The sequence below is a fragment of the Spinacia oleracea genome, chromosome 3 (genome assembly GCF_020520425.1).
Source record: "Spinacia oleracea cultivar Varoflay chromosome 3, BTI_SOV_V1, whole genome shotgun sequence".
NCBI lineage: Eukaryota > Viridiplantae > Streptophyta > Magnoliopsida > Caryophyllales > Amaranthaceae > Spinacia > Spinacia oleracea.
In genome coordinates this window covers 110,008,895-110,080,983 of record NC_079489.1, presented here as the reverse complement: position 1 = coordinate 110,080,983, position 72,089 = coordinate 110,008,895, and the positions used below count along the sequence as shown (strand labels likewise).

The following is a 72,089-nucleotide window of genomic DNA, read 5'->3' as shown; positions in this document are numbered from 1 at the left end:
TATCCGCCTTAAATAGATTTAATTTGGAATCAGGTCTTGCGTAGTTCTTAGCCTAGAAAATGGTTTCTTAGAATGCCGAATTCGATAAGTATGTTCTGAGATGGAAACATATTATTAGAAATGGTAGAATAAGTGAAGTTTATTATTATTTTAATCTGCTGCCTTACCGTAAGCCAAAAATTTGTTTTATATTATTTTTGAGTACATGTATTTTTTGGTGGTACGTATGTCTGAATACGTGTTGTACCCCTCCAAGTGTTCGTTATTTTTCCGTGCATGTGCGGATAAAATGACGAGCACTTCTGGACAAAATTTGGCAAGCAGAGAGATTCGGCGCCCAGGCAGGGGCGCTAAAGATTTCGGCGCCCAGGTGTGGGCGCTGGAAATGTTTCCTGGGCGGTTCTTTTTTTTGGTGCGCTAAATGCTCCTTTTTTTTTAGACGAACTTTTAAAGGCGCTTTGCAAAGTCTGCTTTTTTATTATTTATTATCTTTTTGTACTTTTCATTTGTCTTATTCGTGACTCAAGACGGTTTGAAAGATGGGTTGAATGAGATAGGATAATTTGTGTACGTATTGGTCAAACATGAGGATTATATCTGCTAGGGCTTACAATTTGCAGCTTTGTGCTAGTGTTACGAGTTTACATCAACCAAGGCCAATGAGCAGCATGGGGACGGCTCAAGGGTATATCAACAGGATGTATCCACAAGTTATATGGTCATTATGCTAATGGTGGTATAAGAGCAAGTTTTGGAAATAAGGGGTATGACGCATGTGTCAATGGCCGTGCGGGGTTTGCGGTTGATAACAAGTTCAAAAACAAGACTTGAGGTAATGGTTTCTTGGGTTATGGCAATGAGGACATAGACGGGTTAAATGAGCTGCACAGGGACCCCAGAGCAAAGGCGTCTAGGAGCATAAGGATTGGAAAGGGTAGACATCGTAGAATTTTATGATTTGGATTGGTTGACTCAATTATTTTCCTTCGTTTACTTGGGTAAATTCCGCACTTTGGGAGGTACGGGCTAAGTATTTCATGGCTCGCTCTTTTCCCTTTTCTCTTTCTTTTTATTTTTCTTTTTCGCTCGGGTTTTCCCCCCCTTTTATTTAGGCTAAAAGGTATATGGTTGTGGTCTTTGAGTCACGAGGCGAGACTGAATGAGCCTCGTTTGGTAGGCCTATAGTGGACCTTTAATTTTAGTAGGCCTAGGGTGGACCTTTAAATTGTCTTACTTTGCAAGCGTATTTAGTCGTTTCTTAAAATGTGCAAATAGCGTAGATTCAAAATGTTGTTTTTACCTTATTGAATTTTAACAAAAGAATTACATCGAAAATAATTTTTTGCTTCTTTTCAGACTTCAGCTTCTGGGATTTAATTGGAAGTTGTGATTTAGACTCGAACTTTCATTAATCTTTCTGATTATAGCCCGTGTATGAATACAAGGAGGTGGCCTAGACTCAAAATAATGACGTGGCGTAAGCCTATAATACTTGACCAAGCAACTCTCAGACTTAGGCTAATTGGACCATAACTTTCGTTGGTTGACACTTTAGATTTTAACCCTTGGGTGTTCATTTGTCATGCGCCATCTTGTTTAATGTTGGCAAGGTAGTTAATTGGGTAGATCGAATTTTTATTTTTGCAAGACTAAAATCATTAGTGCGGCTTCTCTCTTAGTGTGTATTGCTTTACCCCAATGGTAGCCTTATGGTATGCCGATTTGGGTATTTTCATGGTTGGTCATGTTGCATTCATGGAAAATCTTTTAGTCCGTACTTAGTAGTATTTCAAGGAGTGAGTGACTCGAGAGGACTATGATAGTCGTGACCCAATGTGATCCTAAGCCTTGAGGATATTAATTTTTTGCTAACGGTATTGACACCTTAGGTTCACTTTGGGGTTTGTGCGACTATGGGGGAATGATTTCCAGAATGTGACCGTTTCCATTTTGCAAATACTATAATATATATTCCTTTTATTGGTGAGAGAGAGTATTGATGTCGTGGATTCCTAGCAAGGGATGACAATTACATATGGGTGCTCATTGATTTAAATGTTAGGAAGGGAGACTCAATATGGTTTAACCTTTTAACTTGCAGAACGACACCAAGCATTAGGACCGATTCTATGGATAAGACAACTAAGACTTAGGATTTGGATTGTATTTTGGCATAGCCTAGTCTAGACTTGGATTTATTTGAACATTTTTTTTGAAGACTTTATTCGAACGTTTATTTTTTTTGAATACTTCGCCCATGTGACATTCATAATTATTAGCATGTTCGGTTTTTAGTGCGGAGCATTGTCGTCGTAGGAGGCCTAACAACGACGCAAAGGGTTATTAATTTTTTACAAGTCGCTTTTGAAATCGAGTGCTTTTCTTACGCCCTCGTAGCAATTTTTTCGGAAAGTCTTTTTTTTTGCTAAGTACATATTTTTTTATGCGCGGGCACCGAGGCTGCTGTGCCTGACCAAAAGGCCAGGCAGCAACTTCGGCGTCCAGAATAGGGCGTGAGAAATAACGGCGCCCAGCCAGGGGCGTTAAAAATGCGTCCCTGGCTGGTTCCTCGTTTTCTGTTTGCGTCTACTTTTGTTTATGCGACTTCGATTTTGCGTGCTTGCCTAATAACGTCCTTTACGCGTGGCAGCGTTTGTGGGATTCGTTACAGGCCATCCCGAGCGTCGCTTATTTTTGTGGCGATCATTCGGGCTTGCGGAACACGTGTTTCGGTATAACTCTTTGGCAAATTCGTCTATGAATGTTTGGGCAGTTTTTTTTGAGGTCGTTGGTTTTCTAGGATAGTTTATCACACACAATCATATATTTCGCTACACATAACTACATTACAAACATGGATTTGAAAATTAAGTATGCCACGTAGTTTATGATAGGCTTCTATGGGTAGTTTATTTACGCCTGGCTTGGTACCGCTTCTATCGTAGATCCAACACATGCCCCGGTCGAGGTAGTGTCTTCAACAGACGAATTTCGCCCAAGAGGCCAACCCGCAAGTGCAAGCCAAGGGGGTATGCAGGCGAGAGGGGCCTAATGGGCGAGCGATTGGGTTCGGGATAGGTGTACTACCTGCACAAGTACCAAGTGGGAAACATGCGCGGCGTATGAACCCCCCTATTGGCGAAAAAGGTATCCTTAGTCCCAACTCCCGAGGGAGCCGAGATTCGTTATGATGTTCTGCCCGTTCACATTAATATGCTGATTTTCAGGTCGTCCCAACTTGATGGGAAAATAAATGCGGGGTAGGATCGTTTCACCCTTCGGCTATTTTGATTACCTACAAACACGAGTATTTCCTTCACTATCCCCAGTGGAGTCGCCACTGTGAGGGGGTCGAAAAAGCGCGAGGCTAATGCGTGACCTTGTCCCTCGTGGGAGTGACGATTCTTTTTATTCAATCAAGTGTAATTGGATTCCTGTGAGTATACACCCAATTGACTAGTAATATAGGAGTCGCCATTCAGTTTTTAACGACAATGAGAAAAACTGACAAAACCCGGTTATCGTGACATAAAGGGAGTGCAATTATGTTTGACCACGATGGCCATAGGTTCCCTTGTGATCCCTGGTGTGGGGATCTCTCAATATACACCCGCAAGGTAGAGATTGAGGGTTCGGGGGACTGTAACTACCGAGAGGAGTAATTCGCTCGTCGATAAATCCAGAGGCAGGATATCCTTACTAGCTCAGCATAAATAATTGAAGGGACATGCGTTAACTATTAAACTAATCTAAATTGATTTTAGCAATATGCAACATATAACACTAATTCGATCGTGATTATCTGATTTAAGTAGCATTAAGGGACCTAGCATGATAATCCGATTTCCCCAAAAATATTATATTTATTAGGCGTGATAGAACAATCATATTAGGTTAGTTTAACAGTTCATAAAAAGGGCGAGGAAAGCAGTTAAATCATCGAAAAGGGACACATTACGACGCACCCTTGAGAGGTGCGTCACGGTTCTCAGAAAACTAACCACTTTGACTTTGCTATTTCTCCTTTTTATTTAACGAATCTCGATTATGGGATAGGATACGTTCTGTTCGATTTATGGATCGATTGCGACAGAACGCGTGAACAGTTTCGCAGCGAGAGGCTTAGGCTAGGGGTTTAGAGTCAATACTCAGAATATATTATGTGTTGTTGTGTGTTGTTTCACGTCGAAACTAGGGACCTATTTATAGGGAAGAGTTCGTGGAAAGATAGAATTGCAGAGTTCTAATCCGCAAAGAATTAGGAAAAGAAACGTACCCAGGTATTTTCAACGCCCAGTTCTGGGCGTCAAAGATTTCGGCGCCCAGGGCTGGGCGTTGGAAATAGAGATCCATGCAATTTCAGCGCCCAGGGCTGGGCGTCAAAGATTTCGGCGCCCAGCTCTGGGTGTTGAAAGTGATGTCTGGGCCGAATTCTTTGTCAGATTCGGATTCCTGAAATCCGTAGAGTTTGAGATTAATTCGAGTCTTTTAACGCGTATTAATTTTGTGACGGAATGCGTCTGGGCCCGTTACGAACTCTAGGCTCGTTAGGATTTCAATTAATACGTAACTCTTATTTCTGAATCATATTGGGAATAGGATTCTCGCAGTTTTCTATCTCATTAAGAATTTATGTTGGAATGCAACACCTAATTCTGACAGGTTTCTATCTTTTATGATTTTGCCACTTTTAGAAGCTACTTTTTACGTCAGTTACTATTTTTAGCAGGTTTCCATAAATAGCAGGTTTTGGGTGAAATGAAATGGGGAATCGAGATTCGTTTATTTTATAGGAGATGCGTTGTCAATTGGATTTTTTATGCTTTCATCATCGAACCTTTCCCTTGCGGGAACGGGGACAAAAGTAGGGGTCTACAAATAGCATTAAGGGACCTAGCATGATAATCCGATTTCCCAAAAATATTATATTTGTTAGGCGTGATAGAACAATCATATTAGGTTAGTTTAACAGTTCATAAAAAGGGCGAGGAAAGCAGTTAAATCATCGAAAAGGGACACATTACGACGCACCCTTGAGAGGTGCGTCACGGTTCTCAGAAAACTAACCACTTTGACATTGCTATTTCTCCTTTTTATTTAACGAATCACAATTATGGGACAGGATACGTTCTGTTCGATTTATGGATCGATTGCGACAGAACGCGTGAACAGTTTCGCAGCGAGAGGCTTAGGCTAAGGGGTTTAGAGTCAATACTCAGAATATATTATGTGTTGTTGTGTGTGTTTCACGTCGAAACTAGGGGTCTATTTATAGGAAAAAGTGGCGTAGAAAGATAGTTTTTCAGGAATTTGAATACGAAACGGATTAGGAAAAGAATCCGTCACATGTACTTTCGGCGCCCAGCTCTGGGCGCTGGAATTTTCGGCGCCCAGGGCTGGGCGTTCAAAATAGGGTCTGGCAGTTTTGTTTAGTCATATTCGGATTCCTAAAATCCGTAGAGTTTGAGATTAATTTGAGTCTTTTAGCGCGTATCAATTTTATGACGGAATGCGTCTGGGCCCGTTACGAACTCTAGGCTCGTTAGGATTTTAATTAATACGTAACTCTTATTTCCGAATTCTATTAGGAATAGGATTCTCGCGGTTTTCTATCTCATTTAGGATTTACGTTGGAGTGCAACACCTAATTCTGACAGGTTTCTATCTTTTATGATTTGCTACTTTTAGAAGCTACCTTTTACGGCAATTACTATTTTTAGCAGGTTTCCATAAATAGCAGGTTTCGGGTGACATGAAATGGGGAATCGAGATTCGTTTATTTTATAGGAGATGCGTTGCCAAGTGGAGTTTTTATGCTTTCATCATCGAACCTTTCCCTTGCGGGAATGGGGACAAAAGTAGGTGTCTACAGTTAGCCCCCACTTTGACTGAGTCTTGGAGTAAGACGATGGTCAAAGTATTAGACGGAGTGCGTCACACAAGCCATGGTGTATGTGACCTGTTTTGCGAGGGTCTCACGAGCCCCCGAGTGATAACATTTGACTTAAGGGTCATCACTTGAAGTGTCGACATATCCCTCACGTGTCATTGGGATTTGTCAACTGATAGTATAGAAACTTCCTCACTTTGTCATTGGAAGAATCTAAAGGTGCGTAGAAACTCCCTCACTTTGTCATTGGGAGTAGCTACAGATGTTTTCGAAATTAAAGCTGTAAAGTGTAATTGGGCCTGGCCAAGCCCAATCACGAGGTAAAACGTTTTTAAAGATTCTCATTTTCAGGGCTAGCTAAACGAGAAAACCCCCTTGTTTTTATAGGACGTAAAACGAAGGAAAATCCAACACATCGTTCTTTTTTGGAAAAACGAAAAACCAATTCTTTAATTTTTGGAAAAAGGGAAAACCGATCCTTTAATTTTCGTAAAAGGGGAAAACCGATCCTTTAATTTTCGGAAAAAGGGAAAACCGATGCTTTAATTTTCGGAAAAAGGGAAAACCGATCCTTTAATTTTCGGAAAAAGGGAAAACCGATCCTTTAATTTTCGGAAAAAGGGAAAACCGATCCTTTAATTTTCGGAAAAAGGGAAAACCGATCCTTTAATTTTCGGAAAAAGGGAAAACCGCTCCTTTAATTTTCGGAAAAAGGGAAAACCGATCCTTTAATTTTCGGAAAAAGGGAAAACCGATCCTTTAATTTTCGAAAAAAGGGAAATCCGATAAAAGTTATCGCTGCAGCGACTAAGGACCTGCGCTGTTAGTGACGCAGACCCCGCCCGCTGAACGTGGGCGAGCCTGTTCGCTGAGGGTGGACCCCCCGTCCGATAGAAGTGGACGAATCTGTTTTGAAATTTTTTTTTGTTTTTTTTTTTTTGAAAATAAGGACCTACGTGGTTTGCGCCGTAGACCCCGCCGGCAGAAGATGGCGAGCCTATTTTAAATTTGAAGACTTTATTTTTCGAAAACTGAGGACCTGCGCGGCTTAGAGACGCAGACCCCGCCCGCTGAGGGTGGGCGAGCCCATTTTTAATTTCTTATTTTGTCTATGTAGAAGGGCTTTTGTGATTACAACCTGTTGGTGGGTCGTAATATTTTGAGATGTGTCCTATAAGTGGGTCCACACTGTGTATATTTTTGTTTAACAATATATTTTTTGAGATATCCAAACATGACATGGTGCATGGCGTAGTCCGGGAATGTGATTTTGATCGCGCGCTCCTCGTTGTAGTCTATTTTTTCGTGAGCCCCCAAGCACTGGGCTCGTCGGTTGTTTGTCGCATCTTGTAATCATGTTTGGGGTCATGCTCGTATGTGCGAGCGACCTTTGTAGTGGTGTGCTACTCTTAACAAAGTAGTGAGGTGCGACTTTCAGCAATTTTCAAGTCGAATGAGTATGGCAGGGCCCACTAGAAGTTAGGGCCTTTTTTGAGCATGGGTACATTTTTGGCGCCCAGGCCTGGGCATTGAAATAATTCACGCCCAGGTGGGGCGTTGAAAGTGTTGTTCGGGCTGGTCTTTTGATGACACAGTTGGCCTCTTGTTCATTCGTTTATTTCACTTGGAAGTTCTATGTATTCTCTTTTCTTTTGTTTTTTTCTTTGTTTTTGGAACGTGATGGTTTTCTTGAGAAGCCGTAGCCGATTGGTGGACTACGGTGCTTGTTGCTTTGGGGCGATTATTTTAAGGAACTGTTGCTCTTAAGGCATACAGTTATTGCGATAGTTGGGCGAGTCTATATGGCCCGAGGAACATACCTTGAGGTGTAAGACTTTGATCTCCCTTATATTTTTCGAACGTGTTCGTGAATGATGATATGTATGTGCGAACGAGCGTTCATAGAATGGCCGTTGTGTGCGGTCCATTAATCAGATTACTTGAATTGTTTCATTTTTTTTTGAGCAACGACTGATTTTGAATAGTTTGCTTAGAAGTTTTATAGGGTTCAGGCCCATTCATGAAGTGGGCTCAAACATCGTGCCCTTTCGCTTGTTCAAACATTTGCTTCGAGATTTTTTTTATTTTGCTATGGTTGTTTCGTATCTTGGAGCCCCGAAGTATGCATGTTGGGATGCTTTCCTTTTGGCGTACGATTTTTGTAGGTTCTTTAGAGAAAGAGGCCTTGGGGTTCCGCTCGTGTAGGTGCGAGCTATCCCTTCCGTGGTAGGTAATATTTTGCTACCTTTAATCCTTAATGTAGAAGTCGTATGGCTTGCATTTTGAATTTGGGCGATAAGTAGTCTTTGCCTCTTTTACACGTGTTCTTGGTCGTGCCTGCGATATGCCTTACTCTCCTTTTAGACTTGTACCGTGGGACGGTTGAACTTATGGTGCGACGTAGGCTTGTGTGGCCTAACGGCGTGTCTTAGAACATTCCTCCAGGTGTTGGGATTTTATTATTTTTTGCATTGGAGTATGCCTCGTTCAGGTGTCCGAACAAGTGTGGCATTTTCTGCATGGGTTTGCACGGCTTATTACTTCGTTCGATGCGAGGATTCATAGGTGTTTCTTTCTCATTTTTATATCTGGGCAAAACTTGGCTAGCAGAAAGATTCAGCGCCCAGGCTGGGGCGTTAAAGATATCGGCGCCTAGCTCTGGGCGTTTAAAAATGATTTCTGGGTATATTTTGACAGTTCTTATCCTTCATTTTTCTTTCGCTTTTGCTTTGGGACGAGGTAGACTGTGTAACGGGCGCTTGTAGGGCGAGCGTTATGTGTAGTGGTTTGATCGGAGTTTTGGTGACTCGCGATTTTCAGTTACCCTTGTTAGTGGGGTGACTTTATATATTCTAAGTAGTGCTTAGAATTTGGGAGGGGTTGTAGCCATTCTAAGGTTTGTTTTTCACAATTTAAAGCTTAGGATTGTGCCCCTATGATGTATGTATAGCATTAGCGTCGAGAATTTGCGACTCATTTCGAGCGTTTTTAGAGTGTTTTTCTCAAGCCCCCAATTGTAGCTACGGGATTGGCTTGGTGCCATAATGCTTTGCATACGTCTTTATGCATTCATGGTGACAGGGATCATGAATAGTTTGAACCAGACTCGTTAGTGCGAGGTACGTTCGAGTAGTGACCTGCTACTTCTCTTGTAAATGTTGTATTATGCGACATCGCCATGGTCAAGCTAGTAACATGTGGAAGTGTGCCTTGACCAAAAGTTAGGTGCCTTTCTTTACCCAAAATCATATTTGGAAATCTTTTGATTCGCTTGCCAAATTGAGATAAACGCATACTTAGCTTAAACCAACGACACTTTATTATGTTCGAAAAAGTCTTTGAAAATTATTTGAAAATTATTTAAAATCCGAGTCCTACTGTGTACAATTCGAGGTGTCTTAAGTAAGTTTGACTTATAGAAGGGTTCGTACAAAATTACATGAGTGAATCAAAATACTGTTACGAGTTTTGGAATGCTGTCTAAGGATTTGCCGGAAGCCAGGGTGCAGGCGTCAAGACATACTTGTGCCCGTTTGGCATATGCTTTAGGCTTTTAGGGCCATCTTTTCCAAAATTGCGGGAATATAAACCGTTTTCAAATTGACATAGATTTACTTGGTGTATGTCTGTATAAAAGGTCGAGGTATACTTAGTTCCTTCCCTATCTCTTTCATTTCAATTTTTAGCCCCCAGTTGCTGTTATGTCTTCCCATTAATGATGTTTTTAGATTTCGATTTTAGATGCCTGTGTCATATGTCTGAGTAGGGTGAGCCTTGGTTAAGTGCCAAGTCCTATTGACAATGTCTGATTTGTTTTTTCAAAGGGGATTCGCGAGCATTTAAGTTACCATGAACGGGTGCCCTGAGTTCGAAGGAATGATGGGGCGATGCCGTAGAACAATCTTTTTCATTGCAAGCTTACTGCCTTTACTACTTGTTGGCGGTCATGACCGTGTCTAGTGGTGAAAGAAGGGGTTTAAGTGAGCGACTATGTCTAGTGGTGAAAGAAAGTCTTTAGGTGAGTTAGTTTGCTTTAGGGAGGGTCAAGTCGAGTACTTTAGAGGTCATGGACGCTTGCGCTAGCCCCCATTCAATTGAGGCAAAGCGATCTTTTTGAGTCTTGGCTAAGTGCCTAGGAGTGTGAGTGCTCCTTCTGGCAAGGGTACGTGCCTTTATTATTTTTCGATGTGTGCTCATTAATTTTGGCATTTTGGTGACTTGGATTCTTCCTTTGACTTAAATTTTTCTTTCGACTTGGGTTGCAAGTAATTAAATTTCAATAAGGGACTTCTATTTTTATTCTTGTTATTCTATAGGCTTTAATATTTTTGCAAATTGGTTGGACCGAATCATGGATTGCCTACGTATCCGCCTTAAATAGATTTAATTTGGAATCAGGTCTTGCGTAGTTCTTAGCCTAGAAAATGGTTTTTTAGAATGCCGATTTTAAACAAGTACGTTCTGAGGTGGAAACATATTATTTGAAACGGTAGAATAAGTAAAGTTTATTATTATTTTAATCTGCTGCCTTGCCGTAAGCCAAAAATTTATTTTATATTTTTTTGAGTACATGTATTTTCTTTTCATGTGTTTTTTTTTGGTACGTATACTTGAATACGTGCTGTACCCCCCAAGTGTTCGTTATTTTTTCCGTGTATGTGCGGATAAAATGACGAGCACTTCTTGACAAATTTTAGCAAGCAGAGAGATTCAGCGCCCAGGCTGGGGCGCTAAAGATTTCGGCGCCCAGCTGTAGGCGCTGACAATAATTTCTGGGCGGATCTTTTTTTTTGGTGCGCTAAATGCTTCATTTTCTTTTTAGACTAACTTTAGAGGCGCTTTGCAAAGTTTCCTTTTTTATTATTCATATATTTTTTTACATTGAGCGTAGAATGTACTTTTCATTTGTCTCTTTTTTATTTGTGACTCAAGACGGCTTGAAAGATGGGTTAAATGAGATAGGATAGGTTGTATAGGTATTATTCGAGCATGAGGATTACATCAACCAAGGCCAATGAATAGCATGGGGACGGCTCAAGGGTATATCAACGGGATGTATCCAAACGAGTTATATGGTCATTATGCCAACGGTGGTGTAAGAGCAGGTTTGGACTTTGGAAATGATGGGCATGACGCACGTGTCAATGGCCGTGTGTGGTTTGCGGTTGATAACAAGTTCAAAAACAAGAGTTGAGGTAATGGTTTCTTGGGTCATGGCAATGAGAACATGGATAGGTTAAAATGAGCTGAACAGGGACCCCAGAGCGAAGGCGTCTAAGAGCATAAGGATTGGAAAGGGTAGACATCGTAGAATTTTATGATTTGGATTGGTTGACTCAATTCTTTTCCTTCGTTTACTTAGGTAAATGTTGCACTACGGGATAAGTATTCCCTGGCTTGCTCTTTTCGCTCCCCCTTTTCTCTTCCTATTTTTTCTTTCTTTTTTCCTTGGGATTCCTCCCCAACATAAATTCTTCAATTTTTAATTTTGGCTAAAAGGTAGATGGTTGTGGTCTTTGAGTCACGAGGCGAGACTGAGTGAGCCTCGTTTGGTAGGCCTATAGTGGACCTTTAATTTTAGTAGGCCTAGGGTGGACCTTTTAATTTTTGTTGGCCTAGGGTGGAGCTTTTAATTGTCTTACTTTGCAAGCGTATTTAGTCGTTTCTTAAAATGTGCAAATAGCGTAGATTCGAAATGTTGTTTTTACCTTATTGAAATTTAACGAAAGAATTAGATCGAAAATAAATTTTTTTTGTTTCTTTTCAGGCTCCAGTTTCTGGGATTTAATTGGAGGTTGCGATTTAGACTCGAACTTTCATTAATCTTTCTGATTATAACCCGTGTAGGAATATAAGGAGGTGGCCTAGACTCAAAATAATGACGTGGCATAAGCCTATAATACTTGACCAAACGACTCTCAGACTTAGGCTAATTGGACCATACCTTTCGTTGGTTGACACTTTAGATTTTAACCCTTGGGTGTTCATTTGTCATGCGCCATTTGCTTAATGTTGGCAAGGTAGTTAGTTGGGGAGATCGAATTTTTATTTTTGTAAGACTAGAATCATTAGTGCGGCTTCCCTCTTAGTGTGTATTGCTTTACCCCAATGGTAGCCTTATGGTATGCCGATTTGGGTATTTTCATGGTTGGTCATGTTGCATTCATGGAAAATCTTTTAGTCCGTACTTAGGAGTATTTAAAGGAGCGAGTGGCTCGAGAGGACTATGATAGTCGTGACCCCATGTGATCATAAGCCTTGAGGCCATTAATTTTTGCTAATGGTATTGACACCTTAGGTTCACTTTGGGGGTTGTGCGACTATGGGGGAATGATTTCCAGAATGTAACCGTTTCCATTTTGCAAATACTATAATATATTTTATTGGTGAAAGAGTATTGAGGCCGTGGATTCCTAGCAAGGGATGGCAATTACATGTGGGTGCTTATTGATTTAAATGTTAGGAAGGGAGACTCAATATGGTTTAACCTTTTAACTTGCAGAACGACACCAAGCATTAGGATCGATTCTATGGATAAGACAACTAAGACTTAGGATTTGGATTGTATTTTGGCATAGCCTAGTCTAGACTCGGATTTATTTGAACATTTATTTTTTTTGAAGACTTTATTCGAACATTTATTTTTGAATACTTCGCCCATGCGACATTCAAGGTTTAATTAGCATGCTCGGCTTTGGTGCCGAACATCGTCGTCGTAAGAGGCCTAACAACGACACAAAGAGTTATTTATTTTTTACAAGTCGCTTTTAGAATCGAGTGCTTTTTCATACGCCCTCGTAGCAATTGTTTTTACGGAAAGTTGTTTTTTTTTTGCTACGTATTTTCTTCATGCGTGGGTACCGAGGCTGCTGTGCCTGACCAAAAGGCCAGGCAGCAACTTCAGCGCCCAGCATTGGGCGTGAGAAATATTGGCGCCCAGCCAGGGGCGTTGAAAATGCGTCCCTGGCTGGTTCTCGTTTTCTGTTTGCGTATACTTTTGTTTTTGCGACTTTAGTTTTGCGTGCTTGCCTTATAACGTCCTTTATGCGTTGTGCAGCGTTTGTGGGATTTGTTACGGCCATCCCGAGCGTCGCTTATTTTTGTGGCGATTGTTCGGGCTTGCGGAACACGTATATTGGTATAACTCTTTGGCCAATTGGTTCATGAATGTTTGAGCAATTTTTAAGGTCGTTGGTTTCCTAGGATAGTTTGTCACACACAATCACATATTTCGCTACACATAACTACATTACAAACATGGATTTGAAAATTAAATATGCCACGTAGTTTATGATATGCTTCTATGGGTAGTTTATTTGCGCCTGGCTTGGTACCGCTTCTATCGTAGATCCAACACATGCCCCGGTCGAGGTAGTGTCTTCAACAGACGAATTTCGCTCAAGAGGCCAACTCGCAAGTGCAAGCCAAGGGGGCATGCAGGCGAGAGGGACCTAATGGGCGAGCGATTGGGTTCGGGATAGGTGTACTACCTGCACAAGTACTGAGTGGGAAACATGCGCGGCGTATGCACCCCCCTATTGGCGAAAAAAGGTATCCTTAGTCCCAACTCCCGAGGGAGCCGAGATTCGTTATGATGTTCTGCCCGTTCACATTAATATGCTGATTTTCAGGTCGTCCCAACTTGATGGGGAAATAAACGCGGGGTAGGATCGTTTCACCCTTCGGCTATTTTGATTACCTACAAGCACGAGTATTTCCTTCACTATCCCCAGTGGAGTCGCCACTGTGAGGGGGTCGAAAATGCGCGAGGCTAATGCGTGACCTTGTCCCTCGTGGGTGTGACGATTCTTTTTATTCAATCAAGTGTAATTGGATTTCCTGTGAGTATACACCCAATTGACCAGTAATATAGGAGTCGCCATTCAGTTTTTAACGACAATGAGAAAAACTGACAAAACCCGGTTATCGTGACATAAAGGGAGTGCAGTTATGTTTGACCACGACGGCCGTAGGTTCCCTTGTGATCCCTGGTGTGGGGATCTCTCAATATACACCCGCAAGGTAGAGATTGAGGGTTCGGGGGACTGTAACTACCGAGAGAGTAATTCGCTCGTCGATAACTCCAGAGGCAGGATATCCTTACTAGCTCAGCATATGACAATTCATAAATCATGCGGAAAAACCATAAAGCCAGGAAAACATATTATTTACACATAATCATTTAGCATAGTTTAGATGCATACTCTTTGTTGCGTGCCTTCCCTAGCTGCGCCCGAACCGAACAAGAACAAGTCTTTAGGACTCCAAGTGTCGTCCCTCCGTAGATAGTCCACAGCACGTCCGGATCCGCCTTAAGATTGACCAACTAGAATCGCCCTTAAGGTACTATTATTTTCGGCACTTTTAGGCAAATGTGTGACTGAATTTTTCTCTCAAAAACTCACTTTGAATACTTGAAAACTCGATGTAAATATGTTACCCTAGGCACCTATTTATAGAGTTATGGAAAAGGATTTGGAATCCTATTAGGATACTAATTTATTTAATTATAACCCTACTAGGACTCTAATTAAATAATCATTATCTAATAGTTTTAGGATTTAATCATATTTCGAATCCCGATTGCTTTAGGATTCCCGCACAAGTATTGCACGAGCACCGTACACCCGCGCAAGCCTTGCGGCCCACGCTAGGCGCACAGCGCTCGGCCCACTGCTGCTGTGCTCTCGCGCGCGCGCCCCAGGCCTTGGCTGGGCCTGGCCTTGCGCTGGGCCTGGTCGAGGCTTGGCACGCGATGGTGTGTGTTGGCTCGCTGGGCGATGGCCTGGCTTCGTGCTGGGCCTTTGTCTAGCGGGCCTCGTCCGATGCTAATTCGTACGATACGCTTCCAATTAAATTCCCGATTCCGGAATTCATTTCCGATACGAACAATATTTAATATTTTCGATTCCGGAATCAATTTCCGTTTCGAACAAATATTTAATATTTCCGTTTCCGGAATTATTTTCCGATTCCGATAATATTTCCGATTCTGACAATATTTCCGTTTCCGGCAATATTTCCGATTCCGGCAATATTTCCATTTCCGATAATATTTTCCGATACGTACCATGTTTCCGTTTCCGGCAACATCTACGACTTGGATAATATTTATATTTCCGATACGATCCATATTTCCGTTTCCGGCAATATCATCGTTTCTGGAGTATTCATTTCTTGCCTGTGACGATCTTAGCTCCCACTGAAACCAAGATCCGTCGATTCCGAATATCCATAGATGGAGTATTTAATGCCATTAAATACTTGATCCGTTTACGTACTATTTGTGTGACCCTACGGGTTCAGTCAAGAGTAAGCTGTGGATTAATATCATTAATTCCACTTGAACTGAAGCGGCCTCTAGCTAGGCATTCAGCTCACTTGATCTCACTGAATTATTAACTTGTTAATTAATACTGAACCGCATTTATTAGACTTAACATTGAATGCATACTTGGACCAAGGGCATTATTTCCTTCAGTCTCCCACTTGTCCTTAGGGACAAGTGTGCATTTCCTAATTCCTTTGTCGCTCGATGCTTGCTCTTGAACATAAGGTAAGAGTTGACATCCTTATTATGTCCAGAGGTGTTTCTCGATTTCAGAGTTCAACTGATCAAATAAACAGATAATCATAGCCTATGATTCATCCGAGCACGGCCATGTATTTCACAGTTTCTAGCTCTCCGAGTGTCCTTGTACAACTTTTAAGCATCTCATCCCGATTTATGGGAGGGCAATCCCAATCTTGCGATCTTGAGATTAGACTTCGTTTGATAGGTGATTACCTGAGCGTTGCCTTTATAGCCTCCTTTTATGGTGCGACGGTTGGTCAACGTCAAAGCAACCAGTTCTCAAACAAGTAATCTCAAATCACTCAGGTATTGAGGATTTAGTGTCTAATAATTTTAATGAAATTTACTTATGACAGATTTTCATCTCTTACAGTAAAGTTTCATAGGTCTTGTCCGATACTAGTCTTCCCAAAGTAAGTATCTATGCAAATGATTATGACATTGCCATGTCCACATAGTTCAAGAAACATAACTACTAGTCATCTTGCATTCTAGTCGTCTAACGTTTTCTATGCGTCCAATTTTATAGAAAACTCCGACTAGGGACCATTTTCAACCTTTGACATTCAAGTTCACTTGATAGACATTTCTTAGTCACAGGACTGGTCCTGACAGTCTATCTTGAATATATCGTCAAATTGAAGGGACTCATCATTTAATACTAAACCAAGATTAAATGGAATATGAAAATACATTTCATATATGATAAATGTTCAACCCCATTGTTTTACAACCATGGGCCTCAAACCCATCTTTAAAACAGTTCATGGAATTCAAAGCTATGCTTGATTTCCAGTGCTACAACGTGAGTGTTGCTTCTCACTTGTTGCATAGGTTTAGTTATCACGCTTTGCCAATCTTAACATCCTTTTCATCGAATGTTCTTCGAGATATGATGATAAGAACTTTTGAATATGTTTATTTTGTGATCTAGTCTTTCTTGCTACATTAGTGGTTCTACGCATTTTGCAATGAAGAACCATTAAGTCAACAGACATGTGATCTTCCCAAGTTCAATGAAGAACTCATATAAACAACTCTATTTTATTGCTTCTTAGGCAATAATTACTTTTACTTCAACTGTATAGGTTGCTAGTGATGCTTTGTTTGGATCTACTTATCCAAGCAGTTCACAGATATGTGGAAGACTCTCCAACTATATCTTAGAACATAGAAATTATTATTTTAATTTCCCACGCAACAACTCATGGTCTTCAATCCATGTTGCCATTTCAAAACACGATGCTCTTTAGCTCGTCCTTGTCAATGGTTAACTCCAAAGGGTCTTGCTTGATCCTTTGCCAGTGTTTATGCGTGTAGCATCAATATTTAGCATATCTTTATTTCCTTGAATCAAGAACTATTCCTATGTACCTTTTCAAGTACCATAAGTGTTCTTGACCTTAATCTAGTTGATCTTCACTTAGATCAATAGAGATTGGTATATGTTCGTCATGCCTAAAGTCATACGATACGTTTTTGGCGATCCTCATATTATATTATATAAATGATAAATTCTTTTGCAGAATAATTCCCAATTGAATTCTATTCATGTAACTTTAGCTCATTCAGTTACAGTAGATACTAAATCCAACTAAATTCTTTGACATATAATATAGGTGAAGAATCTCATTAGATTCTTTGATGTTTAACTTAGTAAATGCTTATACATAGTTCAAAAATTCATTACTTAGATTTATTCATATGGATCGAATATCTCCAATGGAGTCTTTCGTGTTTGATTTAGTAAATGCCATTACTAAACAATATCATAAGATCTTTGTAAATAGATCTTAATACCCAGTATGTACTAAGTTTCGCCTTGGTCCATCATTGATGAATAATTTCAAACCTAAGTCATTAGCATTTGAATGTTATTTCACAATAGAGAGATATGTGTGATACACATAGGACCAAATAAGTTTTACGTACTCCCACTAAACTTCTTATATATCTATAAGAATCATGTATATTTTATGAAACTAAAATGCTTATTAGCTTCACTAAAATACAGTTCCAATTCCCAATTGCTTGCTTAAATCTGTACTTAGATTTCATAAGTTAGCATTCCTTTTCAAGCATTTATTTGGATCCACAAATCCTATGACATACCATGTACATAGTTTATTCCAACATTTGATTGAGGAATACGTTTTGTCATCCAATTGCTATATGTACCAATATGCAATCATTTCTTGAATTATAGACTTGAGCATTACGATTATGCATGAGGTTTCAACACAATCCACACCGTGAATTTGCTTGTAACCTTTTAGCAACTAATCTAGCTTTGTGTTGTGAACACAATTTCATGTTTGATGGTTTTTATCCTTAAAACAAACTTGCAACCAATAGGTGTGAACCTATTCTTGTAAATCAACAAAATTTCAATTTTGTCATCAAAACATTGAGTATGTTTTATGGCCTCTAACCATTTAAAACATTTGAGTCTATATATGGCCTCTAACCATTTTAGGGAATCTAGGTTTCGTCATAGCTTTCTTACAAGTCACAAACTTATTAATCTACATGATAATAGTTTGACTGCAAGTTGTAGGTTTCTTCACTATCTAATAGAAGAATCTCATAGTTTCATTGACCAGAACTCTATGTTTCTTTACTATCTAATAGAAGAATCTCATAGTTTCAGTGATTTGAACTCTATGCCTACTTGGGTATAGAACATCAAACAATAGAATATCAATAGCCACTTGAAAGTCCTTTGAATATTCTGTTCTCCTTGAAGCACTTGTAAAGTCTTCTAAGAGATGTCTATTCTTTAAAGCCACTTCTAAAGTCTTTAAAGAATAAGTTCGGATTTTCTGAAGCACTTCGAAAAGCCTCCGGAATGTCCGTTTATGTTTGTTGTTCGCCTCGAAGACTTTCGAGGTCTATTTTCTCCCACTTGTCATTTTGGAAACGAATCCCAAAAGGACATTATTTCGAGCAAACAAACATTATGTTCTCAAAAATTCGTGGTAGAAACAATACCCTTGTGTCTCATTTGAATAAATCACAATGAAACATATATCTAGACTTGGGCCTTAGTTTGTTGAATAACAAACACTAAGCTCCCACTGAGTTTAGCAACTCTTTAGATATATATAATTGAAAAGATATCCTGAAATTACTTTTCAATAGCTTTGACGAATTTGGTTTAGTTTGGTGGTAGTTGAGCATTTTGTTTTAGAAATTATAGGAAAAGTCTTTATGATTCATCATTAATCGAATCAAGTACTAATTGACTTCGATTATTCCAACTAAGATATGCCATATCTTATGGACCTAGATTGTGAAATTACAACACATAATCATTGATGATCATATTTGGTCTCAAGTAATCATCAACATGATCTAACCTAGATCTTTATGATTTCTTGCCAAGTGGATTTTATATTTCTGAATCTTTGAACTAGCCAAACAGATTCAACTTATATCACATTTGAGTAAATAAACCTATATTCACTCAAATCCATGTGAAATAATAAAGTCATAAAATCTTTCTTTAGCTTTGAACTCTATTGTCTAGGCGTTCTAACAATAGTTCATATCTTTTGTTACTTTCAACAAGTAAGACTAGTCGTCTTAAATTGATCTAGAAATCAATGAACTTTCAAAAGTCCATCAAAATAGAGCTTTTGAATGTTAACTTGTTGATATGGTCTAAGCAACAATGCCAAAGATTAGTGGAACTCAAATCAAGGGGTTGATTTGAACCTAGTAAAGTTTTTATTGTTAAAGAGTTGTTTGTTTTAATCAAGCATATTGACTCAACCCGTAATTGACCATTTCACTCAAATAAACAAACAAACATTGTTTTTGTTTTTCTTGAATGTGAGTCTTTCTGTGTTTGAAAAACAGAAATTTAGGTATGCTGATTATGGAACAAAATAGCCATTAAGTTCCAGCCTTTGAAAGGACTTAAAACAAACTAGATGACCCTACAACTAATGTAGCATTGCCATGCTTCATTTCCCACTTGTAGGTCATTAGTGTATCCTAGCTTCCATCGTTTGAGTTATTACCGAAGTAAGAACCTCAAGCGGTATATGATACCAAGGAAGTTTGATTGCTAGGTCACTTTTCTTTAAACATAAACTTACAGGTAGAAATGGAATTGTAAATTCCTTTCATCTGTTCCTTTTTTTTTTTTTTTTTTTTTCCTATTTCTTGTACCCTTTCTTATGGCCTTAAGAATTGAATTCTTTAGTGTTGACTTTTATACTTTGTTAGACATGTCCAATGTCACCCCAACAAGGTTCTTACCATTTAATTTATGTTGAATATTAAGTTTCAACTAGATGATCTTACCAGAAGCTTCTAAAGTTCTCTAAGCATCGATCTATTCGAATGTCTAGGGACTAGACTCATTCGAGAATTAAATGGACAAAGATATTAGGTTGTTAACCATTGGTAAAGCTGAGCGTATTAAACTCAATGCTTTATGATCTCAAAACTACAGTGTATTTTGAATTCACAAGCACCAATTGGTTTGCCATTCGACTTTGATGTTCGAAAACAACCATAAAAGTCGCTAAAAGAAACGTACATTTAAATTGCTCATTTTCTCTCATTTCCGTGAATCGTTCTTGGATTCATTACCAATCGAGGAAATTTACTGTTACCTTTCTAAAAGGATTTACCGTAGTGCAAGATTTTTAATTATAAACAATAATTAAAACATACATTGAAGCATGCAAAGTCTAAACATTTATCATGAATAATAACTTGAAAATTAAAGCAATCATGCAATTCAAACAAGTTATTACATTTTATTCGAATTTATTGTTCCGGCAGGTGTGAATAAAATGATTCCAAGATCCTAAAATCATTGAAGAACTAAGCACATTTTGTCGACTTAATCCTAAAACATCTTAGGTAAGCAAAAGCCTTTTGCTAATAGTCTAGAAACTATTCTTGGTTGATAGGTACGTCTAAGAACTTATTAGGTAAACCTATCGATTTTGCCACGACATAAAAGGACTCCTTACTTATATCGTTGAGTTTCACCAAAACTAACATGTACTCACAATTATTTGTGTACCTTGCCCCTTTAGGACCAATAAGTAACACCTCGCTGAGCGAAAACTATTACTAGATTGATGTAAAGGATATCCAAGCAAGTTTATATTTTGGCATTGCACCTTTTAACTCAATTTTTAAGTTTGGAACTTAAGGCTCTTACTATGTTGGTTAGATTTTAAGTGAACTAAAATCCTTAATCATGCAACATAATCAAGCTTTGATCTCATGCATTTTAAGACATATTTAAAAGCAATAAATAACTTAAAACATGCATAAGATAAATGTGATCTAGTATGGCCCGACTTCATCTTGAAGCTTTAACTTCAAAGTCCGTCTTGAAAATCTCCATGGGAGGCACCATTTTCTTCAAATAGGATAAGCTATAATTAAAACTAATTACAACTATTTGATGGTACGCAGACCATATTTGAATTGAAAAACAACTTTGGTACTTTAGACCAATTACACTCAAATTAATGGTACGCAGACCATATTTTCTATCCTATTTGGGCCATACTAGTCACTTCATAACCTGCAAAACAGTACATATACAATATATACCATTCACCCATTCATTATCATGAATGGCCCACATGGCTGGTTAGTAAAACACATTATGCATCACGTAAACATTTGCAGCAATTAATCAAGGGCACCAATAATCTACCAATTATTCAGTCCTTATCAATTCTAATCAAGTTGTTTTAACCTTAAGGATTTGTAGACCTAATCAAGAGTTTATGACTAAAAGGGCTCCCACTTAAACCAATAAATTCATATGCTTTACTAATTTTAAACATAAAAATGTATTTCTAGTCTAACCGGAAACATACAAATTTAATTAAAATTTAAAGCTCATATAAATTTATAATTGAATCCAAAAAGTTTAATTTAATTTCAGTCGTATTTAAATTAATTCATGATTTTAATTTTAGTAAAATAATTAGAATAAATAAAATTTATTATAATTACAATATTCAAAATTAAAATCCAAGAAAATAATTTAAATTATTAATTTTAAAATTAATTAAAATTACGTAAACTGAAAATTTCAAATTAAAATTTCAAAACGATCTAATCGCAACGCAAACACCCTACGCAACGTACGCCCATGGGCCACACGCACACAACCATCGCTGGCCATGTGCGCGCAGCCCATGCGCTGCGTCGCATCGCTGCTGCTGCTATCCTTCGCAAGGCTCCACGCGAGCCGGTGCTCGCTGCGCGCGCGCCAGCGCTCGATGCACGCGAGCCATCGCTCGCTACGCGCGCTCGCCAGCGCTCGCTTTATGCGGGCCAGCGCTCGCTGCGCGCTCTTGCCAGCGCTCGCTGCGCGAGGCATCGACGCTGGGCGGAGCACTCGTGGCACGCGAGCTTGCGCTCGCTGCGCGCGAGGCTCCGCGCGCTTGCGCGAGGCAGTGCGCGTTGTGGCGCAGCTCGTTTGCTGCCCACACGCGACTGCTGTGCCTTGCATTCGCCCTCGCCCATTCGTCCATTGCTCATAGCCCACGACACAAGGCAGGGCTGCTGCCTTGTGCTCGTGCACCATGGCCTTGCTCATTGCATTCGTGCCGCATGGGCGACGAGCTCCCTTGCTCGTCGTCACATGCCCGCACTATACAACACCCCTTAAGGGTAACACGTAGCGTCCATTGCTTTGTGCGTGCAAGTTATATGAACGAATCTCATAAAATTTAAAAAATTTATATTTAAAATTAATGACAAATTAATAAATAATATTAATTTCATAATTTTAGGGCGAAAAATCGAAAATTTATTATTCAATTGATTTCCGATTAGCATGGATTCAAGTCTAGGTCATAAAAATTTAAAATTTATCATAAATTTACAATTTTTATGGTGGTTTTTAATCATAGGTATCTAATTATATTATAATTAATTATGAAAATCAAATTAATTCTAAATTATTCTAATTTTCAACAAATTAATCATAATTACAAATTAGATTGTATAATTAACAAGGCTAGGCATTCAAACTTGTTAAACATATACAGTAGGTCAATCAAAAATTCAAGATTTATCAACAAGAATCGCAAATATTTAATTTAACATCTTAAATTTACGAAATTTTGCATTCGAAAAATTAAAACCTCCGAAAAGTCATAGTTAGGCTTCGAATTTGAGAATTCTGGGTTCGACAAAATTTTAGAATGCCTTTTACATGCGGAATTGACACAAAAATCACTCGATTTGGATGAGTAACGAAGAAACTGCCGAAAAACTGCGTACGTATAATTAAATAAACGCAATTTGCAATTAATTAACAATTACGAAAATTAATCACCCCTTTTAATTCTTGTAAATTTTTAATATTTAACCATGTTCATGCAATTTAGATTATGAAAATAATAAGAGGCTCGTGATACCACTGTTAGGTTATGATACATATGACAATTCATAAATCATGCGGAAAAACCATAAAGCCAGGAAAACATATTATTTACACATAATCATTTAGCATAGTTTAGATGCATACTCTTTGTTGCGTGCCTTCCCTAGCTGCGCCCGAACCGAACAAGAACAAGTCTTTAGGACTCCAAGTGTCGTCCCTCCGTAGATAGTCCACAGCACGTCCGGATCCGCCTTAAGAATGACCAACTAGAATCGCCCTTAAGGTACTATTATTTTCGGCACTTTTAGGCAAATGTGTGACTGAATTTTTCTCTCAAAAACTCACTTTGAATACTTGAAAACTTGATGTAAATATGTTACCCTAGGCACCTATTTATAGAGTTATGGAAAAGGATTTGGAATCCTATTAGGATACTAATTTATTTAATTATTACCCTACTAGGACTCTAATTAAATAATCATTATCTAATAGTTTTAGGATTTAATCATATTTCGAATCCCGATTGCTTTAGGATTCCCGCACAAGTATTGCACGAGCACCGTACACCCGCGCAAGCCTTGCGGCCCACGCTAGGCGCACAGCGCTCGGCCCACTGCTGCTGTGCTCTCGCGCGCGCGCCCCAGGCCTTGGCTGGGCCTGGCCTTGCGCTGGGCCTGGTCGAGGCTTGGCACGCGATGGTGCGTGTTGGCTCGCTGGGCGATGGCCTGGCTTCGTGCTGGGCCTTCGTCTAGCGGGCCTCGTCCGATGCTAATTCGTACGATACGCTTCCGATTAAATTCCCGATTCCGGAATTCATTTCCGATACGAACAATATTTAATATTTTCGATTCCGGAATCAATTTCCGTTTCGAACAAATATTTAATATTTCCGTTTGCGGAATTATTTTCCGATTCCGATAATATTTCCGATTCTGACAATATTTCCGTTTCCGGCAATATTTCCGATTCCGGCAATATTTCCATTTCCGATAATATTTTCCGATACGTACCATGTTTCCGTTTCCGGCAACATCTACGACTTGGATAATATTTATATTTCCGATACGATCCATATTTCCGTTTCCGGCAATATCATCGTTTCTGGAGTATTCATTTCTTGCCTGTGACGATCTTAGCTCCCACTGGAACCAAGATCCGTCGATTCCGAATATCCATAGATGGAGTATTTAATGCCATTAAATACTTGATCCGTTTACGTACTATTTGTGTGACCCTACGGGTTCAGTCAAGAGTAAGCTGTGGATTAATTTCATTAATTCCACTTGAACTGAAGCGGCCTCTAGCTAGGCATTCAGCTCACTTGATCTCACTGAATTATTAACTTGTTAATTAATACTGAACCGCATTTATTAGACTTAACATTGAATGCATACTTGGACCAAGGGCATTATTTCCTTCAGACGCACCCTTGAGAGGTGCGTCACGGTTCTCAGAAAACTAACCACTTTGACTTTGCTATTTCTCCTTTTTATTTAACGAATCTCTATTATGGGACAGGATACGTTCTGTTCGATTTATGGATCGATTGCGACAGAACGCGTGAACAGTTTCGCAGCGAGAGGCTTAGGCTAAGGGGTTTAGAGTCAATACTCAGAATTTATTATGTGTTGTTGTGTGTGTTTCACGTCGAAACTAGGGGTCTATTTATAGGAAAAAGTGGCGTAGAAAGATAGTTTTTCAGTAATTTGAATACGAAACGAATTAGGAAAAGAATCCGTCCCAGGTACTTTCGGCGCCCAGCTCTGGGCGCTGGAATTTTCGGCGCCCAGGGCTGGGCGTTGAAAATAGGGTCTGGCAGTTTTGTTTAGTCAGATTCGGATTCCTAAAATCCGTAGAGTTTGAGATTAATTTGAGTCTTTTAGCGCGTATCAATTTTATGACGGAATGCGTCTGGGCCCGTTACGAACTCTAGGCTCGTTAGGATTTTAATTAATTCGTAACTCTTATTTCCGAATTCTATTAGGAATAGGATTCTCGCGGTTTTCTATCTCATTTAGGATCTATGTTGGAGTGCAACACCTAATTCTGACAGGTTTCTATCTTTTATGATTTGCTACTTTTAGAAGCTACCTTTTACGGCAATTACTATTTTTAGCAGGTTTCCATAAATAACAGGTTTCGGGTGAAATGAAATGGGGAATCGAGATTCGTTTATTTTATAGGAGATGCGTTGTCAAGTGGAGTTTTTATGCTTTCATCATCGAACCTTTCCCTTGCGGGAATGGGGACAAAAGTAGGTGTCTACAAATATAAATATTATCCAAGTCGTAGATGTTGCCGCAAACGGAAACATGGTACGTATCGGAAAATATTATTGGAAATGGAATTATTGCCGGAATCGGAAATATTGCCGGAAACGGAAATATTGTCGGAACCGGAAATATTATCGCAATCGGAAAATAATTCCGGAATCGGAAATATTAAATATTTTTTCGAAACGGAAATTAATTCCGGAATCGGAAATATTAAATATTGTTCGAATCGGAAATGAATTCCGGAATCGAAAAAAATAATCGGAAGCGCGTCGTACGAAATAAACATCGGACGAGCTTGCTAGACGCAAGGCCCGGCCAGCACGAAGCCAGGCCTGCGCCTAGCAAAGCCCATGCGCGCAAGGCAGCAAGGGAGCCCGCCAGCACCGTAAGCCCCAGCCAAGCAAAGCGCAAGACCAGGCCCAGCGAGGCCAGCAGAGCGCGCGCCCTTCGTGGGGCTGCGAGCAGTTGCTAGGTCGGGCCCTCTCCGTGCGCGCGCTCGCCCAGCGCCCCTCGTGCGTTGTGCGTGCGTGTGTGCGTTGAGTTTGTGCATGCATCGAATCTTTAAGCGATTAGGATTAGATTAAAGATTAATTTCCTAAAACTACTAGAGTTAGTTGTTGAATTAAATATTAACTTAATAGTTTTAATTGATATCTAATTCTAATAAGATTAGATTAATAGAATCCTAGTAGGTTTCTAGTTCCGATAATCCTACCCTATAAATAGGTGATGACATTCACAATTTATAATCAATCAATTCAAGTATTCATATAGTTTTAAGGTTAAAACTAAAGTTAATAATTTGCCACAAATTATATTCGAATAACTTAAAACCTTAGGTTGAATTCTAGTTAATTAAATCTAAGGCGGATCCGAACGTGTTGTGGACTATCTACGGAGGGACTACACTTGGAGTCCAAAACTTGTTCTTGTTCGGTTCGGGAGCAGCTAGGGAGGGCACGCTACATAAGTATGTATCCTAAATTATGCTAATTGTTATGTGGCAATTAATTTGGATTCCTGGCTTTATGGTTTTTCCGCATGAAATATATATGCTTTATATTTGTCATAACCTAACAGTGGTATCACGAGACTCTAATTAATTCCATAATCAATTATAGTTAACATGGTTAAATTTTATAAATTTGCGATGAATTAAAGGGATGATTAATTTCGTTTTTTGTAAGTATTTGCAAATTCGTGCGATTATTTAATTACATGTTCGCAGAATTTTCGGCAGTTTAGTCAATAATGGTCGGAATCGTATAATTTTATAGTGAATTTCGCATGTAAACGGCGTTTTTAAATTTTGACTAAAATCAAAGATTTGATGCCGAACCCAGAATTCCCAAATTTGAAGCCTAACTATGACTTTTCGGAGGTTTTAGTTTTTCGAACGCAAAATTTGTAATTTTTAAGATGTTAAATTAAATATTTGCGATTCTTGTTTATAAATCTTGAATCTATGATTGACCTACTGTATATGTTTAACAAATTTAATGCCTAAGCTTGTTAATTATACAACCTAATTTGTAATTGTAATTAATTTGTCGAAATTCGAATAATTTAGAATTTGATTTGATTTTCATAATTAATTGACAATTTAATTAGGAATCCATGATTAAAAACCACCATAAAATTTGTTAAATTTGGTAAATTTTAAAATTTTATGACCTAGATTTGAATCCATGAAAATAAACTTGATCGAAAATTAATTTGAATAATAAATTTTCGATTTTTCGCCCTAAATTTATGAAATTAATATGATTTATTAATTAGTCTATAAATTTAAATTATAAAGTTTTAATTTTATAAAATCCGCTCATGAATCTTGCACGCACAAAGCAATGGACGCTAAGTGTTACCCTTAAGGGGTGTTGTATAGTGCGGGCATGCTACGACGAGCAAGGGAGCTCGTCGCCCATGCGGTACGTATGCAGCGAGCAAGCATGTGGCACGCGAGCACAAGGCAGTAGCCCTGCCTTGCGTCGAGTGCTGCGACGTGCATGGGCGGATGGGGCGAGAGGCAAGGCACCAAGCAAGCAGGCCGCAGCGCGGGCAGCAAAGAAGCCTCGCCCAGCGAGCGCTGCCTAGCCAAAAGCCAACGAGCAATGCTACGATGCAGAGAGCAAGCTGTTGCGCGCAAGCGTGGCTTGCTTGGCTTGCTGCGTTTGCGCGTGGCTGCTCGTGCCTTGCTGTGCGATCACTTGAGTGGGGCGATGCTGCCTCGTGGACTCGACGGGGCATGGGCGCAAGCCCATGGCCTCGTCTTGACCCGATTGATACGCTTTAATTCAATTTTGATTTTCAGTTGGAAAAACGATTTTAATTAATTTTAAAATTCGTAATTTAATTTTTTCTCAGAATTTAATTTTGAATAATTTAATTATTATAAATTTTATTTATACTAATTATTTTACTAAAATTAAAACCTTGATTAAATTTAAATTAATTAATTTAATAAACTGAAAATAAATTAAGGGATTCAAATAATAATTTATAAGAGCTTTAAATTTTAATTAAATTTGTATGTTTGCAGTTAGACTAGGAAATACAATTTTATGTTTAGGAAATACAATTTTATGTTTAAAATTAGTAAAGCATGTAAATTTCTTGGTTTAAGTGGGATCGTTTTAGTCATAAACTCTTGATTAGGTCTACTTTCCTTTAAGGTTAAAACAACTCGATTAGAATGAATAAGGATTGAATAATTTGTAGATTATTGGAAGCCTTGATTAATTGCTGCAAATATTTATGTGATGCATAATATGTTCTACTAACCAGCTATGTGGGCCATTCATTGATAAATGAATGGGTGAATGGTATATTATAAATGTACTATTTTGCAGGTTATGGAAAGTGACTAGTATGACCCAAATAGGATAGAAAATATGGTTTGCGTACCATTAATTTGAATGTAAAATTGGTCTAATGTACCAAAGTTTTTAATTTAAATATGGTATGGTACCATCAAATAGTTGTAATTAGTTTAAATTATAGCTTATCCTATTTGAAGAAAATGGTGCGTCCCATGGTGAAATTCAAGACGGAGTTTCCAATCCATTTTCAAGACGGAGTTTGAAGTTGAAGCTTCAAGATGAAGTCGGGCCATACTAGATCACATTTATATCTTATGCATGCTTTAAGTTATTTATTGCTTTAAATATGTCTTAATTATGCATGAGATTATGGCTTGATTATGTTGCATGATTAAGGATTTTAGTTCACTTAAAATCTAACCAACATAGTAAGAGCCTTAAGTTCCAAACTTTAAAAATTGAGTTAAAAGGTGTCATGCCAAAATAACACTTACTTGGATAACCTTTACATCAATCTTAGTAATAGTTTTCCGCCATAGCGAGGTGTTACTTATTGATCCTAAAGGGGTAAGGTAATAAAATCGATCTCAGTTTGGATTTTCACTTCAATACAGTCTATATATGTTTTCATTAATCTGTGAAAACCTAGGATCCTTCACTGCCTCCCCACCATAATCCTCAGAATATGATCCAAAACTACCCTAGATCTCACTTAGAATGCTCCCCGTAGATTGCCTAAACCATTCTTCGCCATCTCCATACCCCTCCTCTTCCCCTCCCTTCCAGTTAATGTCAAGATCACTGAAATCAATGCTTGATTCAGACACAATTCCATCTTCAAAATCAGATTCACTCACCTCCTCATCAACAAACAACTTCCTCTTAGCTCTTCACTTTCCCGTACCTGGCCTCTGCAATCTCTTTATTCGTTCCCTCTGAAATCCCCCGACCCTCTACTGCTTGTAATTTCAGTTTTCCTTTACCCTTTGCACTTTCTTTCCTTGCAACTATTTAAACCCTAGGAGAGGTTCTTTGTGGTGTGATATTTAGTGTGGGTTGGATGGCCTTTAGGTGGAATGGTGGATATTTGTGTAGGATCTTTTGGGAGCTTAAGTATCTTCTCACTAGTGCAAAATGGTTCAACAACACTCTCCTTATTTACCGTCTCCAAAAACCCGTTAACTTCTTCATCATTCACTACTTCGCTTTTACCGGTTGTAAAAGTCCTCCCCTTGACTTTATACCAGATGTTAAAGTTCCTTGGCACTTTCACATTATGGAACACATAACCATGTATAACAACTTCCCTAAGATATTGCACCGTGATCTTAGAAACAATTGCTTTTTTCTTCACATAAACAAGCCCGCCTTCCCAACAAATTATGTATCCATTTTTACCGATCTTTTTCGGCACAAAACAGCCCCCAAACCTAACTGTAATATCCACAATACCTTCAGTTTGCATCATGGAAAAAAAAAAACAAGCATAGCCCATGAATTGTTTAATTAGTAAGAACAGAACAACTTCATTAAATTAATCAATTAGGCATATTATACCATGAATTTTTTAATTAGACAACCCCAATCCTAAGTCATACAATTATAAAAAAATCCAAATTCACATACTCGGTTAAATTGACTGCATAAAAATTAATTATTCATTCAACCAACCCTTATTAACAACGAATTACCCATAATATATGATAAAATTATACAATTAATAACTAATTTTTGTATTTGGCATAGTTTAGGGTTCCAACACTTTTCCAAAAATATCCACAATTATGAATAAAATTGCAAAATTGACTTTCAATTTGGACCACACTATTCATATTAAAGATGAATTTGTACCTTTTTAAAGGAAATAATGCCCTTGGTCCAACTATGCATTTAATGTTAAGTCTAATAAATGCGGTTCAGTATTAATTAACAAGTTAATAATTCAGTGAGATCAAGTGAGCTGAATGCCTAGCTAGAGGTCGCTTCAGTTCAAGTGGAATTAATGATATTAATCCACAGCTTACTCTTGACTGAACCCGTAGGGTCACACAAATAGTACATAAACGGATCAAGTATTTAATGGCATTAAATACTCCATCTATGGATATTCGGAATCGACGGATCTTGGTTTCAGTGGGAGCTAAGATCGTCAAATGCAAGTAACTGAATACTCCGGAAACGATGATATTGCCGGAAACGGAAATATGGATCGTATCGGAAATATAAATATTATCCAAGTCGTAGATGTTGCCGGAAACGGAAACATGGTACGTATCGGAAAATATTATCGGAAATGGAAATATTGCCGGAATCGGAAATATTGCCGGAAACGGAAATATTGTCAGAATCGGAAATATTATCGGAATCAGAAAATAATTCCGGAAACGGAAATATTAAATATTTGTTCGAAACGGAAATTGATTCCGGAATCGGAAATGTTAAATATTGTTCGTATCGGAAATGAATTCCGGAATCGGGAATTTAATCGGAAGCGTATCGTACGAATTAGCATCGGACGAGACTTGCTAGACGAAGGCCCAGCACGAAGCCAGGCCGTCGCCCAGCAAGCCATACGCATCAAAACCACACGCCAAAGCCTTGCCAGGCCCAGCTAGGCGTGGCGCGCGCACGGATCAGGTGGGCTGCGAGCATTGGGCCAAGGCACCGTGCAGTTCGCGTGGGCCGCGAGGCATGCGCGCGGGCTGTGCGATGCTCATGCTCGTGATCGTGCTCGTGTGCGTGCTATACGAACCCTAAAGCTATCGGAATTCGTGCTATAATTAAATCCTAATCCTAGAAGATAGAAATTAATTATTTAGAGTTCTAAAAGGATTCCAATTAATTAATTAGTATTCTAATAGGATTCGAAATCCTTTTCCATGATTCTATAAATATATGCCTAGGGTCATAAATTTATACAAGAGTTTTTAACAAGTATTCATACAATAAAAGCTGTGATTTTTGAGCAGAAAAATCAGTCACATTACTTGCCCATTTAGCCAAAAATAATAGTACCTTAAGGGATTCTAGTTGGTCAATCTTAAGGCGGATCCGGACGTGCTGTGGACTATCTACGGAGGGACGACACTTGGAGTCCTAAAGACTTGTTCTTGTTCGGTTCGGGCGCAGCTAGGGAGGGCACGCTACAAAGTGTATGCATCTAAATTATGCTAACTTATTATGTGTAAATAATATGTTTCCTGGCATTAAGGTTTTTCCGCATGATTTATGTTTTTCATATGTATCATAACCTAACAGTGGTATCACAAGCCTCTTATTATTTGCATAATCTAAATTGCATAACATGGTTAAATTTTACATATTTGCAAAGAATTAAAAGGGGTGATTAATTTTCGTAATTGTTAATTAATTGCAAATTGCGTTTATTTAATTATATGTGCGCAGTTTTTCGGCAGTTTATTCGTTACTCAACCAAATCGAGTGATTTTTGTGTCAATTCCGCATGTAAAAGACATTCTAAAATTTTGACAAAAAATTTTTTTTTTCGGCCGAATCCAGAATTCCCAAATTCGAAGCCTAACTATGACTTTTCGGAGGTTTTAGTTTTTCGAACGCAAAAGTTTGTAATTTTAAGATGTTAAATTGAATATTTGCGATTCTTGTTGATAAATCTTGAATTTTTGATTGACCTACTGTATATGTTTAACAAATTTGAATGCCTAGACTTGTTAATTATACAACCTAATTTGTCATTATGATTAATTTGTTGAAATTCGAATAATTTAGAATTGATTTGATTTTCATAATTAATTAATGATTTAATTAGGTATCCATGATTAAAAACCACCATAAAAATTGTTAATTTGTGATAAATTTTAAATTTTTATGACCTAGATTTGAATCCATGTCAATCGGAAATTAATTGATTAATAAATTTTCGATTTTTCGCCCTAAAATTATGAAATTAATATGATTTATTAATTTGTCATTAATTTTGAATTAAAAATTTTAAATTTTTATGAAATAAGCTCATAAATGTTGCACGCACAAAGCAACGGAAGCTACGTGTTACCCTTAAGGGGTGTTGTATAGTGCGGGCAAGCGACGACGAGCAAGGGAGCTCGTCATCCGCGCGGTACGAAAGCAGCGAGCAACAAGCATGGCGCGCGCGCGAGGCAAAGGTGCTGGCCGTGTGTGCTATGCGATGGGCGATGAGCGATGGTCGAAGAACAAGGCAATGCGAGCAGTCACCTGTGGGCAGCATGCGAGCTGCGCCACAGCGCGCACTTCCTCGCGCAAGTGAGCGTTGGCTCGCGCAACGAGTGATGGCTCGCGTGCAGCGAGCGATGCCTCGCGAGGGAGAGCTGCTGCGATGCGATGCGACGAGCAGGCTGCTCGCAAGCGTGGCTTGGCTTGCTGCGTTTGCGCGTGGCCGCTGCTACTCGTGCCTTGTGCAACGGTCAGTCGAGGGGCGATGCGGCCTCGAGGCTCGATGGGGCTTGGGCGCAAGCCCAAGTGCCTCGTCTTGCGACGATTGACACGTTTTGGTTTTAATTTGAGTTTTCAGTTCGGAAATAATTTTAATTAATTTTAAAATTAATAATTTAAATTGTTTTCTTGGATTTTAGTTTTGAATATTATAATTATTATAAATTTTTATTTATACTAATTATTTTACTAAAATTAAACCTTGAATTAATTTAAATTCTTAAATTCAACTGAAAATAAATTAAATGGATTCGATTATAATTTTATATGAGCTTTAAATTTTAATTAAACTTGTATGTTTCCGGTTAGACTAGAAATACATTTTTATGTTTAAAATTAGTAAAGCATATGAAGTTATTGGTTTAAGTGGGAGCCTTCAGTCATAAACTCTTGATTAGGTCTACAAATCCTTTAAGGTTAAACAACTTGATTAGAATTAATAAGGACTGAATAATTGGTAGATTATTGGTGCCCTTGATTTATTGCTACAAATATTTATGTGATGCATAACAATGTGTTTTACTAACCAGCTATGTGGGCCATTCATGATAATGAATGGGTGAATGGTATATATTGTATATGTACTGTTTTGCAGGTTATGAAGTGACTAGTATGGCCCAAATACGATAGAAAATATGGTCTGCGTACCATTAATTTGAATGTAATTGGTCTAATGCACCAAAGGTTTTTTTTTCAATTCAAATATGGTATGCGTACCATCAAATAGTTGTAATTAGTTTAATTATAGCTGATCCTATTTGAAGAAAATGGCGCCTCCCACGGTGAAATTCAAGACGGAGTTTCCAATCCATTTTCAAGACGGACTTTGAAGTTGAAGCTTCAAGATGAAGTTGGGCCATACTAGATCACATTTATCTTATGCATGCTTTAAGTTATTTATTGCTTTTAAATATGTCTTAAATATGCATGAGATTGTGGCTTGATTATGTTGCATGATTAAGTATTTTAGTTCACTTAAAATCTAACCAACATAGTAAGAGCCTTAAGTTCCAAACTTAAAAATTGAGTTAAAAGGTGCCATGCCAAAATAACACTTGCTTGGATAACCTTTACATCAATCTTAGTAATAGTTTTACGCCATAGTGAGGTGTTACTTATTGATTCTAAAGGGGTAAGGTACACAAACAATTGTGAGTACATGTTAGTTTTGGTGAAACTCGACGATATAAGTAAGGAGTCCTTTTATGTCGTGGCAAAATCGATAGGTTTACCTAATAAGTTCTTAGACGTACCTATCAACCAAGAGTAGTTTCTAGACTATTAGCAAAAGGCTTTTGCTTACCTAAAAGATTTTAGAATTGAGTCAAAATACATTATGTGCTTAATTCTTCAATGGTTTTTAGGGTCTTGGAATCATTTTATTCACACCTGCCGGAACACATAACTTGAATAAAATGCTTAATGAACATTAAATTATGCATGTATGCTAGAATTTGAGTTTATTAAGAGAAACTGTGAATGATTATTTATTTGTTTATTCTTTTTCAATTGTAGTTTTAAAATATGGAAAACAACAATTCATTGAACATTTGATCATTTCTCGAAAAGAGAAGTTGAACGGGAAAAACTTCCTTGACTGGCAAAGGAACTTGCAAATAGTTCTTATGCAGGAAGAAAAGGAGTATGTCCTGGAAGAGCCGATGCCCGAAGTCGCGGGCGACGGGGTCACTCAGGCAGCCCTCAATCGTTGGATTGATGCCAACAAGGATGTGAAATGTCTAATGCTTGCAACCATGAGTGCAGATCTACAGAAAACGTTCATCAACTCAGATGCTTTCACGATCATCAGTGAGTTAAAGAACATGTTCCAAGATCTGGCTCGGTTCGAAAGATTCAAGACTCATGGGAAAATTCTTGAGACCAAGCTTAAGAAAGGCGAGCCCGTAAGTCCACATGTTCTCAAAATGATTGGACTCATTGAGAATATGAGTCAGCTGGATCAGCAATTCTCTCAGGAAATGGTTGTAGACACCATCCTCTATTCTCTTCATAACGGGTATGATCAGTTCAAACTAAACTACAGTATGAATAGTCTGGACAAAACGCTCACTGAGCTTCACGGTATGCTGAAGATCGCTGAAAAGACGCTCAAAAGTGATAAGCAAGATGTGCTTATGGTGCGTGGGGGCAAGTTCAAGAAATCTGGTAAGAAGAGGAATGCTAAGAAAGGTGGCAAGAAGGCCAGCCCGACTAAGCAAACTGGCGCCAAGTCTGAAAAGAGGAAGGTCAGTCAACCCACTTCTGAATCCGAATGCTTCTACTGCAAGAAGAAGGGGCATTGGAAGAGAGATTGCTTGAAGCTAAAGGAAGATCAGAAGAACGGAATAGTCGTTCCATCTTCAGGTATTTTCGTTATAGACTGTATACTTGCTAATTCAACTTCTTGGGTATTAGATACAGGTTGTGGCTCACACTTATGTTCCAATTCACAGGGACTAGAAGGTTAAGCAAGGGTGAAGTCGACCTACGAGTGGGAAATGGAGCAAGGATTGTTGCATTAGTTGTAGGAACTTATTATTTGTCGTTGGCCTCTGGGCTAGTTTTGGAACTGGAAGAGTGTTTCCATGTTCCAAGTCTTACTAAAAACATCATTTCTGTTTCTTGCTTAGATGCTAAGGGATTTTCCTTTTTAATAAAAGACAATAGTTGTTCGTTTTATTTTAAAGAGATGTTTTATGGATCTGCTAGATTAGTCAATGGACTCTATTTATTAGATCACGACAAACAAGTTTATAACATAAATACCAAAAAGGCCAAAAAGGATGATTCAGATCACACCTACCTGTGGCATTGTCGATTAGGCCATATTAACTTGAAACGCATGGAAAGACTTCAAAAGGAAGGAATTCTAGAACCATTTGACTTAGAGGATTATGGTAAGTGCGAATCATGTTTACTTGGAAAAATGACAAAGCAACCTTTCTCTAAAGTTGGAGAAAAAGCAACTGAACTATTGGGTTTAATCCATACAGATGTATGTGGACCAATGAGTACAAATGCTAGAGGTGGTTTCAGCTACTTTATCACTTTCACTGATGACTTCAGCAGATATGGTTATGTCTATCTAATGAAGCATAAGTCTGAATCCTTTGACAAATTCAAGGAATTTCAGAGTGAAGTAGAGAATCAATTAGGCAAGAAGATTAAGGCACTGCGGTCTGATAGAGGCGGTGAATATCAGAGCTATGAATTTGATGACCATCTGAAAGAATGTGGAATTCTATCAGAATTGACTCCTCCTGGAACACCACAATGGAACGGTGTGTCGGAACAGAGGAACAGAACCTTTCTAGACATGGTTAGATCAATGATGGGTCAGGCCGAACTTCCAATAGAAATTTGGGGACATGCACTAAATACAGCTGCACTCACTATAAATAGAGCTCCGTCTAAAGCTGTTGAAAAGACTCCATATGAGTTATGGTTTGGAAAGCCTCCAAAAGTGTCTTTTCTTAAGATTTGGGGATGTGAAGTATACGTCAAACGATTAATTTCAGACAAACTTCATCCAAAATCTGACAAATGTATCCTTGTGGGCTACCCAAAGGAAACAAAGGGGTATTACTTCTACAATACATCTGAGAACAAGGTGTTTGTTGCTCGAGATGGTATCATTTTGAAAAAGGATCCCGTTTCCAAAATGACAAGTGGGAGAAAAGTAGACCTCAAAGAAATTCGAGTCGAACAACAAACTCTAGAGAATGCACAAGATGACATTCAGGATGAAACTCGGAGATCTTTAGAAGCATCTGGTGAGAATCATGGTCAATCTAGAAATATTACCCCGCGTAGATCGCAAAGATATAGATCTCAACCGGAAAGGTACTTAGGTATTTTGACAAACGAGAGCTATGACGTTCTATTACTTGAAAGTGATGAACCTGCGACTTACAAACAAGCTATGACGAGCCCTATCTCCAAGCAATGGCAAGTAGCCATGCAATCTGAATTAGACTCCATGTCAGAAAACCAAGTGTGGGATTTGGTCGATTTGCCAGATGGCTACCAAGCCATAGGAAGCAAATGGGTTTTCAAACTGAAAAAAGGACAAGGATGGGAAACTTGAAGTTTTCAAATCTATATTGTTTACAAAAGGTTACAGGCAAGTCCACGGTGTGGATTACGATGAAACCTTTTCACCAGTTGCAATGCTAAAGTCTATTCGGATAATGTTAGCAATCGTTGCATATTACGATTACGAAATATGGCAGATGAATGTCAAAACCGCTTTCTTAAACGGAGTTTTAACAGAAACTGTGTTTATGACACAGTCTGAGGGTTTTGAGGATCCAAAGAATGCTAAAAAGGTATGCAAGCTTAAGAAATCAATCTACGGATTGAAGCAGGCATCAAGGAGCTGGAATATACGTTTTGATGAAGCAGTCAGTGACTTTGGTTTCATCAAGAACGCAGACGAATCTTGTGTATACAAGAAGGTCAGTGGGAGAAAAATTGCTTTTCTAGTATTATATTTCGACGACATATTACTTATCGGAAATGACATTCCTATGTTGAACTCTGTCAAGATTTGGCTTGGGAAATGTTTTTCGATGAAGGATCTAGGAGAAGCACAGTACATACTGGGCATCAAGATTTACAGAGATAGATCTAAGAAGATGATTGGACTTAGTCAAAGCACTTATATCAATAAGGTGCTTGAAAGGTTCAAGATGGCAGACTCCAAGCGAGGCTACCTACCCATGTCTCATGGAATGACTCTAAGCAAGACTCAGTGCCCAAAAACACTTGATGAGCGTAGACGAATGAGTGGGATTCCATATGCATCATTGATTGGTTCAATAATGTATGTACACGCCCGGATGTTGCGTACGCACTCAGTGCTACGAGCAGATACCAGTCAGACCCAGGAGAGGCACATTGGATTGCTGCCAAGAATATTCTGAAGTACCTGAAAAGGCACAAAGATGACTTCCTGGTCTATGGTGGAGATGATGAATTAATTGTTAAAGGCTATACGGACGCAAGTTTCCAAACCGACAAGGATGATTTCAGATCACAGTATGGGTTTGTCTTCTGCCTCAACGGAGGTACAGTAAGCTGGAAAAGTGCTTAGCAAAACACCATTGCGGATTCTACAACTGAAGCGGAGTACATTGCTGCACATGAAGCATCAAAGGAAGCTATATGGCTAAGGAAGTTCATAGGTGAACTTGGTGTAGTCCCCTCCATTAAAAAACCAATAGCCCTGTATTGTGATAATAACGGAGCTATTGCACAGGCAAAGGAGCCTAGAATGTACTTCGTAGATTTCACCTTCTACGAGAGTTCGTTGAAAGAAAAGAAGTCGAGATAAGCAAGATTGGAACTGATGACAACATCTCAGATCCGTTAACTAAACCTCTTCCGCAGGCGAAGCACAACTCGCACACTGCAGCTATGGGAATCAAGCATATTGGAGAATGGCTTTGATGTCCTTGTTTATTGTTTTAAAGTTTTAGAGTTTAATACTTTGTAAAACATTATTGGTTAATCATTCACAATAAATGAATAGAATTCATTTTCCATTTAATTTGTGGTTTATTAAAGGCAAATTTGTTAAAAAGGACCTTTTATAACCCAAATTTTGCGAGAAAGGACCTTATATAATTTTTTTTGTGAAATCACACCTTAATGTAAATTTTTTTGCGAGAAAGGACCTTATATATATTTTTTTTTTTGGTGAAATCACACCTTAATGTAATTTTTTTTGTGAAAGACAACCAAAGGTAAATTTCCTGCATTCACTGAGCTTTTCCGGCCATTGACTTGCATGTGAGAAGCACGTGTGGCTTTATTTTTCTAATCCACCCAATTTTCCTCCAATATTCTAAGCTTTAAAACCTAAAGTTGAAAAAAAAATCGAAATAAAATCAAGTTTGAAAATTCAAGGCTCGGGAAAATCAATCTATTTAGCCAACGTAAGCCACGCGTGCTGCTCACGTGCAAGTCAATGGCCAGAAAAGCTTGGTCAATGCCGGAAACTTCCCTTAGGTCCTTTCTCGCAAAAAAAATTACTTTAAGGTGTGTTTTCACAAAAAAAAATTATGTAAGGTCCTTTCTCGCAAAATTTGTGTTATAAAAGGTCCTTTTTGGCAAATTTGCCTTTATTAAATGATGAGTCCCTTCAATTTGACAATATATTCAAGATAGACTGTCAGGACCAGTCCTGTGACTAAGAAATGTCTATCAAGTGAACTTGAATGTCAAAAGTTAAAAATGGTCCCTGGTCGGAGTTTTCTATAAAGATGGACGCATAGATAACGTTAGACGACTAGAATGCAAGATGACTAGTAGTTCTGTTTCTTGAACTATGTGGATATGGCAATGTCATAATCATTTGCATAGATACTTAATTTGGGAAGACTAGTATCGGACAGACCTATGAAACTTTACTATAAGAGATGAAAATCTGTCATAAGTAAATTTCATTAAAATTATTAGACACTAATCCTCAATACCTGAGTGATTTGAGATTACTTGTTTGAGAACTGCTTACTTTAACGTTGTCAACCGTCGCACCGTAAAAGGAGGCTATAAAGGCAACGCTCAGGTAATCACCTATCAAACGAAGTCTAATCTCAAGATCGCAAGATTGGGATTGTCCTCACATAAATCGGGATGAGATGCTGAAAGTTGTACAAGGCCACTCGGAGAGCTAGAAACTGTAAAATGCATGGCCGTGCTCAGATGAATCATAGGCTATAATTATCTGTTTATTTGATCAGTTGAACTCTGAAACCGAGAAACACCTCTGGACATAATAAGGATGACAACCCTTACCTTATCTTCAAGAGAAAGCATCGAGCGACAAAGGAATTAGGAAATGCACACTTGTCCCTAAGGACAAGTGGGAGACTGAAGGAAATAATGCCCTTGGTCCAAGTATGCATTTAATGTTAAGTCTAATAAATGTGTTTCAGTATTAATTAACAAGTTAATAATTCAGTGAGATCAAGTGAGCTGAATGCCTAGCTAGAGGCCGCTTCAGTTCAAGTGGAATTAATGATATTAATCCACGGCTTACTCTTGACTGAACCCGTAGGATCACACAAATAGTACGTAAACGGATCAAGTATTTAATGGCATTAAATACTCCATCTATGGATATTCGGAATCGACGGATCTTGGTTTCAGTGGGAGCTAAGATCGTCAAAGGCAAGTAAATGAATACTCCGGAAACGATGATATTGCCGGAAACGGAAATATGGATCGTATCGGAAATATAAATATTATCCAAGTCGTAGATGTTGCCGGAAACGGAAACATGGTACGTATCGGAAAATATTATCGGAAATGGAAATATTGTCGGAATCGGAAATATTGCCGGAAACGGAAATATTGTCAGAATCGGAAATATTATCGGAATCGGAAAATAATTCCGGAAACAGAAATATTAAATATTTGTTCGAAACGGAAATTAATTCCGGAATCGGAAATGTTAAATATTGTTCGTATCGGAAATGAATTCCGGAATCGGGAATTTAATCGGAAGCGTATCGTACGAATTAGCATCGGACGAGACTTGCTAGACGAAGGCCCAGCACGAAGCCAGGCCGTCTCCCAGCAAGCCATACGCATCAAAACCACACGCCAAAGCCTCGCCAGGCCCAGCGCAAGGCCAGGCCCAGCTAGGCGTGGCGCGCACACGGATCGGGTGGGCTGCAAGCATTGGGCCAAGGCGTCGTACAGTTCGCGTGGGCCGCGAGGCATGCGCGCGGGCTGTGCGGTGCTCGTTCTCGTGCTCGTGTGCGTGCTATACGAATCCTAAAGCTATCGGAATTCGTGCTATGATTAAATCCTAATCCTAGAAGATAGAAATTAATTATTTAAAGTTCTAAAAGGATTCCAATTAATTAATTAGTATTCCAATAGGATTCGAAATCCTTTTCCATGATTCTATAAATATATGCCTAGGGTCATAAATTTATACAAGAGTTTTGAACAAGTATTCATATAATAAAAGCTGTGATTTTTGAGCAGAAAAATCAGTCACATTACTTGCCCATTTAGCCGAAAATAATAGTACCTTAAGGGCGATTCTAGTTGGTCAATCTTAAGGCGGATCCGGACGTGCTGTGGACTATCTACGGAGGGACGAGACTTGGAGTCCTAAAGACTTGTTCTTGTTCGGTTCGGGCGCAGCTAGGGAGGGCACGCTACAAAGTGTATGCATCTAAATTATGTTAACTGATTATGTGTAAATAATATGTTTCCTGGCATTAAGGTTTTTCCGCATGATTTATGTTTTTCATATGTATCATAACCTAACACTTTTTACAGTTTAAGACCAAGCTTTTAATGATGGAGAATGAGAAACGAATGTGTCGTTTTCCTTGTGTGGTACCACCTCCTCTACGAAAATCAGGGACCATAAACGGAGAATGAACGTAGAAAATCTAGGAAATATTCGCCCTAAATTTTGAGGTACAATAGCATAATAATGGAGAATTGAATGGCAAAATTGACTTTCAATTTGGACCACACTATTCATATTAAAGATGAATTTGTACCTTTTTACAGTTTAAGACCAAGCTTTTAATGATGGAGAATGAGAATTGAATGCGCAGTAAAGAGTGGAGGGGAAGGAGTTTGAAGGGAGTAAAGGTTGAGATAGAATGAACGTAGAAAATTGGAGGGAGTGTGAGTAAGTGGGTCCCACGTAACGGTTGCTTCAAATTTCCCGTTACTAGGTGGTAAAACACAACTCTTTTTTAGGTGGTAAAATACAACTTTTGGTTTATTTTAGGTGGTAAAAAATAATTTTTCCTAAATTCACGATATGGACAAAGTTCAATAGTAGTAAAATGAGGAGAGTGAGAGTTAAAGAAAATTATAGAGGGTTGTAAAAAATTGGGAGAAAATTGAATCTCTGGCCTCAATAACTGTTTAATCTAATTTTCATTTTTCAGATGGTAAAAATTTTTTTTTTTTTTTTGGGTGGTAAATACAAGTTTTTTTTTAGGTGATAAAAAAATAAATTTTTGATTTTTTTAGTTGGTAAAAACAATTTATCCTAAAAGAAATGGAAGTAATTCGATGTTAGTGCTAGAGATAGAGTGATAGGTTTTGATAAACATTAATTTTTTTATAAAGAATATTTTAGACAAGAGACCAAAAAACTCGACTCTTTTGTCGCCAACAACAACTTTTTCTATTTTTGAAATACACACAATATTTGAATTAGACCATGTGTACTATAAATGAGGTGAAACAAGCTACACGTAATTGATTTAGGATTAATTTATCAACAAACACTGGAGGTGGCCAGCAGGTCGAGTTAGATTAGAACATCTTACTCTTTCTGTGCCAAAATCATTTACCAACGTAAGGAGCTCCGCCCCATCAATCTCCATGATTGGCGAGCAAAGCATATCAAGGGGTATTTTTCGTAAATAAATTGTCAAAATATACAATCTAAATATTAAATATACAATCTATTTTTATATTAAAATTATTTTCTTTTATTTTTATTTTCTAAAAGATATCAAATGGAATGTACATTGTAATTTTTAGATTTATTTGTTCATTATAATTAGAAAAATATCACTTGAATGCCAATCAAGGGGATTGTTTTGAAATTTTTCCAATACAAGTCATTTATACTAATATATTAAAAAGTGTTGTGAAAAATGTTTTTGTGCCACATATTACTCTCCTCTTTATGCCACATCATCCACTCACCAAAAATTATGTCATATCATGGATAACCAATAATCAATACAATGGGGTTAGAACACAAGGCATCAAGTGTAGATGATAACTCTCATTACCATCTTAACCAATCACCAATTGTGGTTTATCTCTTCACATTAATGTATAAATAAATGTTAACGTGAAGTATAAAACAACTAAATTTTTATGTGACATTTTTTTTTCTATGGACTATTTTTATAATAATTAAAGCATTGGGACAACCATGAATAAACATGACGTCGTAAGTCTCATAAGCATCAACTTAGAAATGCACTGGATAGCTACGTATTGGTGTTTATTAATTTGAATCACTTAGTTTCACTAGAAAATAAATTGTACAAATTATAAGATGATCTAATTTAATTGAAAAATTACTTGGCATGATAAATGACGTAGTGTGTTTGTGTAGTTGACGAACTTAATGGATGTTTTCACTTTATGAAATTAAAATACATGTATTTTGGTCAAATATTGAGCTCAAGAAATATCTAAAATGTTAAGTATTCAATGTAGCAAACGGTGCATCGCCCGGACTACACACTAGTTAAATTATTACTTTGTGTCCACGCATTCATTTTACCATGTTAAAGGATTTACAAAGAGTTGTTCTTCAAAGTTTGAGCAATAACTTGTATGCACATCTTTGGAGAACTCAATCCAACAATTTATTAAATACATTTTTGGTGTGCAAATGAGTCATAATACAAGATACAGGCGAGGAGGGGGAACTCGAACCTAAGACCTATTTTCAACATACCATCGGGTTTAACCACTAGGCCAATACCTCATTAGTAGGAAAAAAAATCTCCACTACTAATAAGATAATTTCCAATGGGGGACTCGAATAGGGGCTCAAAATGAGACATAGTACTGCTAAATATGAGCCCCTATTGGATGAATAATAAAAAATCAAAATATTTGTGATTTTCATAACTTTTGTAGAAAAGTTTTTTTATCTTCAGAGGAAAGTTTTTTTTTAAAAAAAAAATGAAAAATAATAAATGATAAAGGAAGTTTTAGAGATTCCCACCATTCGATATTTGTGTCTCAAAGTAAGTCTCTGAAAACAAAAATATTATGACTCACAGGAGGAGAAATAAAAACGCTTATGAGATTTTTTGAACTTCAATTAGAGGTTCACCAATGGTGGACACGCGGTGAATCTAAAAAATACTTAATGTATATGGATTTTGTTAGTGATAATTGTAACTACTATTCAAGATTTCTGAACTTCTATTAGAGGTGCACCTATGGTGGTCAGGTGGTGAAACTAAAGAATACTTAATGTATATGGATTTTGTTAGTGATAATTGTAACTACTATTTAAGATTTCCTTCTCTTTCAGAATTGTATAGGTAGCCAAAGATGTTCCTCTATAAATCCGAGATAATTTAGCTATATTGAAAATTAGTTGATTGTGAGAAACAAAAGTCTTTCAGCCTCGGCCAAGTCCATATAGCCATAGAGATGGCCAGTGGGTCGGGTCTGGCCCACTCCCTGACACGGCCCATAGTGGGTATACCGTATACCCCACTTATGACTCGTAACACAACTCGACCCAACCCATATATTCTTTTGATAGGTTGTGGGTCGATTTTTTTTGAACACAACCCATTTTGACCCACCGCACTAACCCGACATGACCCACCACTGCACACCCGACCCACTTAACCCAACCCACAAAATCTAGCCCACCCAACACACGAACACGACCCCCCCAACCCACCATCCTCAACCCGGATTTGTGACTGGTAATTGACGAAAAATAGATAGTTTAATAACTTTTAATCTTAAATTTTATTACCAAAGGACACCAACTGACCAAGTTACCAATTGGCAGTGGGCGACCCACTGGCAAGTTGCAACGGTCCAAATCCAAGACACATTTTTTAAAATATACTCCGTATTTTGTAGCCTTTTAGGGTTAGAAACTTACCCCTACAACACCCTATAAAATAGAAATAGGAGAGAGACTTCCCATGTATCCGCCGTATTCACTTCGTAGATTAATGGGCCTGCTACTCATAGTTTATTCCCTGTTACATGTGCTAAGAATAAGTTTTATGCTTATTTTATTAACACCCCTAATCCTGAACGGATTCGAGATCAAGACATGCTCCGCCATCTCCACAACTCCTTTCAAACAATTTTATTGTATTTGACTAACAATCCGGGAACAAATTATGTGTGTTGGAAGTATTTATATTCATTGTTTTTTAAGGTATTCGCTCTTTAATTTGTACGGGTAATTAATTTTGTAGGCTATCAATGTATGTAAATCTTTTCTTTTATTTTCTAAATATGTCTAATTATTTTGTTATTTTTTTAATGCTCAAATGCTTAAATAATATTCTGGAGCCAAGTGACTCGCACAACCCAACTTAACCCACGACCCATATAACCTATGACACAGCTCGTACTGTGTCCATTTTTATAACCCAACCCGCGACCCGCCATATTGACCATCTCTATAGCCATATAGATCAGGTCAATTTAAATTCGAGCCATTTCCAAGTCATTCAATTTCGAGCTTGATCCTATGACCACCGTATGCTTTAAAAGTTAAAACTTATTTCGGATACCATTCAAATTTGGGTTGTTTCAGGGCTTCAGGCTTTGGTTCCAAATTTCCAATAGTCCCAACTCCCAAAGTCCAACCCCCACAAAATAGGCAACCTTCCAGAAATTCTCAGAGTTCTCACCCCCGATTTTAATTCGTACTGCAATAAAATCCATCCCCGTTGTTTTTGGGTATCGTTTTACCTGATTGTTTTGACTAATGTGGTTCCTGAGGTTCTTAAACTTCAGCAGAAAAGGGTTTTTCTTTCATGGTTTTTCTACTGCAAAAGCTTCTGCAATCAATACTCAATTGAGCGCTGCTCCAAGTAAGTAACTTTTGATTATTTACACATAAAATTTATCATTTTGTTTTGTGGTAAATGATTATTGTTGTTGATTTTCAATACTAGCTTCAAATTTTAGTACTACTATCTTTAATTTTAGTGAATTTGCATCATATGTGTTGTTCTGTTGTTGAATTGGGTCAGGAAATTATCTGGGTAGAAGTGCTCAAGCTTATTTATCAACCCTTCAAGAAGCCAACAATGATGTTGAGAAAATGCCATTAGCAAAGAGTTTAGCTTCTCTGGTTGTTGAATCTTCACCTCCTGGTGATGTAAAGGACACTGATAGGCCTGAAATGGGTAGAGTTGGGATGAAACGGTTATTCGAAATGCGTGTAAAGAAGAGAGTTAAGCAGCAATATATGAATGGGAGGTTTAGTGACCTTTTTATGAAAGTTGTTGCTGATCCTAAGACCCTTATGGATGCTTATAATTGTATTAGAGTGTGCTCAAATATTGATGTCGCGACATGGGAGGATTCAGTCATTTGTTTTGAGTCCTTGGCGGAAGACCTTGCAAATGGGAGGTTTGATGTAGAAGCTAATACGTGTACAGTCTCGACAAGGGGTGGTACTACAAAAGAAGTCCTTGTCCTTCCTAATTTGAAATTGAAGGTAGTTCAAGAAGCATTAAGAATAGTTTTGGAAGTTGTTTATAAGCCTCACTTCTCTAAGATTTCTCATGGTGGTCGGAGTGGAAGAGGCCACTTGTCGGCTTTTAAGTACATTTGCAAGGAAATCCCTGATCCTGATTGGTGATTCACTGTGCTTGTTAGCAAGAAGGTAGATTCTGTAGTACTTGCTAAACTGATCTCAACCATAGAGGATAAGATTGAGGACCACCAATTATGTGAGATGATCCGAAACATGTTTGATGCACAGGTACTCAATGTTGAATTTGGAGGCTTCCCGAAAGGTCAGGGCCTCCCTCAAGAGGGAACATTATCCCCTATATTGATGAATATTTATCTTGGCCTGTTTGATGATGAGTTCCACAGAATGTCAATGAGATATGAGGCTCTTGATTCCAGTATTGAGCTTAATGAAAAACAGCCTCAGTCAAAGTTGAGAAGTTGGTTTAGGAGGCAAATAAAATGTAGTGCTGGCAACCCCAAAGGTTGTGAGAATTCTGGTGTTAGACTTTATTCTTGTCGCTTCATGGATGAAATATTTTTTGCTATTTCTGGTCCCAAAGAGGCTTCACTTTCATTAAAGTCCGAGGTGCAGAATTACTTCCAGGATTGTCTTCATTTAGATGTCAACAGAAATATGGAGATAGTACCATGTAATCATGGCCAAGGTGTTCGTTTTGCTGGTGCATTACTTATTAGAACCATTAAAGATAGTCCAGCAGTTAGAGTTGTTCACAAGCTGAAGGAAAAAGTGAAATTATTTGCTTTGCAGAAACAAGAAATTTGGGATGCTGGGACAGCCAGAATAGGTAAAAAGTGTCTGGCTCATGGTTTGAGGAAGGTTAAGGAGTCAGAGATAAGGCATCTTTCTGACAATAACTCTTGTTTGAGCAAAATATCTTGTTACCGTAAGTCTGGCATGGAAACCGATCACTGGTATAAGCAGTTAATAAAAATTTGGATGCAAGATTTAAAGAAAAATGCTGCCACCAACGAAGAATATATCCTATCCAAGTGTATTGCTGAACCTGCACTTCCACCATCTCTGCTGGAGTCATTTTATGAGTTTCAGAGACGTGTTGAAGAATACAATTCTTCTGAAACTGATTCCCTTCTTTCTCTTTTGCCAAGTTCAGGTTTGTCTCAACAATGTGAGACTATCACACAGGTTATAGCTCCTGTCAATGTCATTCAGAAGCGTCTGTTACGATATGGACTGGTCAGTGACAAAGGATATTCCCGTGCAGTTCACGCTCTCATTTTACAGGATAGCAGCCAAATAATTGATTGGTTTTCTGGCATTGGACATAGATGGCTGAGATGGTGCAGCGAGTGTGAAAACTTTGGCGAGTTAAAGATTATTGTCTCAGAACAAGTTAGGAAGTCTTGCATCCGGACACTAGCACTAAAATATAGAATACATGAATCTGAGATAGAGAAAGGTTTTGGTTCGCAGCTGAGCAGCATGTTGCTCAGCCAGGATGCAGAGGATGGAATATGTGAAGATATGTTGGATACTTGTAGTCTTGATAATGACGAGGCATTGATGTATGGAATTTCTTACAGTGGGTTGTGCCAACTTTCTCTTGCCATGATGGTGAGCTTGTCCAGGCCTTGTAACTGTTTTGTTATGGGTTGCTCAGCTGCAGCACCGTGTGTTTACATTCTTCATGTTATGGAAAGGCAAAAATTTCCTGGCTGGAATACGGGATTTTCAAGTTGTATTCATCCCAGTTTGAATAAAAGACGCATTGGTTTGTGTAAGCAGCACCTGAAAGACTTATATCTAGGTGAAATATCACTTCAATATATTGATTTTGGTTCATGGAAACGATCTATCAGTTGAAAGAGGCGGTTTGCCTACAGAAAATGGCTACCCTTTTAACAATACGTTCAGATTGGGAAGCATAAAGGAGGTTGAGTTTTGGGAAAGCTTAATGTCCTAGGTATGTGTTTTGGCTCAGTTGATTTACTTTCATTATATTGCATATTTGCCGTCATATTATTTTACTTTATATTTTTGAAAGTTTGCCTCAGTTATTGAATCACTTCTTCTTGGAACAACAATTTGTACATGTTATACTACTTTTTGTTATGCCCCGATCACCCACCTTGTTGGGTCATACACCACCAAGAATCCACATTAGTATGATATTGTCCGTCTCGCGCCCAGCCCTCACGAATTTGTTTTTGGGCTCCTTCCGAAAAGGCCTCGTACTAATTGGAGAAGGTGAATACTCATATGCTAGGCAATCTTTGCCTACTCTTCCGACGGGGGACGTGGGTTGATATCCCAACAATACTCCCCTCAAACCAAGGACCACTAACCCGTGGCCTCCCCACAAACGAAACCATCTTGCACCGCCATTTTCACAAATAGGACACAACGCCTAACCACCACATTGTTAAGAAGACTTTCAACACACGATCTTCAATCGCGAGGGCACACACAAGGGCTTCTCCACGCACCACAAGTGTAGCCCGCTACCTTGGATTATTCGACAAGTGTTATTATCTCTAAATACGTTGCAAAACTTTTGCTGAAAAGATAAATAATACAAAAGTGTTCAATAAGTAACTCACAACCCATAGGCACCCCAAATACACCCAAGAATTTTTCTCAAAAATTCTCTTAAAGCTTTCCTCTATTTTTTGTGTTTTCCTTTTTGTTTTTGGGATGATTATAACAAATGATAGCTTAGGTTTATGTAGTTCCTAGTTTTCTAAATATGACTTCTTAAATTTAGAAAACTATTTCCTCTACATTTCTTAAGAATTCATTCATGTATTGCTAAGAAATTGTAAGGCCTATATTTGTTTTCCCTTTTTAATTGTGGTGATCTTAACAACCTCCAACTTGAAGACTGATCATAATGTGTCTTCACACCTTACTCCTTGTAATAGAGATTTCTCATATGCTACCCATGCTGGCCAACTAAAGTGGAACACAACTTTAGTTTGTCAACAGTCATCGGATTCTTAGTTCCTTGAATATTCTCCAATATTAACACTTCATCTGCTAGTAGAGATCGTGTAAAATGATATCGAAGTCCAACATGCTTTGTTCTAGAATGAAATGCCGATTTCTTTGCTAAGTGTATCGCACTTTAACTATCACTGTATAGAATATTATTCTCTTGGTTGAACCCTAACTCAGTTAACAAACCTTGAAGCCATATCATATCTTTACTTGTTTAAGTTATTGTTACACATTCAGCCTTTGTGGTGAATAAAGCAACAATCTTTTGTAACCGCGACATCCGACTAACCGTTGTATTTCCAACCCGTGAATATATAACCGATAGTGCTTTTCCTGTGACCGACTTCACCTCCAAAGTCTGCATCGACATAACCTTGTACTTTTAGTTCACCTTTATCAAAGTACAAACACTTATCTATGGTACCCCGTAGATACCTCAAAATCCACTTCATTGCTTCGAATGATTTTTTCATAGATTTGACAGAAGTCTGCTAACAACTCCCACTGCATGTTCAATATCTTGTCTTAACCATTGCGTACATCAAACTCCCAATGGCCAAGGCATAAGGAACCTTAGCCATGTAATCTTTATCTTCCTCCGTTTAAGGGAAATGATATTTGGATAACCGAAAGTGACTTGCTAAGGGTGTTCTGGCTTAGGATCACTCATATTAAATCTTTGTAAAACACGTTTGATGTACTCTGCTTGAGATAACTGTAAAACACGTTTGATGTAATCTTTGTAAAAGTGTTTGACTGTTTTTGCTATCATTTTATCTTCCAGACTTCTCTCCTTTCTCTCTCTTCTAACCAGAGATCGGTCACCACTCTCCTCTTTATAATATTAACCCCTCTCTCACCTTTTTACTTATGCTTTCCACAATGGAGCTGTTCAATAAGTTTCATGTAGCCGCCGCACAACCACCGGCCCACCACATCATAAACTTCTCACGACTCCATAGAATTGCTCGCTTCTCAACGCCGACTCCGATCCCTATCCATTCATCCTCCTTCATATATGTTTAGTGCTTGAATTTTTAGATTTAGTGTTACAAACCCTAGATCTGAGAAAAAGAGAGGAAGAAGAGGGAAGGGCACGTCTTAAAGCTTCTAAATCCGTCCCCAAAACGTCCCCATCAACCTCCCTATCCGTCCCCTACTAAACTTGACGTCCCCACCATTCAAGAGTCGTCCAGGGGACGTGTTTCCGACGTATCCGTCCCGAACCCGTACCGTACCCGTCCCCGGTACGGGAAACGACACTCCGGGGAAGTACCCGTGCTTCATAGTTTTTAATGTTAGAGATTCTTGCTTTTGTATATGTACAAGGTTGTCCACTGTTGATTTTATTAGAATTGGTGGACCTTAGCATTATATATAAGATCTAATGCACGTGATGCGTGCTTCAAATTTTCATTTATTACTCCCTCTGTTTTCTAAGTTCTACTCACTCTCTGTTTTGAGGTGTTTTCCTTTGTTCTACTCACTTTTACTTTATTCCATTATTTGGACCTTTTGCATATTATATCACTTCCCACCCCACTTTGTGGCACTCAATAATATTTAATATTTCTCTTACTCTCTACATCTCTCCTCCTTAAAGGAAAGGTACCCACTTTTGTGGCATCTCACTTGGTTTCTGTTGATAGAATAGAACTCAGGAAAACGGAGGGAGTCACATTTAAAACAATAAATTTTGAAAGAGTAAAAAGAAATATAAGGGCGCCTTAGATATTTAGTTGGACACAAAACTTCTCAAGAGTTGACTTATAATAGTGATATTTTTTCTCGGAATATAGGAATGTATCAAAAACCCCTCTAAAAGTGGAAAGACCTCACATTTCCCTAGAAATAGTAATATGAGTGTTTTTTTTTTTGTTCTACTACGAGGAGTTCCCACCGCCTTCGGCGAGTGGACTAATCTCCAGCGTTTTTCCATTCTCAAGGCTCGAACCCGAGACCTTGGTTAAGGAGCAAGAGACCCTTAACCACTCATGCCAATCTCAATTGGTAATAGTAATATGAGTGTGTAAACCTTGAAGTTTATTGTTTCTAAGCTTTTGCTTCCTTTCAGACCAGTGCTCCATACCTTGCTGACTCACACTTGCTCACCCCACTTGCTCCTTGATTGAGAATCTCTACCATCTCCCTTTTCAACCCCTCTCTCATATCGCTTCTGCAACTTTCTCTCTCCGCTGCTAAGCGCTTCCTCGCAGTGAAAATTGTGAATTCCTTTAAATTTTCTCATCTTCATCAGATCGTTGTAAGCCAATTTCTCAATTAATTTCATCACTGTTTTCTTCAGATTAGGTTTAGGGTTTAAGGATTTAGGATTTATGCATAGTTTTTATTTATTTAATTTAATTTGTTGAATGAAATTTGTATTTGCCTTGAGAAGAAGAGGCACAAGCTCAAGTGTGTTGTTCAATCTCTGAACTCATTCTTTATGGTATTAATTCCTCTTTTAATTTTTTAATTCATTTCTATTCAATATCTTTTGGTTTTTATTATTTTTATTTCCTTTTTGCTTGTGTGTGTGTGAGTGTATAGGATGTTAAATGCCAGCTTCAATATGTAAGTAGTAAATTGGTATTTTCATTTCATTGGCATTTTCATTTCATTGGCATTTTCATTTTCATGATTTTATATGAAATTACGTGATTTTGAATGTGAACGGGTGGGAATTTCAATCTATTGCGAAAATTCTAGATTTTTAAATTTTTGGGGACTCGAAGGGTAAGAGGAAAATGACCCCAGTAATGGCTGAATGCAAGGCTATTCATTTCGAAATCCATTTAGGTCGCAAGTATGGTGTGTCTAAGGTGTGCTTGGAAGTTCATTGCCAAGTTTTGATTACTAGGCTAACTAAGGCCTCTATATTCTTCACCAGTTTAGACTCAGTGGTGGAAGATATATGTGAGGTCAATTCGAAGTTGGACTATATTTCTTGGTCTCATGTCAAAAGGTAGGGTAAATTTTTGTTGCCCATCACCTTGCTAGATCAGTGTCGTTTTCGGTAATGAACAAGTTTGGGAAAGTCAATGTCCTAGAGATGTATCATCGTATGTACTCATGGACAAATTGTCCCTTGATTAATGACACTAACCTTTCCCCTCAAAAAAAAAATTACTTTCTTGTGAGTTTTATTTCCCTGGATTGGAAGCTCAAATGCTAGATTGTTTTAATTTTTTTTATAAATCTAGAATTTGCTATACTGTATTTCTGTTTTTGAATTGAATAGATTTTGATGAAATTGGATTTTGTTTGCAAGTTTCTCTCACAGGCTAATAACCCTTTCTTTCGATCCAATGATATATTTGATGTATGGTCTTAGTTTTGTTAATTACAATTCTTTGGTAGAGTGGATTGAATCTGAAATTTGTTTATTTTATTAAAAGAAAATTGAAGCTGGGGAGTTGAATAGAATTGCGACCATTTCGTTATCTTGTTTTCTCTTTTTGTTCTTTACTACAATTAAAATGGTCATTTGAGTAGATTTTTTGGTTCTGGGGTAGTAGATTATGTCATTCGTGCCTTTTGTTATTAACATATGTCAATATTTTTCCTCAAAATCATCAAGCTTAATTTGCTAATTTGGTTAACTGATTTCAATCAGTCTGTTTTTACTAATTCAAATTCAAAAGTCATTAACAAAGTCATTTCCGTTGCGCTTCTTCTCAAATGTCTGTTGACAATGCCTGCCTAATTTTTTTTTTCCAGGTTTTGGGCACTCCATCACTAGAGGAAATTAAATGTATCATGCCCCAACTTCACGGAATTCAAATTCCCTCAAACTAAAGCTCATCCATGGAAAAAGGTAAGGTAATTTGAATATTTTATTTTCGTCTTTTTTTAAGGTTTAAATGTTAGACATTTTCTTCTTCTTCGCAACAGATATTCCACGAACGAATGCCTGCTGAGGCTGTTGATTTGGTTTCTAGGCAACGGGCAACTATAGTATTCTTCTATCTTAAGGTGTTCAGCTGTAAGTACCTATTTTGCATAACAATTTGGAAAACAATTCATAGAATATAAGTACCAATAGGTAGCAGCACAAAACCAGAATAAGCCCCATTCAGTCCTATATAGAAGCCTTGTAAAAGCTCTACACATTTTTTTCTTTTCTTTTGCTATTAATTAGATAGTGTTCCCTGTTTTAGCTACAATATTACTTTGTTTTTTCTTGTAGAGTTGTAGACCTTGCTTGTAAGGAGAAGGCTTCACAATTTCCTATGAATTTTTATCATGGGGATTTGGGCCTCCACTTCAATTAGCAAGAACGTAGATAAGCGTGAAGATCATCATCTTTATCTGAAGATGGAGTTCGCTGAACATTCATCACAACTCAATCGGAAAAACAATGGTTAAAGATTATTGCCACTAATTTAATTGGTATAATGTCGTTCCCGAATGTATTGGAGCTTATGTTGGTATAAATTAGGAAGGACAAGTTTATGTGTTAAGAAAGTGCCAACTTATGTCAGTTAGGTTAGCAGTCCTGACAATTTTCAGAATGCATATCATATTGTTGCATTGGAGAATCATGATGTCTTGGTTTCTTGCTTGACTACTCACATATGATATCATATTGTGGAGTGTGAATGTTTCTAAGACCAATACTAAGTACTTATAAAACCCTTCTAAAGTTGGGGCTAACTAGAAAACTGGTGGTTCCAAAGAAGAAGAAAAAGAAATAAACCAAATAAAAACTTTCTACTGAAAAAATACTTGGCAATAGAAAATTATAGTACTGCAAAATTAAAAATATTGTGATGTAGAGAGCTCAGCTTTTGGACCCGTGGGTCCCTTTGTATCTCTTTTTTTCTCTTTTAAGGTGCTATTAGTGTCACTCAAAGAGTCAAGTATTCATAGAAGTCTGCTTGTGTTTTTAGAAAACTACTTGACATTGATCCTATATTATCCCATGTGGTTATCGGTTTCATTAGAGTTTTTATTTGTGTAAAACCACCTTTCAGTCCTCAAAATTTACATTATCATTTGCTGGCCTCTGAATTGAAGTATGATTAATTCTATGTTGTATCATAATTCTATTTTTGATTTTTTTAGCTTAAATTGCTTTGATTCAACAGAATGGAGGAGGAGAAATCCATTTTGTTGAAGTTGAATTCTTCCCCGGAGCCATTGTGTCTGGCACTTAGCAACCGTATTAGCAGAGCCGAGTCAGAGCTTGGACAAAGCACTTTATCACCAATCATGGCTTCTATGAGTGTTGGGGATACTGTTGTTATATTATCTCTCTCATCTCCTCCTCTGCCTGCTGGGATAAAAAGACTCTTGCCTTTCATCGAGTCTTTCTTTGTTCTTTGTGAAAAGCTACAGTCAAGTAATACATTTGTTCAAGAATCTGTTGATGCTTCTTCCTTGGCACCTGAGAAACTGCGGTGGTGATACTCAGAAAAGATTTGACAGTGCTGTCATATTTTCAAGGTTTGCTGACAAACATCAGTGACTTTTGCATGCATTTATCAGTTAAAATCCAGAGTTGCTGGAAAAATTGGTGTCTATATATGATGCTGAAAGCACCTCGTCGTATAGATTTTGATAACAAGAGGGCATACTTTAGTTCTAAAATCAGACAACAGCATGAGCAACACCTTGCTGGGCCATCCAGAACAAGTGTTCGCGGGTGTATGTTTTTGAAGACTCGTATAATCAGCTGCGAATGAGGTCCAATCAGGATCTGAACTCTGAAGGGCGATTGTATAGTTTCAAGGTGAAGAGGAAATTGATGCTGGTGGCCACACACGAGAGTAGTACCAGTTATTGTCAAGGTTTATCATTGATAAGGGAGCACTACTATTCACCTCACCACAGCTGGTAATAATGCAATCTTCAACTGAACGTCTAAGTACTTCAATTTTTTTGCTTGTGTGGTAAGACTTCAAAAACAATCTACAGTTCCTGTTTTTATTTTGATTCTTGAATTTGTCGGTATTCATTATATCACGCATTAAAAGAACTCCATAAGTAATGTTGCTTGTGAAAGAAATAATGCCCTTGGTCCAAGTATGCATTCTATGTTAAGTCTAATAAATGCTGTTCAGTATTAATTAACAAGTTAATAATTCAGTGAGATCAAGTGAGCTGAATGCCTAGCTAGAGGCCGCTTCAGTTCAAGTGGAATTAATGATATTAATCCACAGCTTACTCTTGACTGAACCCGTAGGGTCACACAAATAGTACGTAAACGGATCAATTATTTAATGGCATTAAATACTCTATCTATGGATATTCGGAATCGACGGATCTTGGTTTCAGTGGGAGCTGAGATCGTCACAAAGCAAGAAATGAATACTCCGGAAACGATGATATTGCCGGAAACGGAAATATGGATCGTATCGGAAATATAAATATTATCCAAGTCGTAGATGTTGCCGGAAACGGAAACATGGTACGTATCGGAAAATATTATCGGAAATGAAAATATTGCCGGAATCGGAAATATTGCCGGAAACGGAAATATTGTCAGAATCGGAAATATTTCGGAATCAGAAAATAATTCCGGAAACGGAAATATTAAATATTTGTTCGAAACGGAAATTAATTCCGGAATCGGAAATATTAAATATTGTTCGCATCGAAAATGAATTCCGGAATCGGAAATTTAATCGGAAGCGTATCGTAAGAATTAGCATCGGACGAGGCCCGCTAGACGAAGGCCCAGCACGAAGCCAGGCCCTCGCCCAGCGAGCCGCACGCACCAACGCACGCCTCAACCAAGCCCAGCGCAAGGCCAGGCCCAGCCAAGGGCGCGCGCGCGCAGCACAGCAGCGTGGGCTGTGCGCCTGTCGTGGGCCGCAAGGCTTGCGTGGGTGCACGGCTTGTGCGATGCTTGTGCGGGAAATCCTAATTCTATTAGGATTTGTGAAAAGATTAAAATCCTAATCCTACTAGATTTGCTTTGTTATTTAGAGTCCTAATAAAGTTCTAATTAGCAAATCCACATCCTAGTAGGATTACAATTCCTTTTCCATACTCCTATAAATAGGTGCCTAGGGTCACAATTTATGGGTACAATTGAAGTATTCAAAGGGTAAGTTTTTGAAATAAAAATCAGCCATACACTTGCAAACACTAGCCGAAATTCCTAAGCACCTTAAGGGCGATTCTAGTTGGTCTAACTTGAGGCGGATCCGGACGTACTGTGGACTATCTACAGAGGGACAACATTTGGAGTCCTAAAGACTTGTTCTTGTTCGGTTCGGGCGCAGCTAGGAAAGGCACGCTACAACATGTATGCATCTGTTCTATGCTAAATGATTATGTGTAAATAATATGCTTTCCTGGCTTTATGGTTTTTCCGCATGATTTATGAATTGTCATATGTATCATAACCTAACAGTGGTATCACGAGCCTCTTATTATTTTCATAATCTAAATTGCATAAACATGGTTAAATATTACAAATTTGCAAGAATTAAAAGGGGTGATTAATTTTCGTAATTGTTAATTAATTGCAAATTGCGTTTATTTAATTATACGTACGCAGTTTTTCGGCAGTTTCTTCGTTACTCATCCAAATCGAGTGATTTTTGTGTCAATTCCGCATGTAAAAGGCATTCTAAAATTTTGACAAAATAGTATTTTTCGGCCGGACCCAGAATTCTCAAATTCGAAGCCTAACTATGACTTTTCGGAGGTTTTAGTTTTTCGAATGCAAAATTTCGTAAATTTAAGATGTTAAATTAAATATTTGCGATTCTTGTTGATAAATCTTGAATTTTTGATTGACCTACTGTATATGTTTAACAAGTTTGAATGCCTAGCCTTGTTAATTATGCAATCTAATTCGTAATTATGATTAAGTTGTTAAAAATTGGAATAATTTAGAATTAATTTGATTTTCATAATTAGTTATAATTTAATTAGATACCTATGATTAAAAACCACCATAAAAATTGTAAATTTATGTTAAATTTTAAATTTTTATGACCTAGACTTGAATCCATGTTAATCGGAAATCAATAAATTAATAAATTTTCGATTTTTCGCCCTAAAATTATGAAATTAATATGATTTATTAATTTGTCATTAATTTTGAAAATAAAATTTTTAATTTTTATGCGATTCGCTCATATAACTTGCACGCACAAAGCAATGGACGCTACGTGTTACCCTTAAGGGGTGTTGTATAGTGCGGGCATGCGACGACGAGCAAGGGAGCTCGTCGCCCATGCGGTACGAATGCAGCGAGCAAGGGCATGGTGCTCGAGCACAAGGTAGGTGCCCTGCCTTGTGTCGTGGGCTGTGTGCGATGGGCGCATGGGCAAGGGCGAGAGCAAGGCACGAGCCGTCGCGTGTGGGCAGCAAGCGAGCTGCGCCACAGCGCGCACTGCCTCGCGTGCGACGAGCGCTGCGCCCAGCGATGGTGAGCAGCATGCTTGTTGCAACGAGTGCTGGCGCTGCGCCCAGCGATGGTGAGCAGCGTGCGCGTGCGACGAGCGCCTGCGCCCAGCGATGGTGAGCAGCGTGCTTGTTGCGACGAGCGCTGGCGCGCGCCTTGCGATGGTGAGCAGCAGCGATGCGACGCAGCGCATGGGCTGCGCGCACATGGCCAGCGATGGCTGTATGCGTGTGGCCTATGGCTGTGCGTTGCGTGGGGTTGTTGCGTTACGATTAGATCGTTTTAAAATTTTAATTCGATTCAGTTTTCGTAATTTTAATTAATTTTAAAATTAACAATTTAAATTGTTTTCTTGGATTTTAATTTTGAATATTATAATTATAATAAATTTTATTTATTCTAATTATTTTACTAAAATTAAAATCATGAATTAATTTAAATACGACTGAAAAATAAATTAAATAAGTGGATTCAATTATAAATTTATATGAGCTTTAAATTTTAATTAAATTTGTATGTTTCCGGTTAGACTAGAAATACATTTTATGTTTAAAATTAGTAAAGCATATGAATTTATTGGTTTAAGTGGGAGCCATTTTAGTCATAAACTCTTGATTAGGTCTACAAATCCTTAAGGTTAAAACAACTAGATTAGAATTAATGAGGACTGGATAATTAATAGATTATTGCTGCCCTTGATTAATTGCTGCAAATGTTTATGTGATGCATGATGTGTTTTACTACCCAGCTATGTGGGTCATTCATGATAATGAATGGGTGAATGGTATATATTGTATATGTACTGTTTTGCAGGTTATGAAGTGACTAGTATGACCCAAATAGGATAGAAAATATGGTATGCGTACCATTAATTTGAATGTAATTGGTCTAAAGTACCAAAATTGTTTTTCAATTCAAATATAGTCTGCGTACCATCAAATAATTGTAATTAGTTTTAATTATAGCTTATCCTATTTGAAGAAAATGGTGCCTCCCACAGAGATTTTCAAGACGGACTTTGAAGTTGAAGCTTCAAGATGAAGTCGGGCCATACTAGATCACATTTATCTTATGCATGTTTTAAGTTATTTATTGCTTTTAAATATGTCTTAAATATGCATGAGATCAAAGCTTGATTATGTTGCATGATTAAGGATTTTAGTTCACTTAAAATCTAACCAACATAGTAAGAGCCTTAAGTTCCAAACTTAAAAATTGAGTTAAAAGGTGCCATGCCAAAATATACACTTGCTTGGATATCCTTTACATCAATCTAGTAATAGTTTTCGCTCAGCGAGGTGTTACTTATTGGCCCTAAAGGGGCAAGGTACACAAATAATTGTGATTACATGTTAGTTTTGGTGAAACTCAACAATATAAGTAAGGAGTCCTTTTATGTCGTGGCAAAATCGATAGGTTTACCTAATAAGTTCTTAGACGTACCTATCAACCAAGAATAGTTTCTAGACTATTAGCAAAAGGCTTTTGCTTACCTAAGATGTTTTAGGATTAAGTCGACAAACTGTGCTTAATTCTTCAATGATTTTAGGATCTTGGAATCATTTTATTCACACCTGCCGGAACACATAACTTGAATAAAATGCTTAATGAACATTGAATTATGCATGTATGCTAGAATTTAAGTTTATTAAGAGAAACTGTGAATGGTTATTTATTTGTTTATTCTTTTCAATTGTAGTTTTAACTATGGCAAACAACAATTCATTCAACATTCGGTCAATTCTCGAAAAGGAGAAGTTGAGCGGGAAAAACTTCCTTGACTGGCAAAGGAACTTGCAAATAGTTCTTATGCAGGAAGAAAAGGAGTATGTCCTAGATGAGGCGATGCCCGAAGCCGCAGGCGACGGGGTCACTCAGGCAGCCCTCAATCGTTGGATTGATGCCAACTGGGATGTGAAATGTCTAATGCTCGCCACCATGAGTGCAGATCTGCAGAAAACGTTCATCAACTCAGATGCTTTCGCAATCATCAGTGAGTTGAAGAACATGTTCTAAGATCTGGCTCGAGTCGAAAGATTCGAGACTCATAGGCAAATTCTTGAGACCAAGCTTAAGAAAGGCGAGCCCGTAAGTCCACATGTTCTCAAAATGATTGGACTCATTGAGAATATGAGTCGACTGGATTAGCAATTCTCTCAGGAAATGGTTGTAGACACCATCCTCCATTCTCTTCATAACGGGTATGATCAGTTTAAACTGAACTACAGTATGAATAGTCTGAACAAAACGCTCACTGGGCTTCACGGTATGCTGAAAACCGCTGAAAAGACGCTCAAAAGTGATAAGCAAGATGTGCTTATGGTGCGTGGGGGCAAGTTCAAGAAATCTGGAAAGAAGAGGAATGCTAAGAGAGGTGGCAACAAGGCCAGCCCAACTAAGCAAACTGGCGCCAAGTCTGAAAAGAGGAAGGTCAGTCAACCCACTTCTGAATCCGAATGCTTCTACTGCAAGAAGAAGGGGCATTGGAAAAGAGATTGCTTGAAGCTAAAGGAAGATCAGAAGAACGGAACAGTCGTTCCAACTTCAGGTATTTTCGTTATAGACTGTATACTTGCTAATTCAACTTCTTGGGTATTAGATACAGGTTGTGGCTCACACTTATGTTCCAATCCACAGGGACTAAGAAGAAGTAGCAAGGGTGAAGTCGACCTACGAGTGGTAAATGGAGCACGGATTGCTGCATTAGCTGTAAGAACTTATTATTTGTCGTTGCCCTCCGGGCTAGTTTTGGAACTGGAAGAATGTTTCCATGTTCCAAGTCTTACTAAAAACATCATTTCAGTTTCTTGCTTAGATGCTAAGGGATATTCCTTTTTAATAAAAGACAATAGTTGTTCGTTTTATTTTAAAGAGATGTTTTATGGATCTGCTAGATTAGTCAATGGACTTTATTTATTAGATCACGACAAACAAGTTTATAACATAAATACCAAAAAGGCCAAAAAGGATGATTCAGATCTCACCTATCTGTGGCATTGTCGATTAGGCCATATAAACTTGAAACGCTTAGAAAGACTTCAAAAGGAAGGAATTCTATAACCATTTGACTTAGAGGATTATGTTAAATGCGAATCATGTTTACTTGGCAAAATGACAAAGCAACCTTTCTCTAAAGTTGGAGAAAGAGCAACTGAACTATTGGGTTTAATCCATACAGATGTATGTGGACCAATGAGTACAAATGCTAGAGGTGGTTTCAGCTACTTTATCACTTTCACTGATGACTTCAGTAGATATGGTTATGTCTACCTAATGAAGCATAAGTCTGAATCCTTTGACAAATTCAAGGAATTTCAGAGTGAAGTAGAGAATCAATTAGGCAAGAAGATTAAGGCACTGCGATCTGATAGAGGCGGTGAATATCTGAGCTATGAATTTGATGACCATCTGAAAGAATGTGGAATTCTATCAGAATTGACTCCTCCTGGAACACCACGATGGAACGGTGTGTCGGAACGGAGGAACAGAACCTTGCTAGACATGGTCAGGTCAATGATGGGTCAGGCCGAACTTCCATTAGAATTTTGGGGACATGCACTAAATACAGCTGCACTCACTATAAATAGAGCTCCGTCTAAAGTTGTCGAAAAGACTCCATATGAGTTATGGTTTGGAAAGCCTCTAAATGTGTCTTTTCGTAAGATTTGGGGATGTGAAGTATACGTCAAACGATTAATTTCAGACAAACTTCATCCGAAATCCGACAAATGTATCCTTGTGGGCTATCCAAAGGAAACAAGGGGGTATTACTTCTACAATACATCTGAGAACAAGGTATTTGTTGCTCGAGATGGTGTCTTTTTGGAGAAAGATCACATTTCCAAAATGACAAGTGGGAGAAAAGTAGACCTCGAAGAAATTCGAGTCGAACAACAAACTCTAGAGAATGCTCAAGATGACATTCAGGATGAAACTCAGAGATCTTTAGAAGCATCTGGTGAGAATCATGGTCAATCTAGAAATGTTACCCCGCGTAGATCGCAAAGATATAGATCTCAACCGGAAAGGTACTTAGGTATTTTGACAAACGAGAGCTATGACGTTCTATTACTTGAAAGTGATGAACCTGCGACTTACAAACAAGTTATGACGAGCCCTAGCTCCAAGCAATGGCAAGAAGCCATGCAATCTGAATTATACTCCATGTCTGAAAACCAAGTATGGGATTTGGTCGATTTGCCGGATGGCTACCAAGCCATTGGAAGCAAATGGGTTTTCAAACTGAAAAAGGACAAGGATGGAAAACTTGAAGTTTTCAAAGCTAGATTGGTTGCAAAAGGTTACAGGCAAGTCCACGGTGTGGATTACGATGAAACCTTTTCACCAGTTGCAATGCTAAAGTCTATTCGGATAATGTTAGCAATCGCTGCATATTACGATTACGAAATATGGCAGATGGATGTCAAAACTGCTTTCTTAAACGGCGTTTTAACAGAAACTGTGTTCATGACACAGACTGAAGGTTTTGAGGATCCAAAGAATGCTAAAAAGGTATGCAAGCTAAAGAAATCAATCTACGGATTGAAGCAGGCATCCAGGAGCTGGAATATACGTTTTGATGAAGCAGTCAGTGACTTTGGTTTCATCAAGAACGCGGACGAATCTTGTGTATACAAGAAGGTCAGTGGGAGCAAAATTGATTTTCTAGTATTATATGTCGACGACATATTACTTATCGGAAATGACATTCCTATGTTGAACTCTGTCAAGATTTGGCTTGGGAAATGTTTTTCGATGAAGGATCTAGGAGAAGCACAGTACATATTGGGCATCAAGATTTACAGAGATAGATCTAAAAAGATGATTGAACTTAGTCAAAGAACTTATATCAATAAGGTGCTTGATAGGTTCAAGATGGCAGACTGCAAGCGAGACTACCTACCCATGTCTCATGGAATAACTCTAAGCAAGACTCAATGCCCAAAAACACTTGATGAGCGTAGACGAATGAATGGGATTCCATATGCATCATTGATTGGTTCAATAATGTATGCTATGATATGTACACGCCCGGATGTTGCGTACGCACTCAGTGCTACGAGCAGATACCAGTCAGACCCAGGAGAGGCGCATTGGACTGCTGCCAAGAATATTCTGAAGTACCCGAAAAGGCACAAAGATGACTTCCAGGTCTATGGTGGAGATGATGAATTAATTGTTAAAGGCTATACGGACGCAAGTTTCCAAACCGACAAAGATGATTTCAGATCACAGTTTGGGTTTGTCTTCTGCCTCAACGGAGGTGCAGTAAGCTGGAAAAGTGCTAAGCAAAGCACCATTGCGGATTCTACAACTGAAGCGGAGTACATTGCTGCACATGAAGCAGCAAACGAAGCTATATGGCTAAGGAAGTTCATAGGTGAACTTGGTGTAGTCCCCTCCATTAAAGGACCAATAGCCCTGTATTGTGATAATAACGGAGCTATTGCACAGGCAAAAGAGCCTAGACACCACCAGAGAGTCAAGCATGTACTTCGTAGATTTCACCTTCTACGAGAGTTCGTTGAAAGAAAAGAAGTCGAGATAAGCAAGATTGGAACTGATGACAACATATCAGATCCATTGACTAAACCTCTGCCGCAGGCGAAGCACAACTCGCACACTGCAGCTATGGGAATCAAGCATATTGGAGAATGGCTTTGATATCCTTGTTTAATGTTTTAAAGTTTTAGAGTTTAAATCTTTGTAAAACATTATTGGTTAATCATTCACAATAAATGAAGAGAATTCATTTTTCCATTTAATTTGTGGTTTATTAAATGATGAGTCCCTTCAATTTGACGATATATTCAAGATAGACTGTCAGGACCAGTCCTGTGACTAAGAAATGTCTATCAAGTGAACTTGAATGTCAAAGGTTGAAAATGGTCCCTGGTCGGAGTTTTCTATAAAATTTGACGCATAGAAAACGTTAGACGACTAGAATGCAAGATGGCTAGTAGTTCTGTTTCTTGAACTATGTGGACATGGCAATGTCATAATCATTTGCATAGATACTTACTTTGGGAAGACTATGTTAGGTTATGATACATATGACAATCCATAAATCATGCGGAAACAACCATTAAGCCAGGAATACATATTATTTACACATAATCATATAGCATAGTTTAGAAGCATACTCTTTGTTGCGTGCCTTCCCTAGCTGCGCCCGAACCGAACAAGAAAAAGTCTTTAGGACTCCAAGTGTCGTCCCTCCGTAGATAGTCCACAGCACGTCCGGATCCGCCTTAAGATTGACCAACTAGAATCGCCCTTAAGGTACTAATAATTTCGGCACTTTTAGGCAAGGTATGTGACTGAATTTTTCTCTCAAAAACTCACTTTGAATACTTGAAAACTCGTTATAAATTGTGAACCCAGGCCACATATTTATAGGGGTATGGAAAGAGAATTGGAATCCTACTAGGTTACGAATTAATTAAATTAGAATCCTAGTGGAACTCTTATTTAATTAATTTATCTTTTAGGATTAGGAATTTAATCATTAAACGAATTCTATACGCTTTAGGATTCGAGTAACACACTTCGAGTAATACGCTAGCACCGCACGCAGGCCTTGCGGCCCACGCACAGCGCCAGCCCACTCGTCGCAGCCCCGCGCGCGCGCCCAAGCTTCGGCTGGGCCTGGCTTTTGCGCTGGGCCTGGTCGCATGCTTGGCGTGTGGTTGTTGCGCTTGGCTTGCTGGGCGATGGCCCCGGCTTTGTGCTGGGCCTTCGTCTGGCAGGCCTCGTCCGATGCTAATTCGTACGATGCGCTTCCGATTAAATTCTCGATTCCGGAATTCATTTCCGATACGAACAATATTTAATATTTCCGATTCCGGAATTAATTTCCGTTTCGAACAAATATTTAATATTTCCGTTTCCGGAATTATTTTCCGATTCCGATAATATTTCCGATTCAGACAATATTTCCGTTTCCGGCAATATTTCCGATTCCGGCAATATTTCTATTTCCGATAATATTTTCCGATACGTACCATGTTTCCGTTTCCGGCAACATCTACGACTTGGATAATATTTATATTTCCGATACGATCCATATTTCCGTTTCCGGCAATATCATCGTTTCCGGAGTATTCATTTGCTTGCCTTTGACGATCTCAGCTCCCACTGGAACCAAGATCCGTCGATTCCGAATATCCATAGATGGAGTATTTAACGCCATTAAATACTTGATCCGTTTACGTACTATTTGTGTGACCCTACGGGTTCAGTCAAGAGTAAGCTGTGGATTAATATCATTAATTCCACTTGAACTGAAGCGGCCTCTAGCTAGGCATTCAGCTCACTTGATCTCACTGAATTATTAACTTGTTAATTAATACTGAACCGCATTTATTAGACTTAACATTGAATGCATACTTGGACCAAGGGCATTATTTCCTTCAGTCTCCCACTTGTCCTTAGGGACAAGTGTGCATTTCCTAATTCCTTTGTCGCTCGATGCTTGCTCTTGAACATAAGGTAAGAGTTGTCATCCTTATTATGTCCAGAGGTGTTTCTCGGTTTCAGAGTTCAACTGATCAAATAAACAGATAATCATAGCCTATGATTCATCCGAGCACGGCCATGCATTTCACAGTTTCTAGCTCTCCGAGTGGCCTTGTACAACTTTTAAGCATCTCATCCCGATTTATGGGAGGACAATCCCAATCTTGCGATCTTGAGATTAGACTTCGTTTGATAGGTGATTACCTGAGCGTTGCCTTTATAGCCTCCTTTTACGGTGCGACGGTTGGTCAACATCAAAGCAACCAGTTCTCAAACAAGTAATCTCAAATCACTCAGGTATTGAGGATTTAGTGTCTAATAATTTTAATGAAATTTACTTATGACAGATTTTCATCTCTTACAGTAAAGTTTCATAGGTCTTGTCCGATACTAGTCTTCCCAAAGTAAGTATCTATGCAAATGATTATGACATTGCCATGTCCACATAGTTCAAGAAACATAACTACTAGTCATCTTGCATTCTAATCGTCTAACGTTTTCTATGCGTCCAATTTTATAGAAAACTCCGACTAGGGACCATTTTCAACCTTTGACATTCAAGTTCACTTGATAGACATTTCTTAGTCACAGGACTGGTCCTGACAGTCTATCTTGAATATATCATCAAATTGAAGGGACTCATCATTTAATACTAAACCAAGATTAAATGGAATATGAAAATTCATTTCATATATGATAAATGTTCAACCCCAATGTTTTACAACCATGGGCCTCGAACCCATCTTTAAAACATTTCATGGAATTCAAAGCTATGCTTGATTTCCAGTGCTACAATGTGAGTGTTGCTTTCTCACTTGTTGCATAGGTTTAGTTATCATGCTTTGCCAATCTTAATATCTTTTTCATCGAATGATATTCGAGATAGGATGATAAGATCTTTTGAGTTTGTTTATTATGTGACCTAGTCTTTCTTACTTCGATAGTGGTTCTACGCATTTTGCAATGAAGAGCCATCAAGTTAGCAGACATGTGATCCACCAAAGTTCAATGAAGAACTCATTAATATAAACAACTCTGTTTTATTGCTTCTTAGGCAATAAGTACTTTTACTTCAACTGTTTAGGTTGCTAGTGATGCTTTGTTTGGATTTACTTATCCAAGCAGTTCACAGACATGTGGAAGACTTTCCAGCTGTATCTTAGAACATAGAAATTAATATTTTAATTTCCCACGCAACAACTCATGGTCTCCAACCCATGTTGCCATTTCAAAACACGATGCTCTATAGCTCGTCCTTATCAATGGTTAACTCCAAGGGAATCTTGCTTGATCCTTTGCCAGTGCTTATGCGTGTAGCATCTATATTTAGCATATCTTTATTTCCTTGAATCAAGAACTATTCCTATGTACCTTTTTAAGTACCATAAGTTTTTCTTGATCTCAATCTAGTTGATCTTTACTTAGATCAATAGAGATTGGTATATGTTCGTCATGCCTAAAGTCATACGATACGTTTTTGGCGATCCTCATATTATATCATACATGATAAATTCTTTTGCAGAATAATTCCCAATTGAATTTTATTCATGTAACTTTAGCTTATCTAGTTTCAGTAGATACTAAATTCAGCTAAATTCTTTGACATATAATATAGGTTAAGAATCTCATTTAGACTCTTTGATGTTTAACTTAGTAAATGCTTATACATAGTTCAAACATCCTTTACTTAGATTTATTCACATGGGTCAAATATCTCCAATGGAGACTTTCGTGTTTGATTTAGTAAATGCCATTACTTAATCCAAAACAATATCATAAGATCTTTGTAAATAGATCTTAATACCCAGTATGTACTAAGTTTCGCCATGGTCCATCATTGATGAATAATTTCAAATCTAAGTCATTAGCATTTGAATGTTATTTCACAATAGAGAGATATGTGTGTAATACACATAGGACCAATTAAGTTTTAAGTACTCCCACTAAACTTCTTATATATCTATAAGAATCATGTATATTTTATGAAACTAAAATACTTATTAGCTTCATTAAAATATAATTCCAATTCCCAATTGCTTGCTTAAATCTGTACTTAGATTTTATAAGCTAGCTTTCCTTTTCAAGCATTTATTTGGATCCACAAATTCTATGACATACCATGTACATATTTTATTCCAACATTTGATTGAGGAATACGTTTTGTCATCCAATTGCTATATGTACCAATATTCAATCATTGCTTGAATATAGACTTGAGCATTACGATCATGCATGAGGTTTCAACACAATCCACACCGTGAATTTGCTTGTAACTTTTAGCAACTAATCTAGCTTTGGGTGTGAACACAATTCCATGTTTGATGGTTTTTATCCTTAAAACAAACTTGCAACCAATAGGTGTGAAACTATTCTTGCAAATCAACAAAATTTCAATTTTGTCATCAAAACATTGAGTATGTTTTATGGCCTCTAACCATTTAAAACTTTTGAGTCTATATATGGCCTCTAACCATTTTAGGGAATCTAGGTTTCGTAATAGCTTTCTTACAGGTCACAAACTCATTAATCTACATGATAATAGTTTGACTGCAAGTTGTAGGTTTCTTTACTATCTAATAGAAGAATTGCATAGTTTCAGTGACCTGAACTCCATGTTTCTTCACTATCTAATAGAAGAATCTCATAGTTTCAGTGATTTGAACTCTATGCCTACTTGGGTATAGAACATCAAACAATAGAATATCAATAGCCACTTGAAAGTCTTTTGAATATTCTGTTCTCCTTGAAGCACTTGTAAAGTCTTCTAAGAGATGTCTATTCTTTAAAGCCACTTCTAAAGTCCTTAAAGAATAAGTTCGGATTTTCTGAAGCACTTCGAAAAGCCTCCGGAATGTCCGTTTATGTTTGTTGTTCGCCTCGAAGACTTTCGAGGTCTATTTTCTCCCACTTGTCATTTTGGAAACGAATCTCCAAAAGGACATTATTTCGAGCAAACAAACATTATGTTCTCAAAAATTCGTGGTAGAAACAATACCCTTGTGTCTCATTTGAATAAATCACAATGAAACATATATCTAGACTTGGGCCTTAGTTTGTTGAATAACAAACACTAAGCTCCCACTGAGTTTAGCAACTCTTTAGATATATATAATTGAAAAGATATCCTGAAATTACTTTTCAATAGCTTTGACGAATTTGGTTTAGTTTGGTGGTAGTTGAGCATTTTGTTTTAGAAATTATAGGAAAAGTCTTTATGATTCATCATTGATCGAATCAAGTACTAATTGACTTCGATTATTCCAACTAAGATATGCCATATCTTATGGACCTAGATTGTGAAATTACAACACACAATCATTGATGATCATATTTGGTCTCAAGTAATCATCAACATGATCTAACCTAGATCTTTATGATTTCTTGCCAAGTGGATTTTATACTTCTGAATCTTTGAACTAGCCAAATAGATTCAACTTATATCACATTTGAGTAAATAAACCTATATTCACTCAAATCCATGTGAAATAATAAAGTCATAAAATCTTTCTTTAGCTTTGAACTCTATTGTCTAGTCGTTCTAACAATAGTTCATATCTTTTGTTACTTTCAACAAGTAAGACTTGTTGTCTTAAAATGATCTAGAAATCAATCAACTTTCAAAAGTCCATCAAAATAGATCTTTTGAATGTTAACTTGTTGATATGGTCTAAGCAACAATGCCAAAGATTAGTGGAACTCAAATCAAGGGGTTGATTTGAACCTAGTAAAGTTCTTTAAAGAGTTGTTTGTTTTAATCAAACATATTGACTCAACCTGTAATTGACCATTTCTTTCAAATAAACAAACAAACATTGTTTTTGTTTTTCTTGAATGTGAGTCTTTCTGTGTTTGAAAACAGAAATTTAGGTATGTTGATTATGGAACAAAATAGCCATTAAGTTCCAGCCTTTGAAAGGACTTAAAACAAACTAGATGACCCTACAACTAATGTAGCATTGCCATGCTTCATTTCCCACTTGTAGGTCATTAGTGTATCCTAGCTTCCATTGTTTGAGTTATTACCGAAGTAAGAACCTCAAGCGGTATATGATACCAAGGAAGTTTGATTGCTAGGTCACTTCTCTTTAAACATAAACTTATAGGTAGAAACGGAATCGTAAATTCCTTTCATTTGTTCCTTTGTTTTCCTATTTCTTGTACCCTTTCTTATAGTCTTAAGAATTGAATTCTTTAGTGTTGACTTTTATACTTTGTTAGACATGTCCAATGTCACCCCAACAAGGTTCTTACCATTTATGTTGAATATTAAGTTTCAACTAGATGATCTTACCAGAAGCTTCTAAAGTTCTCTAAGCATCGATCTATTCGAATGTCTAGGGACTAGACTCATTCGAGAATTAAATGGACAAAGATATTAGGTTGTTAACCATTGGTAAAGCTGAGCGTATTAAACTCAATGCTTTATGATCTCAAAACTACAGTGTATTTTGAATTCACAAGCACCAATTGGTTTGCCATTCGACTTTGATGTTCGAAAACAACCATAAAAGTCGCTATAAGAAACGTACATTTTAAATTGCTCACTTTCTCTCATTTCCGTGAATCGTTCTTGGATTCACTACCAATCGAGGAAATTTACTGTTACATTTCTAAAAGGATTTACTGCAGTGCAAGATATTTAATTATAAATAATAATTAAAACATACATTGAAGCATGCAAAGTCTAAACATTTATCATGAGTAATAACTTGAAAATTAAAGCAATCATGCAATTTCAACAAGTTATTAGCATTTTATTCGAATTTATTGTTCCGGCAGGTGTGAATAAAATGATTCCAAGATCCTAAAATCATTGAAGAACTAAGCACAATTTGTTGACTTAATCCTAAAACATCTTAGGTAAGCAAAAGCCTTTTGCTAATAGTCTAGAAACTATTCTTGGTTGATAGGTACGTCTAAGAACTTATTAGGTAAACCTATCGATTTTGCCACGACATAAAAGGACTCCTTACTTATATCGTTGAGTTTCACCAAAACTAACATGTACTCACAATTATTTGTGTACCTTGCCCCTTTAGGACCAATAAGTAACACCTCGCTGAGCGAAAACTATTACTAGATTGATGTAAAGGATATCCAAGCAAGTGTATATTTTGGCATGGCACCTTTTAACTCAATTTTTAAGTTTGGAACTGAAGGCTCTTACTATGTTGGTTAGATTTTAAGTGAACTAAAATCCTTAATCATGCAACATAATCAAGCTTTTGATCTCATGCATTTTAAGACATATTTAAAGCAATAAATAACTTAAAACATGCATAAGATAAATGTGATCTAGTATGGCCCGACTTCATCTTGAAGCTTTAACTTCAAAGTCCGTCTTGAAAATCTCCGTGGGAGGCACCATTTTCTTCAAATAGGATAAGCTATAATTAAAACTAATTACAACTATTTGATGGTACGCAGACCATATTTGAATTGAAAAACAACTTTGGTACTTTAGACCAATTACATTCAAATTAATGGTACGCAGACCATATTTTCTATCCTATTTGGGCCATACTAGTCACTTCATAACCTGCAAAACAGTACATATACAATATATACCGTTCACCCATTCATTATCATGAATGGCCCACATAGCTGGTTAGTAAAACACATTATGCATCACGTAAACATTTGCAGCAATTAATCAAGGGCACCAATAATCTACCAATTATTCAGTCCTTATTAATTCTAATCAAGTTGTTTTAACCTTAAGGATTTGTAGACCTAATCAAGAGTTTATGACTAAAAAGGGCTCCCACTCAAACCAATAAATTCATATGCTTTACTAATTTTAAACATAAAAATGTATTTCTAGTCTAACCGGAAACATACAAATTTAATTAAAATTTAAAGCTCATATAAATTTATAATTGAATCCAAAAAGTTTAATTTAATTTCAGTCGTATTTAAATTAATTCATGATTTTAATTTTAGTAAAATAATTAGAATAAATAAAATTTATTATAATTACAATATTCAAAATTAAAATCCAAGAAAATAATTTAAATTATTAATTTTAAAATTAATTAAAATTACGTAAACTGAAAATTTCAAATTAAAATTTCAAAACGATCTAATCGCAACGCAAACACCTCACGCATCACACGCCCATGGGCCACACGCACACAGCCATCGCTGGCCATGTGCGCGCAGCCCATGCGCTGCGTCGCATAGCTGCTGCTTCTACCCTTCGCAAGCCATCGCGCGAGCTGGTGCTCGCTGCGCGCGCGCCAGCGCTCGATGCACGCGAGCATGTGCTCGCTGCGCGCGCGCTAGCGCTCGATGCACGCGAGCCATCGCTCGCTGCGTTCGCTCGCTAGCGCTCGCTGCACGCGGGCCAGCGCTCGCTTCGTGCACTCGTCAGCGCATGTTGTGCGCGCTCGCTAGCGCTCGCTTGGTGCGAGCCAGCGCTCGCTGCGCGCGGCATCGACGCTGGGCGCAGCACTCGTGGCACGCGAGCTTGCGCTCGCTGCGCGCGAGGCTGCGCGCACTTGCGCGAGGCAGTGCGCGTTGTGGCGCAGCTCGCTTGCTGCCCACACGCGACTGCCGTGCCTTGCCTTCGCCCATGCCCAATCGTCCATTGCTCATAGCCCACGACACAAGGCAGGGCTGCTGCCTTGTGCTCGTGCACCATGCCCTTGCTCATTGCATTCGTGCCGCATGGGCGACGAGCTCCCTTGCTCGTCGTCACATGCCCGCACTATACAACACCCCTTAAGGGTAACACGTAGCGTCCATTGCTTTGTGCGTGCAAGTTATATGAACGAATCGCATAAAATTTAAAAATTTTTACTTAAAATTAATGACAAATTAATAAATAATATTAATTTCATAATTTTAGGGCGAAAAAATCGAAAATTTATTATTCAATTGATTTCCGATTAACATGGATTCAAGTCTAGGTCATAAAAATTTAAAATTTATCATATATTTACAATTTTTATGGTGGTTTTTAATCATAGGTATCTAATTAAATTATAATTAATTATGAAAATCAAATTAATTCTAAATTATTCTAATTTTCAACAAATTAATCATAATTACAAATTAGATTGCATAATTAACAAGGCTAGGCATTCAAACTTGTTAAACATATACAGTAGGTCAATCAAAAATTCCAGATTTATCAACAAGAATCGCAAATATTTAATTTAACATCTTAAATTTACGAAATTTTGCATTCGAAAAACTAAAACCTTCGAAAAGTCATAGTTAGGCATCGAATTTGAGAATTCTGGGTTCGGCAGAAAAATTCTAATTTTTGTCAAAATTTTAGAATGCCTTTTACATACGGAATTGACACAAAAATCACTCATTTTGGATGAGTAACGAAGAAACTGCCGAAAAACTGCGTACGTATAATTAAATAAACGCAATTTGCAATTAATTAACAATTACGAAAATTAATCACCCCTTTTAATTCTTGCAAATTTGTAATATTTAATCATGTTTATGCAATTTAGATTATGAAAATAATAAGAGGCTCGTGATACCACTGTTAGGTTATGATACATATGACAATTCATAAATCATGCGGAAACAACCATTAAGCCAGGAATACATATTATTTACACATAATCATA

General features: G+C 37.9%; 3 protein-coding genes across 12 annotated transcripts; all 3 read left to right on the top strand.

Annotated features, from left to right (window-relative positions):
• Nucleotides 1-45,142: 45,142 nt before the first annotated feature.
• LOC130469264 (nuclear intron maturase 4, mitochondrial-like) lies at nucleotides 45,143-45,761 on the top strand. Its single transcript, XM_056838327.1, has one exon. It carries the CDS (start codon nucleotides 45,219-45,221, stop codon nucleotides 45,759-45,761), a length of 543 nt encoding a protein of 180 aa, XP_056694305.1. The 5' UTR covers nucleotides 45,143-45,218.
• A 96-nt stretch (nucleotides 45,762-45,857) lies between these two features.
• LOC110790300 (nuclear intron maturase 4, mitochondrial-like) lies at nucleotides 45,858-48,289 on the top strand. The gene has a single exon (XM_056838326.1). It carries the CDS (start codon nucleotides 45,858-45,860, stop codon nucleotides 47,478-47,480), a length of 1,623 nt encoding a protein of 540 aa, XP_056694304.1. The 3' UTR covers nucleotides 47,481-48,289.
• A 2,290-nt stretch (nucleotides 48,290-50,579) lies between these two features.
• LOC110790309 (E3 ubiquitin-protein ligase UPL1-like) lies at nucleotides 50,580-59,747 on the top strand. 10 transcript variants are annotated; one of them, XR_008930872.1, is made up of 7 exons: nucleotides 50,584-50,877; nucleotides 51,013-51,063; nucleotides 52,335-52,431; nucleotides 52,509-52,599; nucleotides 52,804-53,006; nucleotides 53,705-59,527; nucleotides 59,617-59,745. XR_008930872.1 is itself a non-coding variant. In XM_056840659.1 (4 exons), exons 3-4 carry the CDS (start codon nucleotides 52,367-52,369, stop codon nucleotides 54,021-54,023), a joined length of 384 nt encoding a protein of 127 aa, XP_056696637.1. In that variant the 5' UTR covers nucleotides 50,682-50,877; nucleotides 51,013-51,063; nucleotides 52,335-52,366; the 3' UTR covers nucleotides 54,024-54,669. The 10 variants fall into 10 exon arrangements, 3 of the variants coding, with proteins under 3 accessions (XP_056696637.1, XP_056696635.1, XP_056696636.1); XR_008930873.1 differs by lacking the exon at nucleotides 52,804-53,006 and having other exon boundaries at nucleotides 53,682-59,527; XR_008930874.1 differs by lacking the exons at nucleotides 52,509-52,599; nucleotides 52,804-53,006 and having other exon boundaries at nucleotides 50,580-50,877; nucleotides 52,335-52,436; nucleotides 59,617-59,747.
• The last annotated feature ends 12,342 nt before the right edge of the window (nucleotides 59,748-72,089 follow it).

Bases quoted from the DNA above. Each gene is read 5' to 3' on its own strand.
- LOC130469264 (XM_056838327.1), top strand. From the start codon at position 45,219: ATGCCATTAGCAAAGAGTTTAGCTTCTCTGGTTGTTGAATCTTCACCT.
- LOC110790300 (XM_056838326.1), top strand. From the start codon at position 45,858: ATGATCCGAAACATGTTTGATGCACAGGTACTCAATGTTGAATTTGGA.
- LOC110790309 (XM_056840659.1), top strand. From the start codon at position 52,367: ATGTATCATGCCCCAACTTCACGGAATTCAAATTCCCTCAAACTAAAG. The intron at 52,432-53,704 runs GTAAGGTAATTT...TTGATTCAACAG, and splicing joins AAGCTCATCCATGGAAAAAG to AATGGAGGAGGAGAAATCCA.